Source organism: Nicotiana sylvestris, chromosome 4 (assembly GCF_000393655.2).
Source record: "Nicotiana sylvestris chromosome 4, ASM39365v2, whole genome shotgun sequence".
Lineage (NCBI taxonomy): Eukaryota > Viridiplantae > Streptophyta > Magnoliopsida > Solanales > Solanaceae > Nicotiana > Nicotiana sylvestris.
This window is the reverse complement of record NC_091060.1, coordinates 158,448,409-158,520,497: the sequence shown is the minus strand read 5'-3', so window position 1 is coordinate 158,520,497 and position 72,089 is coordinate 158,448,409. Positions and strand designations below refer to the sequence as shown.

General features: G+C 38.5%; 4 protein-coding genes across 4 annotated transcripts; 2 read left to right on the top strand and 2 right to left on the bottom strand.

The window, feature by feature from the left end:
- Positions 1–14,750: 14,750 nt before the first annotated feature.
- On the bottom strand, positions 14,751–16,398 carry LOC104225117 (uncharacterized acetyltransferase At3g50280). Its single transcript, XM_009776885.2, has one exon. The coding sequence runs from the start codon at positions 16,345–16,347 to the stop codon at positions 14,980–14,982; it is 1,368 nt and encodes a 455-aa protein (XP_009775187.1). The 5' UTR covers positions 16,348–16,398; the 3' UTR covers positions 14,751–14,979.
- A 9,694-nt stretch (positions 16,399–26,092) lies between these two features.
- On the bottom strand, positions 26,093–30,738 carry LOC104225116 (polyadenylate-binding protein 2-like). Its single transcript, XM_009776884.2, has 9 exons — positions 30,221–30,738; positions 29,262–29,380; positions 28,281–28,937; positions 28,107–28,184; positions 27,928–28,017; positions 27,479–27,616; positions 26,886–27,062; positions 26,613–26,816; positions 26,093–26,533 (listed from the first exon to the last, which is right to left on the bottom strand). The coding sequence occupies exons 1-9, from the start codon at positions 30,507–30,509 to the stop codon at positions 26,297–26,299; spliced, it is 1,989 nt and encodes a 662-aa protein (XP_009775186.1). The 5' UTR covers positions 30,510–30,738; the 3' UTR covers positions 26,093–26,296.
- Positions 30,739–54,838: 24,100 nt separating this feature from the next.
- LOC138890412 (uncharacterized) lies at positions 54,839–55,651 on the top strand. Its single transcript, XM_070173795.1, has one exon. The coding sequence runs from the start codon at positions 54,839–54,841 to the stop codon at positions 55,649–55,651; it is 813 nt and encodes a 270-aa protein (XP_070029896.1).
- Positions 55,652–59,660: 4,009 nt separating this feature from the next.
- Positions 59,661–60,083, top strand: LOC138890411 (uncharacterized). The gene has a single exon (XM_070173794.1). The coding sequence runs from the start codon at positions 59,661–59,663 to the stop codon at positions 60,081–60,083; it is 423 nt and encodes a 140-aa protein (XP_070029895.1).
- Positions 60,084–72,089: the final 12,006 nt, after the last annotated feature.

The following is a 72,089-nucleotide window of genomic DNA, read 5'->3' as shown; positions in this document are numbered from 1 at the left end:
GATGATTACGAATTTGGCTCTGATGTCAACCCTGAGGAAGAGAGTATTTTTGATGAAGGGTTTACTCGTGTTGAGGTAAGAACGGGTGGATCATCTCGTTCGATTATCATCCTTTTAGACTGTGACTTGCTGGCTGATACGCTGAGTGTGGTCCCTTCTTTGGCCCCTCTTTGCTCTGCCCCCGAGAACATGACTCTACAAGAGCTTGATGATGCCGACTTGTCACTAGGCATATCTGGAATTTGCACTTTGCTCCCTTCTCATCTTTCTATCTTTACTAACTCTTTTCGGCTCTTCCTTTTTTTTTCTCTCTTCCCTTTTTTAGACTTTCATTTTGGAGATCGAGAGTGCCCTTCGGGAGGAGAAGCGTAAGATTGTTTTCCAGAAAATGGTTTCGAAGTACCTCTAATATCGTGACAAGTACCATGAGATGCATTCACGGTTCAGAACAGGCGGTAACCTCCAATCCCTTAGAGATTGGAGGTTAGGACGAAGAACTCATGAGTTGGACCAGAAGGACGAAGAACTCATGCGGACCATCGGCATATGCAGTGAGCTCGAGGGGGCGCTTAGGGCCAAGGAAGACGAACTCGAGGTGAGCAAGGGGGTTGTGGCCGAGTGTGTCGACCTTCAAGCACAAGTGGAGACATTGTGAGCCGAGCTTGAGCAAAGCTCGATCAAAGTTGTCGGCCTGAATGGTGAGTTGATCGAGAAAGTGATAGAGTTTGAGGGGACCGAGAAGGCCCGGGTAGCGGCTTTGGCAAATGTGGCAGCATTAGAGGACTTCATCCGTGTCCTTAGGTCTGAACGTGCAACTGATGCGAAAACGGCCGTGCTAAGGGAGGCATGGCTTGACCAACGAATTGGTGGGCTCGAAAGAGATATCTCAAGCCTAAGTGATCAAGTTGTCGCTCTTGAGGCCGGGAAGGCACAGTTGTTGGCTCAGCCGTCCTCCTCCTATACATCTGGTTTCCCCTACATTCCTTGGCATTTGTATGAGATGTGGATCCACGCTGAGGTTCAACAGGACATATATAGGAATTTGATGATGGTGGGGAAGGTTCCTGAGGCCGATTTTGAAGATGCTCGTGTTAAGGCACGTGACGCCAGGATTGCCCGTGGTTATGACCCCGCTATTCCGGGGACCGGTGATGGTGAAGAGGACTTGGATGGGTTGCATCTGATGCTTGGTATGACGATAAGTATCCCGATGGCGGGGGCGATGATGGAGATGGCACTGCTGGATCGGGCGGTAAAGGTGGCGATGGCGAAGGCGGAGATGATGTGGTGTGATGCTTTTGTACTTAGTTTTTGTTCTTCTTTTCTTTTTTTGTGGGGGCATCTTTCTGGCCCTTTGTAAGGTATTTTATTTTTGGGATGGATGACTTTTTACTATATGTTCTTGGGCCCTTTTAATTTTATTCGAATGTTTTTTTTGGAAGAGTTGTGTTCGTACCTGTTATTTCGAACATCGTCGAGTATATATTTGGTTGAACTTGGGTGAAGTCCCATGTTGTACTTAATTTGAAAGAAGTTGTAAATCGAACTGAAGTTAGGTTGAGCATGAGTTGAATTCGAGTGTGATCGAATATGAATTCGAACGAGGTCCAATGTTTAATTAATTCGAGCAAGGTCGAAAGTCAGTTAATTTGAATAAGGTCAAATGTTAATTAATTTGAACGAGGTCGAATGTTAGTTAATTCTAATGAGGTCGAATGTTAGTTAATCCGAACGAGATCAAATGTGAGTCAATTCGAGCGAGGTCAAATATTGACTCTTAGTTGATTCGAACGAGGTCGAATGTTAGTTAATCTTTACGAGGTCGAATGTGAGTCTTTTGGGCAGGCTTTGGTCAAAAGTTGACTCTTAGTTGATTCGAACGAGGTCGAAAGTTAGTTAATCCGAACAAGGTCGAATGTGAGTCGATTCGAGCAAGGTCAAATATTGACTCTTAGTTGATTCGAATGAGATCGAATGCAAGTTAATTCAAACGAGATCAAATGTGAGTCGATTCGAGCGAGGTCGAATGCGAGTAAATTCGAACGAGGTCAAATGTGAGTCGATTCGAGCGAGGTCGAATGCAAATTAATTCAAACGAGGTCAAATGTGAGTTGATTCGAGCGAGGTCGAATGTTTACTCTTAGTTGATTCAAACAAGGTCGAATGCGAGTTAATTCGAATGAGGTCGAATGCGGCGCAGAGTAAAATCTTGATTTGAGCATGTGTTTGTATGCTTTGCTTTCATATATATATATATATATATATATATATATATATATATATATATATATATATATATATATATATATCAAAGTTTACATGCTTTTCGGGCTGGTATTCCAGTCCCAGTCTATCTAGTCCCTTTATTGTTCGGCCTGGAGAAGTATTTGAGGGGTCAAAAAATAAACTTGTTAACTTGCAAACTATCCTGCTCGAGCCTTAAACTTCGAGATGTTCCCATTGCCGTCTCGTTAAAAACCTCCTTGAGAAAACCCAGTTGGGACAAAACTCAAGTGAGGGAAAAAGAGTACGGCCCGAAGAACATCTTTTCTTAGAAGTTAAAGTACTTGAGGTGGGCGACGTTCCAATTGTTCGGCAATAATTTCCCCTTCATTGTTTCTAGTTGGAATGACCATTTGCTTGCAGCTGTCGTAATTCTATATGGGCCATCCCAATTAGTCCCTAGTTTTCCTTCTCGTGGATCCTTGCTCACCTGTGTTTTGGCTTTGAGTACATAGTCCCCTACTTTGAGTGGTCTGACCTTGGCTTTTTTGTTGTAATATCGCTGCGCTTGTTATTTTTAAGTGACCATCCTTATGTAAGCCATATCTCTTCGCTCTCTGACTTCATCGAGGTCTTGCCTCCTGCTTTCGTCGTTAATTGGTCCGCTCTCATGTGAATATCTCAGGCTTGGTTCTCCGACCTCGACCGGTATTACTACGTCATTCCCATAGACTAGTGAATATGGTGTTTATCTTGTGCTTGTTTTCGGCGTTGTGCGGTATGTCCATAGCACTTCCAACCACGGTCCCTTGGCATTCTCGAGCTTCTTTTTCATGATGTTCAATATTGATTTGTTGGAAGACTCCGTCTGGCCATTTCCTATAGGGTTATATGGTGTGGAGAGTATTCTTTTGATGTTCCATTTTCCAAAGAACTCGGCGGTCTTTTTCCCAGTGAACTAGGGCCCGTAATCACAACTGATTTCTTTGGGGATGCCAAAACAACATATGATGTTTCTCCATATGAACGTGATCACTTCTTGCTCGCGTATTTGGGCGAATGCACCTGCTTCTACCCACTTGGAAAAATTAGTCAGTTCAAACTAAAAGAAATCGTACATTACCTCGTCTTGCTAGGAGGGGTCCGACGATGTCCATTCCTCATTTGATGAAAGGCCAGGGCGAGGTGACTAAGTGGAGGTTCTTGCCCGCTTGGTGAATCATCGGGGCATATTTTTGGCATTGCTCGCATTTTCTTACGAAATCGGCAGCCTTCTTTTTCATCATGGGCCAATAGTAGCATGCTCGTATGAGGCATCTAACGAGAGCTCGATTGCTGGTATGAGCTCCGTAGTGACCTTCGTGTACTTCTTCGAGGACGCGTCGCATTTGATTTGGTCCTAATCACTTTGCTAAGGGGTCGCCAAACGTTCTTTTGTACAAGTCGTTATTAATGACGTTGTACCTGGACGCCTGCATGCAAAGTTTCTTGGCTTCTTTTTTATCGGGTGGGAGCACCCCATCCTGTAAATATGAGATAATACGATTGCTCCAGTCCCAAGTCAAGTTTATAGTTCATACCTCGATTTGGTCGATCGATGAATGGAGGAGGGTGACCACATTCCCTTCTCCGATTATGCTTTTGGTGGCCGCTACCAGTTTGGTGAGGTCGTCCGCTTCGATGTTCTGCGCTCGGGGTATTTGATCGAGCTGCCATTTGTCGAACTCGGGTAATAGTTTGAAAATTTTGGCTTGGTATTTCTGTAGCCGTTGCTCCTTAATTTGGAAATTCCCTGTAACTTGGTTGACGACGTGTTGCGAGTCGCATCGCAAGACTACTCGCCGTGCTCCATACTTGAGTGCCAATTTTAACCTTGCAATCACGGCCTCATTGTTAGTCATATCAGGGCACCGTATGGACTGGCGAACTATTTCGCCTGTTGGGACCTCGAGCACGAGTCCTAGTCCAGATCCTGACGCGTTAGAAGAGCCATCGGTATACAAAACCCATTGGCCGTGCATTTTGGTAGAAGTACTGGCAGTTTCCCTTTCGACTTCGGGCATTATTTTCGCATTGAAGTCGGCGATGAAGTCAGCAAGTACTTGCGACTTTATCGTCGTTCGCGGCTGATAGGTTGTATTATGCTCGCTCAGCTCTATGGCCCACTTGGCCAATTTGCCCAACAGTTCGGGTTTATACAGGATACTCCTTAGAGGAAAAGTCGTGACCACTGAGATGGAGTGGCACTGAAAATAAGGTCTAAGCTTTCGTGAAGCTACAACTAAGTCCAGAGCTAGCTTCTCGAGGTGGGGGTACCTCGTTTCAGCGTCGTCCAAAGTTTTACTAATGTAGTAGATTGGAGACTGCGTACCTTTATTTTCTCGTACCAGGACTGTACTTATTGCGACATTAGACATGGCCAGGTAGACAAGGAGACGCTCTCCGTGTTTTGCCTTAGCGAGCAACGGGGTGGGGGGGAACACATGTAGGCCTTTAGTTCTTTTAAGGTGTCAACGCACTCAGAATTCCATTGGAGTCCGTTATCCTTTATAAGTACGCCAAAAAAATGTTGGCACCTATCGGAGGACCATGAGATGAATCTCGACAGGGCGGCTATATGGCCAGTCAGTTTTTGTACTTGTTTCTTGTTGGTTAAATTTTCTGGGATTCCTTCTATGGCCCTGATTTGGTCGGGGTTGACCTCGATGCCTCGTTGTGATACCAAGAAGTCGAGGAACTTTCCAGAGGTTACACCGAAAGCATATTTTTCGGGGTTCAATTTCATGTCGTACCTTCTGAGTATGTCGAAGGCTTCCCTCAAGTGGTCGATGTGGTCTTACTTCCTTTTTGACTTGACCAGCATGTCGTCTATATATACTTCCATGGTCTTGCAGAGTTTATCTTTGAACATTTTTGTCACTAGCCTCTGATATGTTGCCCCTATGTTTTTCAACCCGAACGGCATCACCCTATAGCAGTATGTCCCCTGATGGGTGATGAAAGTGGCTTTTTTCTAGTCCTCCTCCTCTATGAGTATTTGGTTGTAGCCTGAGTAGGAGTCCAAGAAGCTTAGTAGTTCGTGCCTGGTTGTAGCGTCGATGAGTTGGTCGATATGGGGCAGCGGGAACGAGTCTTTTGGGCAGGCTTTGTTCAGATCTATGAAGACTACGCATATCTGCCACTTCCATTCTTCTTTTTCACCATGACCACGTTGGCGACCCACTGAGGGTACTTCGATTCTCTAATAGAACCATTTTCTAACATTTTTTTGACCTCTTCGCGAACCGTGTCATTTATTGTAGAGTTTAACTTTCGTGTAATTTGCCTCACTAGGGGTAAAATGGGTCAACGTTCAACTTGTGAGTTGCTATATACTTCGGGATACCTGGCATGTCTGCATAGGAAAAAGCAAATAGGTCTACGTTACTTTTTAAGAATTGGCGAAATTTACTTGGATCTTGGAGCTTATGGCCGATGAAAGCTTTCTTGTTATGGTTGTTATCGTCTAGTTGGACAGGGTCGAGGTCCTCTACGGTTGACCCTGTGGCTTCTATGATTTCGGGGTCTCGCACGACGTCTTTCCCCTCAATGCCATCTGACCCCGACTTCGTTAATTGCTATGCCTCCTTGGCCTTTCCTTTTAGTTGTTGGGTATATGTGCAGTCTTAGGCGATGTAGTAGAATTCTCGGGTCGTGCGTTGCTCTCCTCGAATGCTGAATACTCCCTAGAGGGTGGCAAATTTGATGACTTGGTATAATCTGGAGGGGACAGTTTTCATGGCGTGTATCTAATGTCGACATATGATAGCTTTGTACGTCGTATCCTGGTCCATAATGTGGAACATGGTTTCCAAAGTAACACCACCGGCCAGGACGGGCAACGTGATTTCTCTATATGTCCGCTCAACTGCATTGTTAAAGCCAGTTAGCGTGATGCAACGCGGCACTATCTTTACCTCGAGCTTCATTTGGGTGAGGACTCGAGGGCGGATGATGCACGTGCCGCTCCTGTCATCGATCATAATACGTTTTACATCAGTATCAAAGACACGTAAAGTAATGACAAGAGAGTCATAGTAAGGAAGGACCAAACCGTGAGTATCTGACTTATCGAAGATGATACTTTCTTCGAGTTCATCATGCCATTCGTGGGTGATGGACCGTTTAAGTTTGTGGGTAGTGGTAAACTTCACGTTGTTGATAGATGCGTCGTTTCCTCCTCCAATGATCATTTGAATAGTCCAAGCTGGGGAAGGTGGTTTGGGCGGTCCCTGGTGTTATTCCCGCCTTCGGGCAAATTTGGCCCTCCCGCGATCGCTCATCAGTCTTTTCAAGTGCCCTTGGTGAAGCATGTTCACAACCTCATGTCTTGGGGCGATACAGTCCTCGGTTATATGACCCCGCTCCTGGTGGAATTCGCAGAAAGCATTTGACTTTCTGGTGCTCGGGTCGGATCTCATCTTTAGTGGCCATTTCACTTTTGGGCCGAGCTTCTCCAGTGCGTAGACTATTTCTAAGGGGAAAATACAAAAATTGTGAGCAGATAATAAATGTGGCATACCTCTCTCATGTCGGTGGATTCCCGTTCGCGGCTTGGATGGACATTCATCGTGGCGTGGAGGTGGCATGAGGGTGCCTCTAATGTAAGGCTGATGTCTCTCTCGATTAGGTCCAGATCCTGCTAGATCTCTCTTGCTGTCGTTTCTCCAGTCTTTCCTATACTCCGTTTGGACCGAGGTCAAACATTGGGTAGGTCCATCGAAATCGTCCTCGTCGGCTCTTACCTCGGCATAGTAGGCATTATGTATCTCGTCACAAGTGGTTGGAGGGTATTTCATGAGTCGGCTTAGCAACTTTTTGGTCGCCCTCGACCCACTTGTGCTTAGCCCATTCTGGAAAGTGGCTACCGCCATCCCCTCAGATACATTTGGAAGGGTCACTCTTACACGGTTGAACCGGGCAAGGAAATCTCTGAGTCCTTCGCGAGGCGATTGCTTAATGGCGAATATGTCGTTCACCCTCGCCTATGCTTTCTTGGCCCTGGCATGGGCGGTGATGAACTTTTCTGCCATTTCCTTGAACATTTCTATATAACGCGCAGGTAACTGTGAGTACCAAGTCAGTGCTCCCCCGGTTAGGGTTTCTCCAAACTTTTTCAGTAATATGGATGATACTTGTTCTTTTGCGAGGTCATTGTAGTGACATAGTGGGTCACATGATCCTCCGGGTCCGTCGTGCCGTTGTATATTTTTAAGTACGATGGCATTTTGAAGGTCTTTGGTATGACATGCAGTGCAGCCTCGTCGTTATATGGTTGCTCAACAAACGGACTGGCGTCTCTTTTTGGCAGAAGTTTTAGGGCACCCGGTATTTTGTCTACCCATTCTTGGTGCTCTTTCATTTGGCTACGGAGCATTTTGTTCTCGTTCTCCATCTCCTCCGTTTTCCTCAAAATAGTTGTGAAGGTGTCATTACCTGTATCACTAACATTATGAGTAATACCTATTGCGGGGAGGGGGGTAGAGGGGATGCTACTCGTCAGCTGTTGATGTGACACCATCCCTTGTCTCTTCTCTACTTGTCCTCTGAGCGGGCTTGTCGAGGAAGCTGGTTAGCGTATTTGTCAACCATGCCTCAAGTAGCTTTTTCACTATTGGTGGTGCCTCTTCTGTCGTGGATGTAGAGGCACCCTTACCGTGCGAGGTCGTGACGCTACCGAGAGGTGGAGGCGAGCTGTTTCGCCTGGGAGAGGTGTTTGGTGTCATGTCTTCGCCCTCCGTTTCGTCCACTTCGTTGATGGTGTAGAGGAGGTTGGTGGTGAGGTCGGCTATCATCTTTCTCTTTTCCTTTCCGTTGCATGCCATGTCATATTTGTGCAAACAAGGAAATACGGGATTTTGCAAAGTTTTGTGTGTTTTTCTTTTTAGATCTAGAAGAAACTAAAATTTTAACTAGAAAATCCCCATAGACGGCGCTAAATTGTTTGACCAAAAAAAATTAAGTTTTTTTGTTAAACTAATTAAATACGATGATAATGAGTAAATCCCAGTTAAACATAATAAATCCTAGATCTGAAATCGATTGATATGAACAACGTATAATTATACTTAAACCAATTTAATACAAAGGGTGTTTAATGATATTGTTATGAATGTGTGGAGGAGTAATGACAAGCAATAAATATATTAAATGGCAATAAATATAAATAGAGAGAATGATTCACCCAAATATTCAATGAGGTGGATGATTCTCCCTTTGAAAGTGATGTAAGACAAACAAACGAGAGAATATAGAAAGCTTTCTCGGATCTGATGCGAGAAAGTGTAAGATCAACAGCAAATCGAATCTATTTGTAAAGACAATGTTTGTAATTTTCTTGAGAGTAAACTTTGCATGAGAGAACTTATCATATGGAATATTACATGCCATTTTTTCTCTCTCTATTCCCACTTATATGGGACATATACCTTACCTAACTAAAAGTACAAGTGTAGAGAATATTCTGTGAAATATTCCTCTAAAATATCTTATTACTAAACTACTGTTTGGGCTGATCTGAGTACTCGACCTCGACCATAGCAACTCAGCTCGCCAATAGGTTCCTTCTTAAGCACGACCTCGGCCTCATCGGCTCTTAGTTATCCTCTCTTAGGCAAGATTCGCTTGGTCAGATTTTCACCCATACATATTATATTAATAAACAAAAGGTTACATAGACATAACATAGTCCCTGAGGACATTACTGTTTCCTAGAGTGACTAGACAATTACAAACTGTAGTAGGAAGAAACGTAGCACTATTACATATTCCATGCATGTCATTGGCTGCTTTCCAGACATGCCCCATGACCCCTTGGTCGCGCCCCATGGCGGCCTAGCAAGCCTCACAATGCCTAGTGCCATGGTCGGCCCCGTGGTCTTGGCTGCGCCAAGTGACAAGCGCTCATGCGCCTCTATCGCCCCACCGATGCCTCTCGCCAGCGCCCAGTGGCTGTCCAATGACAACAGCATTGCGCGCCCTGACAATGCCGCACGCGCAGATCCTGATTCCTTGCCAGCGCCCAGCTGCAGGCCCATTCCAGCAGCGCCTCGCGCACAGACCCTGATGCCAAGCACCAACGCCCAGCCTCAGGCCAACACAGCAAGTGTCGCGCGCGCCCACAGCTACGCGCACGCAGACCCTGACCCGCAAGACAAAGTTGCTACCATCGGACTTGGTTCTACATTGTAATAAACTAAGTCCTTTTCATAGTAATTATAGGCTAGTTTACATCATTTTCATTCAGTGTGCTTCTACAACTTTATTAGGACTAGTCATGTAATTTTGGTTTATTTTTTTAAGTATTATTAGGGGGATCAAACAATCAAACATTTTCAAGCAAGCAATTTTCTATACTGGAGTCTCTCCCCCTCGACACCGCATCTTTTGTAATCAGCAATTCATTCAGCAATAAAATCATCATCATCATTCAAAACCCAATTCTCTCTCAGCTTCCGCAATTGCTTGTGACATTGGTTTTCCCGCACGACACTGGCAATCTAGTCTAGCGTGCGGGGGGGACCTCATTGGCGAACAACAACCGCACTGACATCGATTGCTTAGCCTTACGTTGCCCTTCCAAAGAACATCAGGAAGGTGTTGCATAACAGTTGGTATCAGAGCCTAGGCTCGACATCGGACGAGGGAACACATTTGACATCATCGCCATTTCTGACCATGGTGACTCATGGGGAGAGCCCGGCATCCCTAGAATAGACGGTTGACCGATTACGACCCATCGTGGATAAGGTGCCTGATCAAAACAACAACCTAGTGCAAAGGTTGGACGACCTGGACCGCCGAATGCGGCAGGCAGAAAATGACATTGCAAACATCAGTCGTGACTCTGAGGATGACCGACAAACAGCAGCCATTGAAACTGCCAATATTCATGGCAAATTTGAGAACTTCCAACAGGAGCGTGCCGACGATTTAGCCCATCGACAACAAGAGGCAGACAGACTAACTGTCATGCAACAAACTATAGACAACTTGACAGGCAAGCTCAATGTTGTCAATGCTGCCCTATAGAGCCTGCTTCGAGGAGGCAACAACCACATCAGGGGTGCAACAAACCTCACACCCATTCCATAAAAGCTTAAGATACCGGAGCCAAAGCCCTACGACGGATCCCGGGATGCTAAAGAAGTGGAAAATTTCATCTTCGACATCGAGCAATACTTCGATGCCGTGGGCCATTTGGAAGAATCCAAAAAGGTAGCAACTGCTGCCATGTATCTTCAGGGCGATGCCAAATTTTGGTGGCGGGTCAAATACGAAGCCATCAAGGCCGGTGAAGATACTCTCCAGACATGGGATGAATTGAAGGCAGCCCTACGCCTGCAGTTCCTCCCCGAAAATGTGGAATACAACGCAAGGAGAAAGCTACGGGAGCTCCGCCACACCAGATCAGTGCGGGAGTATGTGTGTGAATTCTCCGCACTCATGCTAAACATATGCGACATAGGGGACAAAGACAAACTCTTTGCATTCATAGAAGGTTTGAAACCTCATGCCCGTATGGAACTACAAAGACAACGGGTAGACACCCTGCCCAAGGCCATTCAAGCTGCAGAATGTCTTGGCGATTATCATTTGGGAACTCAGAACGATAGGCCCCAGCCGTCTGTCCGAGGGGGATTCAACGGGAACCATCCCAACAATGGTGGCCCAAGCAAAAGTGGGGGAGATCGGAGTGCATCCAAAACTAAGACTCCTCCCTCCAGCAGCAACAGTGTTGCATCCATCAACAACAATCAGGGGAGAAAGCCTCCCTCAGAATGTCATCATTGCGGCGGGGCACATTGGAACAATGAATGCCCAAACATAAAGGTCAATGCTAATCAAACTATCGAGGATGAGTCAAATGAATCAGACACATCAGAAGAAGACCAGGTAGGCGCCTTCAATGCAATTGTTGGCTCTATCCCGCATGCCTTAGCGGGGACCAGTGCATGTCCTCCTAAGAAAATATCAGTCCCAATCACCAAGAAAGGGAAAGAAAAGATAGATGATAGGCCTCCTAAACAAGTGAGGATCCTAATGTTTGTCGAATTGAAAGTGAACGGCAAGCCCCTTCACGCATTGATAGACACAGGTGCTACCCACAACTACTTGGCTTCAACTCAAGTAGATCACCTGGGTTTTGTTGTGCAAGAGAGCAAAGGCCGCATCAAGGCTATCAACTCACCACCCCAGACATTGGGTGGAACAGCTACAAACGTCCCAGTGAAACTTGGCCCATACAAAGGAAGCATCGACCTGTGCATCACAATCATAGATGACTTCGACATCTAGTGGGTTTGGAGTTCATGAGGCAAACCAACACCATACCGGTACCATATGCCAACATGCTCCTGATGATGGGAGAAAACGGGGTCAAGCCCTGCACCATACCATGCTTTCCCATAAAGATAGCTGCTGAAAACATCTCGGCCATGTAGTTGGAGAAGGTAGTCAACATACATGAACCCCTGGTTCCGGCTACCCTTCGCAACAACAACCAGCCATCATGTCATCGGCCTCAAAATACTGGTGACTCTCCTCAGCGTGTGAAGACTTGTCAGCCATGCCACAAGGACAAGACGGATCACTCATCACAGAAGGGACCCTTGCAGCCATTACATGTCCCTCAGAGACCATGGGAAAGTGTTTCCCTCAGATTCATCACGGGATTACCCCAAGTCGGTAATCTTGCATCCATCATGGTTGTCATAGATCAGTTTTCAAACTATGCAACCTTCATAGCAGCCCCGCAAAACGCATCAGCAGAAGATACAGCTCGACTCTTCTTCTCGCACATTGTCAAACATTGGGGCCTGCCCAAAGACATTGTTAGTAGGCACGACTCACGCTTCACTAGCAACTTTTGGACCCATCTCTTCAGGTGTTTTGGGTCAACATTGAGTCACAACCCAGACATCCATCCACCATCGGATGGCCAGACAGACCAGTTCGATGACATGATGGAGGAATATCTCCGCAACTTTGCAACCAGATCATAGAAGCATTGGGTGAAGCTCTTGGATGCTGCTCAACTGTGTTTCAATTCTCAAAAGAGCCATCATACAAACAAAAGCCCTTTTGAAATTGTTACTGGACAGCAACCGCTTCTCCCGCAAATGGTGAACGCATCAACCATGCCGAAATCTCCTCGAGCTGCCAACTTCTCGAGCGAATGGGAGCGCAACATGGGGATAGTGCAGAGCTATCTCGTCAAAGCCCAAGAGCGGGCAAAAAGATTCACCGAACAAAATCTTTTCTTTGCCCAACATCAAACATGGGACAAAGTAATGTTATGCATCCCAAAACGATACTTGTTTGCAGAGAGGACCCATGACCCTCGCCTGCAACAAAAATACATCGGGCCCCTGCTTATTGAAAAACGCATTGGGAAGTCCACATACCAGGTGAAAACTCCATCCTGGTGGAAGATCCATCTAGTCTTCCATGTCAGCCGCATGAAATCATTACGTCGCTACAACAGCAAACTCAAAGAACAGAGGGGCGCAGACCTCCCATCCAACAACCACCAGAATCATCATCATTATCTCATCATCATCATCATCATAAGGCTCCGAGGACGGCGCCAACTCTGGTGGGGGAGAATGTCGTGGGTTGCTTTCCAGACACGCCCCATGACCCCTTGGCCACGCCCCATGGCGGCCTAGCAAACCTCACAATGCCTAGCGCCATAGTCGGCCCTGTGGTCTTGGCTGCGCCAAGTGACAAGCGCGCATACACCTCTGTCGCCCCACCGATGCCTCTCGCTAGCGCCCAGTGGCTGGCCAATGACAACAGCATTGCGCGCCCTGACAATGCCCCTCGCGCAGATCCTGATGCCTCGCCAGCGCCCAGCTGCAGGCCCATTCCAGCAGCGCCTCGCGCACAAACCCTGATGCCAAGCACCAGCGCCCAGCCTCAGGCCAACACAGCAAGTGTCGCGCACGCCCACATCTACGCGCGCGCAGACCCTGATCCGCAAGACAAAGTTGTTGCCATCAGACTTGGTTCTACATTGTAATAAACTAAGTCCTTTTCATTGTAATATAGGCTAGTTTACATCATTTTCATTCAGTGTGCTTCTACAACTTTATTAGGACTAGTCATGTAATTTTGGTTTATTTTTTTAAGTATTATTAGGGGAGATCAAACAATCAAACATTTTCAAGCAAGCAATTTTCTGTACTGGTGTCTCTCCCCCTCGACACCGCATCTTTTGTAATCAGCATTTCATTCATCAATAAAATCATCATCATCATTCAAAACTCAATTCTCTCTCAGCTTCCGCAATTGCTTGTGACATTGGTTTTCCCGCACGGCACTGACAATTTAGTCTAGCGTGCGGAGGGGACCTCATTGGTGGACAGCAACCGCACTGACATCGGTTGCTTAGCCTTACGTTGCCCTTCCAAAGAACATCAGGAAGGCGTTGCGTAAAATTGTTTTTGTTTATTTCTACCTCAACAAAAAGGGGTGGACGGGCATGATAAAAACACTTAGTAGGAGAGAAGTTTTTAACAGCTTCCTTAGCTAATAGGTGTGCTACGATTCTCACAAAATTATACTACTCTGCTATACTTGGTGATTTGTTATTCAAATTTCTATTAATATTGCTCTCTCTGATAGAGAAAGATTTTTTTCACACTGCTAAATCATTTCTTAGAAGTTAGAACAATACATCGCACGACTCTAGTCCTATTTATATTTGTTCATAAATAAAAGTATGATTTACCATTTTATTTTCTCCTTTCTTTTTCAATATAATATTTACTACTTCAACCACGTGATTGAACTAAAAGGGAAAGGACATGTGACTCATGTCCAGCCCCAGATTGAATTTGGATTGTACTACAGGCTAGAGCTAATTCATCAAATGATTAAGTTTGTATTTTAGTCTTTATCAGCAACTAAAAGTCAACTTCGGAAATCAGCTTGTAATTTGTAAAAGACAGATTCAACTTTTACAAGTAATATGAAGTGCTAGGAAGTTTCGATTGGTCAAAACTCTACCAACCCTGATAACAAGAAAGAGGAGAACAATTATTTATATTCCAACTCTGCTTCACCTTTTTTGGCGAGTGAGGAAAAAAAGAGCAATTTTCTTCTTACTTCTTTTGTTAGTAATATTTGTACAGGAAAATAATTCACATAAATAAATCCAGTGTTTACAATAGGTCAACTAATAACTAACATATGCTTTGACATGCACTTTTATTACTAAATCATTAGTAATTAATACACATTCACAGCTCAGTTTATTTCTTAACCATGAAAATGGCAATTACTATGTTTGGTGTTAAAATATTGATGCAAGTAAGTTTTTACCCGCTATCGTCTAATAAAATCTATGAGTGCAATTTAATATGCTGTGCAATGTTACTTGAGTTACTTTTTGGATTACTAACTTTACCTATTACAGCTGTAAATACTTTTTAAATGATCTGACAGTATAAAAACACTTTTACATTTGGTGTATAAACTTAAACTCACGAAGGAAAGCAAATCTTATTTAATCCCGAAAGTCAAACGGATCAATATTGACCATACACCATTCTTGAAAAGCAAATACAATACATCAACAATAATAATAACATGCCCCGTGTATTTCCATAAATGAATCCGGAAAATGTAACTAGTATGCAGCCTTATTCTTACTTTGTACGGGCGATTCAAAGCAAACTTGCATAAAAAATTCTACAATATCACAGCACCAAATTAACTTGACAAACTGTCCATGAACTCCTCATCAGATTCAAGAGAAGCCATAAACTCAGGTAAAAGGCAAACTTCCAAATCCATACTACCATCACCTTCAATTCCTTGATACAAAGACACTTTCCCATCAAATTTATTTGCATATCCACTTCTCAATGCTACTCCTTTTCCCAATCCAAATTCATTTCCATACATATCAAATCTTGGTGAACTCCCCATCATAATACTACAAGGATCAAAAAATCCCATCTGATAAACCATACCACATTCCAGTTTCTCAACCCATTCACGAATTTCCTTATTGTTATGATTAATCACAGCTTGATGCAATTTCCAAGCTGCCCATCCAAGGTTATGTTCAAGAACTTCACCAGCTGTGGCATTTCCTCGAACAGTTTGAATACAATTACCAAAATATTCCTGTGGCAATGGAGGGTCTAATCTTGCTCTGTTATTTATAGCCATTCTGCAACTTGTCATTTGATCAGATGGAAATTTTCTAACTTTAGTTATGCATCTCCACATATGAGCTGACAAAGCTTGTAAAGTTGAAATCTTGGTTGTATTACACTCTATATTTGCTTTTGCTTTGAGTTTTTTCAAAGACTCAGCTGAGAAATGAAAAAACCTTTCCCTCATATGTGGAGCTTCATGCCTACTAATGAATTGATTATGGTGAGTATAAGGAAGATTAATAATTGGACCATGTCCTTTTGGAAACCAATGGTTATGAATAGGTGATGATTTAGAAATGGAAATTGGAATTTTCTGTTTTTTCTGTTCATTATTGGCTTTGAAAATTTCAGAAAAAGTATTAAAGAAAAGCCAAAAAGAAGAACCATCAGCTAATACATGATTAATTGAGCAACCAATAAAAACCCCATCAATTAATTCTGTAACTTGAATAGTTAACAAAGATAATTCATGTCCGTCGTGATTAATTGCTTTATCATGATCAAAAAATGATTGAACTACTAAAGGAACATCTTTTGGTGAAAGAATATCAGAAATAGTTAAATCAAGATTAGCATGAATAAACCTTGCACCTGGGGTGTTAACACAGTCAATAAAGACAGTGTAAAGAGGAGGATTTTCTTGTTTAAGTGTAGAAAGTCGACCAGCTAAGGGGTAAAATTGGACAAGGGTAAGTGAGAGTGATTCTTTAAGTTTTTCCAAAAAAAGATCAAGTTGAAAATTTGAAGGTTTAGTGAAAAGCAGACCTTTTTGGATGTAATGAACAGAGAGCATAGCTAAATCCCATGATGATAAATACACAGGTTTTTTAGATTCCTCGGATTCGTAAAGTGGTTTAATGAAACATTCTGAGATGTGTTGAACAGTAGGTGAAGAAGAAGAAGAAGAAGACATTTTTCTGTGTGTTCTTCTTATTTTTTCTGTATGGAGATTGGGTTTTTATAGAGTATTTGATGCTTACCCTTACCAACCTTTTACAAGTTTAAAGCTTGGTTTAAAGGGGTTTCTAGGAAAGTTTGGAATTTTTTAGATAAAAATTGTAGTACTAATTAAGTAGATAGTGCTTGGTGACATCTAATATTTGCATAGGCTGTCTTGACGAATCGCTTGATTGTCAAAACCAAGATATGGTCAAGAGCCAATTGCAATAGTCAATAAATAAATGAGTTTGAATACTTAGGCGACATGGGTAGTGTAAAGAAGTTTTACCCGCTCTATTTGGAAAGCCACAAGGTAATTGAAATTTATGTAATTATTAGGATAGTAATTCGCATAGTAATTACATAGCCTAGTAATTACGATGCCCTATTTGTTTATTTTAACATAATTACAATATAATTACAAACGTATTGTTTGGTTGCACAAGTATAATTGCACAGTTAAACTAAATTCTAAATGAAATAATTATCAAAATTTAAAAGTTAATATAATAAATATATGGCCATAAATAATTTTTTATAAGTATAAATGATATTAGATTTGGTATTTAAGATGCATATTTTTTTTAATATACACTAATTAGTAATCATATATTTATAACTAATATTGTAAAAATAATTGACATATATTTTCTAAACTAATAATATTTAGTTTAATTAATTATAATAAACTAAAAATATATATTTTGTAAGAACATCATGGGATGCAAGTTTGATAAAATAAATTAATATTTATAAATATAATGTCATAACATTATGCAACTGCTAGACAAAATTTATTTATCAATTCTAACTAAAAAAATGAACAACATGCAATGTGAAATAACAAGCCAATACTACTAAATCGAGTAATTTGGAACCATAAATATAACAAAATTTCAAAATCCCAAAAAAAAACTTTAAAAAATAAGTTCCACTACAACTAAAAATTAGAAAACATAATAAGTTTATAATTTCATACAACAACGAAATTTCACTTTAATAACATCACTCACCAAGTTTGTTAATGACACATTATTTCTAATATTAGGAGGTGTAGTTTCAAAAATTAGAATAATAACGCAGTTACGCTAAATAAAAAATAAAACAAATAAAAAATAAAATATACGAGCAATTACATGGAATCACAAGAAGTAAAGGTAGAGAAATAAAAGATAAATAATGTACAAAGAAAATGTATTTTAAAATTGAAAAAGAAATTCAAAAAGTAAAAAATAAAAAAATAAAAAAATAAAAGAAATTAGAATAATGAAAATAAAAATTTACAAAGAAAATATTAAAATAAAATAAAGGAAAAGAAATTAAAAGCCTTGTAATTACAAGTGCAATTACCACCAATTCTCACCTCCCCCTTGAGAATTGAAGAATGTAATTATACCTCTCCAATTACACTCAATTCCATGCTGATCAAGTAATTACTTGGCCAGACAAACATGTCAAACTATGTAATTACACCCAAATCCAATTCCTAGATGACTTTCCATATATATATATATATATATATATATATATATATATATATATATATTGTAGGCATGGACTCATCTTATTTTTCACGTTACTATTCTTATTCTTTTAATAAATCAGTTATAGTTGTCACTAAGGCGATTAACCGTCTAAATTAGCTGGCCTTGGTAAATTCGTTGACTAATAGCCTGTTTGGCCAAGCTTTTTCAAGGCCAAAAGTACTTTTTTTTTCAAAGTTAAAGTGTTAGGTCAAGTTTTTAGAAGGTAAAAAACGTTTTTGAGTAAAAACAGAAACAATTTTAAAGTTTCTTTCCAAAAATATTTTTTTGAAAAGCACTTTTGAGAAAAATGAGTTGAAACATTTTTTAAAAGCTTCACATAAGCTATAAATGTCACAAACAACTAAAAATTCAAAAGTTGCACATGCACATACCATACTCGGAAATTGCTTTAGTATTTTTATATTACTATCGTTTACTTCATCATCTTGGCTGTTTTAGTGGGAAAAATGTATATAATAGTAGGTAGCTGACACCACAGTAATGACTAGTACTGCTTGCTGAGCAAGTATTTCTTGCCAATTTATTAACTAGTATGATTTTTGAAGACTCAACTCGCTATTTCTAGTCAAAGTCGGTAACAGGAGTTGGAGTTGGTATAATGAACCATTCACTAGTGTGGTTGTAGAAAGCTGACTTGGGGAGGCTGAACCTATTCTTGTTCTTCCTTTTTAAGTCTTATAGTCAAATTTTAGCGGAGGGTCAATCGGCAAAGGTAAGGTTGCATACTTTTTATTTCCTTAGATCTCACCTGTGAGAATACATTGGATTATTATTATTGCAACAGTCTTTCTGCCAGAATGGGGTAAAGGTAAGGTTGCATACTTTTTATTTCCTTAGATCTCACCTGTGAGAATACATTGGATTATTATTATTGTTGTAGCCAATAAGTCAAATTAATCAATGTTTTGATAGAGTTAGAATTTTAAAGTTCAATTGTTATTCTCTTAAATTAAATTAATGTCAGATCACATAAACGTATTGACGCGACACATTCAAGGGAAGATGTCTTGGTGCATGTTATTTGCAAATGACATAGTTCTGATTGATGAGACACGATGTGGTATTAACGAGATTCTAGAGATCTGGAGACATACCCTTGACCTTGAGTCTAAAGGTTTCAAGTTGAGCAGGACCAAGATAGAATACTTGAGTGTAAGTTCAGCGGTGTTAACCAGGAAGCGAATGTGTCACGACCCGGATTTCCCACTCTCGGGAGTCGTGATGGCGTCTACTAGTGAAAGCTAGGCAAGCCAACCAATTGAACTATCTACTTTATTTCCATTTTTAATCCGATAACGGTTAAGAGCCAACAATTAGATAACAATAGAATTGAATAAGCGGAAGACTACATTGTAGAGATTTAATAATACTGCTAATACCAAACCATAACAAATCTACCCAAGACTGGTGTCATAACTTCATAGAATGTCTAGGAGTACTACAAATAAAGGTCTGAAAGAAATAAATACAATACTGTCTCTGGAAATACATGAAAGAAACAGGAATAATAGATAGAAGGAGACGCGCCAAGACCTGCGGACGCCTGCAGGACTACCTCGGATCGCCTGATGAACAAGAAAACAGCAATCTCACTGCGGTCCGAAGTCTACAACACTGGGATCTGCACAAAAGAGTGCAGAATGTAGTATAGCACAACCGACTCCATGTGCTGGTAATGCCTAGCCTAACCTCGGCGAAGTAGTGACGAGGCTAGGACCAGACTACCAAATAAACCTGTGCAATATAGCGTACAAAAATAATAGGAAGCAGATAACAATGATGGCAACAATGACCAACCAGTGATGTAAATAGCAGGCCACAAGAACACCATAAATGTTTCTCAACAAATAATAGATACAAGTGCAATCAATTCATCAAGTCCTTCAAATATAAATCTTTCGCCTATAAATCCTTCAAGTAATAATCTCCAAGATAATATGCTTTTCAATGAATATATATCGAATATATTTCCTTTAAATAAAATATCTTTCAAATAAGCATCTTTCGAATATAATTCTTTCGAGTAAATGTCACCTTGTGACGCCTCATTCACTTAACATAAAGTAGAGTACAACTTCCAACCCAATTAGGAAATCAACAAGAAAATATGAAGTTATTTTTAGAAATCATTTGATAAAGAAGATACCCTTTTCAATTAAAGTACAATATCGAATGAATCCTTCACCTTTAATACGAGAAATCAATAAATCAAAACATAATAGAAATTCCTTTTTTTTTGTAAAGTACAACCTCAAACGGTTAAGGAAAATTTAGTTGAGAAATCAATTGAGTTAAAAAATGTAACAATTGTTGAAATTTGGAGTATTGAACATATATAAAAAAAAGTAAAAATAGAATATCAAGAGAATTATAAAGGAATCAAAATCCAATCACTAACAAGAATAAGGGAAACAAAAGCATATTTCACTTTCTTTTCACATCTTGTTGCAGGCGTGCAACCCGATCCCATTTCATGTATCTCGTGGCAGGCGTGCTACCCGCTCCCATTTCATGTATCTCGTGGTAGGCGTACCACCCGCTCCCATTTCATTATGTCTTGTGGTAGGCGTACCACCCGCTCCATTTCATTATATCTTGTGGTAGGCGTACCACCCGCTCCCATTTTATTATATCTTGTGGTAGGCGTACCACCCGCTCCCATTTCATTATATCTTGTGGTAGGCGTACCACCCGCTCCCATTTCATTATATATCTTGTGGTAGGCGTACCACCCGCTCCCATTTCATTATATATCTTGTGGTAGGCGTACCACCCGCTCCCAGTTACAAGCCAACAATAATCACGTACCATCCGCTCCCAGTTACAAGCCAACAATAATCACAAGGAATCCCGGCAAGGGAACAAGAGCAATATAACAACTTTCCGGCAAGGGAACAATAATATTTCAACAACATCCCGGCAAGGGAACAATACTATCAAAACAAACATCCTGGCAAGGCAACAATAATATCAAACAAACATCCTGGCAAGGTAACAATAATATCAAACAAACATCCTGGCAAGGGAACAATGATGATAATAACATATGAAGCGCAATAAACCACAACGGAGTCATAACAATTATAATACAAGACTCACGGACATGCTTGACACCAACGTATAGATACTCGTCACCATGCCTATACGTCGTACTCTACAATTAACATGTAGCAATTAAGACACAACTCCTAATCCCTCAAGCTAAGGTTAGACCAAACACTTACCTCGCTTTGCAACCAATTCAAAATTCCAACAAGCCTTTGCCTCGCGAATTCGTGCCCGAAATTCTCAAATCTAGTCATAAACAATTCGATTCAGTCAATAAAAATTATAGGAATTAATTCCATATGAAATTCTACATTTTCCATTAAAAATCCGAAATTGCACTAAAAAAATTCCCGTGGGGTTCCGAGAGAGTTTTCAAACTCTTTCAACTAAATTCATAGATTTAATACCAAAACTAGTAATAGATTCGGGTAATCTAACCAAAATTAAGTTAAGAACACTTACCCCATTGTTTTCTCTGAAAATCTCTCGAAAATTGCTTCTTCCCAAGCTCCAATTTGACAAAAATCCCATTTTCAGAAATAAACATTCTGTCCAGAATTCAGAGGTTACTGTTCACGCATTTATACTGTACACGGTACTGTTCACGGGGTATTGTACACGGTACTGTTCACATGTTGTAAAAGAAAATTCAGCAGCCTTTTTATATCCGTTAACCTTCCGAAATCCACCCGAGGCCCTCGGGACCTCAACAAAATACACCAACAAGTCCTAAAACATAATACATACTTAGTCAAAATCTCAAATCGCATCAAACAATGCTAAAATCGTGAATCACGCCCCCATTCAAGCCTAATGAAACTAAGAACATCCAACTTCTATATTCGATGCAAAAACCTATCAAATCAAGTCCGATTGACTTCAAATTTTGCATACAAGTCATAAATGATATAACAAAGCTAGGAAATTTTTTAGAACTAGATTCTGACCCCGATATCAAAAAGTCAACTCTCCGGTCAAACCTAAGAAGTCTTTAACCTTAGATTTCTAGATTCCGTTAAATGGCGATAATTTAATCGAGGGACCTCCAAATTCGATTTCGGGCATATGACCAAGTTCCAAATCACGATACGGAACTACCGGAATGGTCAAAACTTTTATCCGAGTTCGTTTGCTCAAAATATTGACTGAAGTCAACTTAGTTGAGTTTTAAAGCTCTAGTTCACAATTTAATCCATTTTTTACATAAAAACGTTCCGAAAAATTATACGGAATGCGCACACAAGTCGAGAAATTATTGATACCGCTTTTAAGGTCTTAAAAATACCGAGATGATTTTTTAATTTAAAGATGACATTTTGGGTCATCACAGAATGAGAATGTGAGGCTTGGTATGCAAGTCATTCTCAAGAAAGAGAGTTTCTAGTATCTTGGATCTGTAATTCAGAGTGATGGGGAGATTGATGAAGATGTCTCACATCGTATCGTAGCAAGGTAGATGAAGTAAAGGCTCGCTTCCGATGTCTTGTGCAATAATAATGTGTCGTTGAGGCTTAAAGGTAAATTCTACAAGGTAGTGGTTAGACCGATTATGTTGTATAGGGAAGAGTGTTGGCCAGCCAAGAACTCTCATGTCTAGCAGATGAAAGTAGGGGTGTACATAGGTCGGGTTGGTTCGGATTTTACAATTACCAAACCAAACCAATTGTGTCGGGTTATTAAATCTAAAGACCAAACCAAACCAATAAAACTCGGGTTTTTTACTCTCGGGTTTTCGGATTTTTTCGGGGTTTTTTTTCCGATAAACTCTTCGTAGAACAAAACATATAAATTGTGCTTAAAATATTTCTTTAATCCTAGTAAGATACAATTATATAAAGTATTTTCCTAGAAAATAATATAAAAGATGAGATGTGTCATGGCATTATCCTAAAATATTCAATAATAAAGACAATAAAATTATGTAATATAAATACTGCTAATTAAAAATCCATAATAAAAATAAACATAGTCTAAAAGTACTAAGTCATGATAAAATAAGTGGGCTAATAAGGGAGTATTAATTACATGACTAAACGCTAAAGAAAAATAAAAATAGGTTATGCATTTTTATCTAAATTATTGCAAAACAAAATATAGATATTCAATACATTCTCGTTCATAGTATTGAATTGAATGTCTTTTGTTAGCATTATTTAGTTTACTAATGTTGATGGCTATAAAACTTATTGGAACATTCAAAAGTTCTAAGTCCAACCTTGAAATAATACCTTAAAAGATAAAATTATGAAAAATTTTAAGAAATATTTATAAATTACATCACAATAAGTATATTTATATATTAAATATATCTAAAATTTCTATATATGTAATGTCGGGTTGATTTGGTTTCGGTTTGACTTTCTTTAGTTTAAACCAAACCAAACCAATTATGGTCGGGTTTTTTTTTCAATACCAAACCAAATTAAACCAAACCATAGTCGGATTTTTTTCTCGGTTTAACTCGGATTATCCGATTGGTGCGGTTTGTCGGTTTCCTTTGTACACCCCTAAATGAAAGTAGCGAAAATGAGGATGTTGAGATGAATGTGTGGGCATACTAGGTTAGATAGAATTAGAAATAAAGCTATTCTAGACAAGGTGAGAGTGGCTCCTGTGGAAGAAAAGATGCAAGAGGCAATACTAAGATGGTTCGGGCATGTTAAAGAGAGAAGCACAGATGTCTCAGTCAGGAGATGCGAGAGGTTGGCCTTGGGGGCACGAGGAAGGGTAGAGGAAGGCCAGAGAAATCTAGGGGATAGGTGATCAGACGGGACATGCCGCAGCTTGAGCTAACCGAGGACATGACCCTTGATAGGAGGTGTGGAGGTCGAGAATTAGGGTAGAAAGTTAGTAGGTAGTCGAGCGTTTCCCTTTGTCTTTCTTACACTCTATTTGGATCATTGTTATCCATCGTGTTATAATGTATCGTATTGTACTGTATTGTATCGTTTTAAGGATACAATATTTGAATAGATTGTATCACTTGTTGTTGTTAAATAATATTTTTGTTGTTTGGTATGATTGTATCGTATTGTACTGTAATTAATAAGTTTACTAAAATACCTTGAGTTGTTTTAAATATTAATATTCCCTAGATTAAACAATACTCGCTTAATAGCTGACTGACGAGAAAGATACGCTTCGAGAAAAGTTCTTCCATTTTGTAAATTGTGAACAAAGATGAAGAGCGAAAGGCAGCCTGATACTTCATGTTTAACATCATGTACTTAACACGGGTTACTTACTAGAAGTACTAAAACAATAAATCTACCAATATATGCATAAGATGGAGCCAATATACACACAAGATGGTATCCAACGGACAAGAATATTTTTGTGTCAATTGCAAAGGCTTGCTAAGCCAGTTTGACATATGGCTGCACACAAAAAATTCAATAAATAAAATGTGATCAACATAAATTTTATTATAGCATAAACAGTTCGGGACAGGAACAACAAAAACAAATTTATATAGTACGAAAGTAGAAATGAGTCCTAATAGAAAAAAATAGTTTGAGAAGTACATGGGATAGATACTTTTGCAAATTACTAACAGTATTTTAATTGCTCCCGAGGTTAAGAACGAACCACAACTTGGAGTGAGGACGACGGATATATATTTGGGTGGAGTAAGTATAAAATAAGATAAAGGATAAATTGTAATTATGGAACAATAAGTAAGGACATGATTGGAAAGAAGAATATGAAATAATCCCACCATACGATTTGGTTGTTTAAAAAAATGGGACTTTTCATTGTTATGAAACAATGGATTTAACATAAAATACAATCAATTTTAAATAAACAATCAAAACAAACATTGTTTTGGAATAACAATACAATACGATACAATGTATAACAACCATCCAAACAAGCTGTCAGTTCAATAGTATTAGTGTTAGCATAGTATCCCTTTTATCATTAGTCTCTTTTATCCTTAGTCTGTTATTACCACATATCTTGTACTATTATTTGCCATCAGTACTCCCATAGTTTGCTATCACTACATATCTTGTACTGTTGTTACCTGCTATCCTTACTTCTTTCATCTTCTCTTTTACTATCTTGGATTTTATTTCCTAAATATCTTGTATGGTTATTACAGTGTTAGTGCTTCTTCCATCTTTTTTTTTTTTTTAGCTAAAGATCTATCTCTATCTAAAACCGGGTTCATCTTCTCTTTTACTATCTTGTATTTTGTTTCCTAAATATCTTGTATGGTTATTACAGTGTTAGTGCTTCTTCCATCTTTTTTTTTTTTTAGCTAAAGATCTATCTCTATCTAAAACCGGGTTCATCTTCTCTTTTACTATCTTGTATTTTGTTTCCTAAATATCTTGTATGGTTATTACAGTGTTAGTGCTTCTTCCATCTTTTTTTTTTTTTAGCTAAAGATCTATCTCTATCTAAAACCGGGTTCATCTTCTCTTTTACTATCTTGTATTTTGTTTCCTAAAGATCTTGTATGATTATTACTTACTGCCAGTGCTTCTTCATCTTTTTTTTTTTAGCTAAAGATCTATCTCTATATGAAACAGGGTAAAGTTGCTTACATCCTATTTCTCCCGCAATCCCACTTGTATACACTGGACTGTTGTTATCGTCATCGTCAGATCACAGATGTTTAGTTCTAAAAAATGATAAATTGTGTATATCAAACTCCAATAGAGGTTGTAAGTTCTAACAAATAATTTGAGCAAGCGGAGATCAACTTTAACACACACGTAACGTAATTATGCAGTTGACACTTAAAAGACTAACATTTGGCAATTATCAAGTTCACCGAACCAAACAATAAATTAATTATTGAAGATCTCATACACTGGGAAATAATTCAGATTTCTTGAACTAATTTCCCATTTTCTTAAATACTTATCTCAAAATGAGTTATAACCCATATCACCGGTCTCATAAATCTTTTGTATCCACCCCATGCTATTCAAAAAGGTAGTTAAAACTAACCATACGGTAATCCAGATTCTGCCGAAGATCAAATTTCATAGTGCCGATGCCCGGGATCAAACCTGTGTTGCCTGGACTTACCATTGTAATACAAGATTAAAACCCCAAAAAGACTGAAAGATGGCCCACCCGGATAGTGAAATTCAGAACACGAAAGCATAATAGATTCAAGACTGGATAACATAACATAAAAGGAAGATAACCTCCACAATGTATAAAGCTAACCGGAATCCAAAATAAAACATCCTATAAGGAAACCTAAAAAGTTATCTTGAAAAGCTCATCCTAGCAAAATCTATTTCACTACCAAGGAAATTATCTGATCAAAAAGGAGACTTCCACATTACTTGGACAGCGAATAATCACTCAAGACACAAGGTTGTCATTGAGGGAGAGAGAGGCTAGTTGGTCAGCAGGGCTATTAGCCTGCTGAACATTCTTCAAAACTTCCATAGCCTCATTAACTTTGGCCTTCAACGCCTCTGGTGATTCAAGCAGATGCAAAACCTCAGTTTGATCCATCTCAAGAAGCATGCCCGTCACCTTTGCTGCATGCTCGTGCTCCAGCTGATCAACAAGTGGGTACAGACTTTCACCCAACATCTGCAACATAATGCACAATGTTAAAAGAAATCAAACTAAAGTGGGCAACAAAATAACAATGCAACTAAGTGAACTTTACCGTCCTCTGCTGTTCAGGTGGTGCATTTGCGAGGGCAGAAGCCAATGTTGAAATTGGCATAGGCTGTCCCATAGCAGCTTCTCGAGGCAGCATGCCACCCATGTCATATGGAACAGAAAGCATACCCCCTGCCAGGCCTGGTATTGGCGCCTCCTGCCCATTACGACCAGGTGGATACCGATACATTCTTCCCCTTGGGAGCATCTGAAAAGATGATTTCAGGACTTCTCTTTCATAAAGATAAACTCTACAACAGAGATAAGAGACACTAACCTGCTGCTGCATCATGGGCATGGGCTGCTGAGTTTGTTGCACAGGCCCTGCACCACGTCGACCACCCGGTCGCTGGCCTTGCTGACCCTGCTGGACTAATGGCATAAAGAAGTTGGGCAAAGGAGCTCCTCCAGGCCGCATTCCAGGAACAAGCTGCTGTTGATAGCCAAAACCAGCCTGAAACAACATTCTTTTTACTATACAGAACACAATTCTCATAGAATCCTAATTTTTCTCCCAAAAGAAAGAGAAAAAAAGTTCCCAGACGTTATTACTTTTTATCGACTCAACCATATGAAGTTAGGCAATCCTGAACATTTCTTCTATAATCACAAACCAACCATCCAACCAAAAACATAAAAAACTGTGCAAATGACATCCAGAAGTAACCTAAGAACCTGATGTTGACAAGAGTTTATAGTATTGATACTCAAACTTAGGCAATCCTGAACCGTAGTCTTGTCCTCTAATCAGAAACCACTATTCCAACCAATTACATTAAACTATGAAACGGACGTCCAGAAATAACCCAAGAGACTGAGATCCACAAGCATTGCTAGTATTGATACTACAACCACAAGGAAGATGGTTACCTGGGGTGGTATCATACCAGGAGGAGCCTGCCCATAAAATAGTTGCTGTCCCATACCAGGAGCACCAGGAGGATACATTGGCATACGAGGAGCCATAGATGCAGCCATTGCAACTGGTCGCAGTTGTGAAAATTGTGCCTGTGAATACAAGAGCAGTGCGGCATGCCATACATTACACAATTTTTTATTTGAAGTCCCGCAAGGGACGATATATTACACATTTGACAGATCAAATTATTAGTGCAGATTGAAGTGATCAGCAAAGATCATATCAGCTATTGAGCCACAGTTCAAAAATACCTCTTTTAGATGCCTCACCAGAAATCAGCCAAGAAGATAAAAGTTTGAAAAGATACATTATTATCTGCTAGAAAATATGAGCAATCTATAGAGCAGTATTCGAAAATTTAATCTATATGTCAAAAGAATGGGACCGCTTGGATTCTTACCTGCAACCTAGCTCTTCTCTCCTCTTTGCGCTGAGCAAATGCAACGTAGAGTGGCTTGCTAACTATCATTTTCCCGTTCATCTCAGAAAGCTTGAACCCCCAAAAAATTAAAAAGAATGTTTCATCTTAACCAGCATCTCATCAACCCAAAAGAAAAACTCGCACAAACAATAACTTACAGCTTTGGAAGCTTCTTCTGGAGTTGAGAAAGCAACAAATCCAGATCCTCTGCTGATTCCACTAGGATCTCGCATAACCTGCAGAATACAGTAACACAACAGGCCTAAAGCTTAAGCCAATGCCAAAAAGTTGTATGTCCAAGTGAATTAGGTTCCTGGATATACGCAGTTTACCTTGCAAGAAGTAACTGTGCCAAACTCTGAAAAAAGTTCCTTGAGTTTATCATCGTCAATGGTATCATCCAAATTTTTAATGTACAGGTTAACTCCTTTGTATTTATCTACTACCTCCTTAGCTGTCTGCTCAAACTTGCTTTTCAGTTCTTGTTCCCTTTCAGACTTCTTCTGAGCTTTCCCAACATACCACTCTTTATCATCAAATTTCTTCCCGTTCAAAGCTTCAACAGCCTTAGCAGCATCATCAGCACTTTCAAAATTGACAAACCCAAAGCACTTGGATTTTCCGTCAGCATCCCTCATCACTACTGCACTAGTAATATTACCAAACTCACCAAAAGTATTTTTCAGTTCCTCATCTGTTGTGGACTCTGCCAAATTTTTCACATAGACGTTATTGAATTTAGTCTTGCTAACTGCAGAATCTCTTTCTTGTTTACGAAGAAAATGCCCAACATACACCTGCTTATCATTGATAAGCATGCCATTCAACTTAGCTATTGCACTTGTAGCAGCCCCTTCACTGTCAAATTGTACAAAACCATAGCCTTTAGACTGGCCATTAGAATCAGTAGCTATCTTGCAAGAAAGAATGTTCCCAAAGCTTGAAAAAGTGTCATGCAAAGCTTTGTTGTCAATAGACTTGTCCAAATTCTGTACAAAAAAACAAATGCCCACGTGTAAGAAAACAACAACAAACCAACATCAAGAACAGATGCAGGTAATACAGGGATTAAGATATTCAACGAGATTACAAAAAAGATTATTTTAATCGGCAATAAAAGAAGCATTGCATATGGTCCATGAAAAAAATGTATTCAGCTATCTGTAAGCAACAAATACTTCAGTCCCGGATAAAAAATACATATAACCTATTTCATGCTATACTTAAATGTTCAAGCAAGCTCCAGCCATGTGGAGGAGGCATCAAATGATAAATCAAATATTCTTGAAAATTTCAGGTTCAGCTATAAGTACCTTAATAAAAATATTAGCTGCTCCACTCTTACGGATACTGGGGTCTCTATGAGAATACATTATCCTAATGGACTTCCCATTAATAGGAGTGAAGTTCAACACCTCCATTGCCCTGGCGGCTGTGAATTAAAAAAAGGCAACAAATGTTAGACGTACATTATTGTTTGGAAACGAACAAATACATAAGCATTATATCTTCACCGGAATATTATTACCAGTGAATCTGTGTAATAACCAATAGAAACAACAAAGGGAGAACAGAAAAAACAAAACCATATGAAACAACAGAAAAATGAAGAACCCAAAAGGACCACTCCAATTCAACCTAACTTCTAACCATTTGGCACATTCTATTCCACACAGCATTGAGCAAGTCACATAGAATTAACAACATCACAACCTTAAATGATACATTTCACTGACTGCCCATGAAATTATTACCAACAAATTTTCAAACTAAGCAAGGGAAATTCAGCTCTTTTAGGAAAAAAGACTTCCAAATGATCAATGACGCCCACACCTATGTGGAACAATTTGATAAGCATTTGTGCCCTGTTTATTATTCACAAGCCTAGTATATTAGTGAAAATAGGCAAAGGTGTTGGTCCATTATCTATCAAGTTTCGCTACACTGGAGCTCAGGGATTTCTCGTTTATCAATAAAAAGAAACTCAAGTAACACAAGCAAACTTCTACAACCACAACGCGCAAGAAGCTGCTACCTAAGCGTTATTTCAGCTTAAATGAAACCCCCAAAAAAATTGAAAATTCCGGACAGATTATTTTGTAGTGAAATGATATGGTACAGAACTAATACAGGATCCATATAACCAACCTCAGCTAGTTAGCATTGCAGCTTAGTACTATCAATTGTTCTAGAACACATAATATATATATTAAACTCAATAAGCATATGCTAAAAACAGTGAACATTAGACAGTTTCAAGAACAGTACTAACCATCTGTCGGGTTGCTGTAGTTCACGTAGCCATAACCAAGGGATCGCCTAGTACTCAAGTCCCTACAAACCCTAACTGATACTACCTGACCAACCTGGTTAAACAGATCATATAGCTGCGAATCATTCACGTTAAAATCAAGGTCACCCACGTACAGTGACGTCGACACAACAACCTGGCTGTTTCCTACCACCGGCGGCGGTGAACCCACGGCGCCGCCACCACCAGCCGTAGCCGCCACACCATTTTGACCCGCCACCGGAGTCTGTTGCTGCACTTGTAGCGCCATAATTCTCCAGACAAATTCCTTTCTTCCTTTTATCAATACCCTAGAACAGTAAAATTGGATACAGAGTGAAATTCTAGAAGATTTTTTGGAAGGATAAAATGGGGATAAGTTATCGTCGGAGAACTGAACGGCGCCGGCGGCAGGTGAGTAAACTGAGAGACAAAAATATATATAAAAGAAAAATTAGGATAATTTTTTGCTTTGGGGAGGGCAGAGAAAACTGCACCGCAAACCGGCAAAGAAGAAACTGTGAGGTTTTTATAGTGCCGGAGACAAGAACCCTAATATGATGTGATTAACAAATCTGGACCGTCTATTATATTTTTTGGATGATCGAAGCGTTTTAGCTATTTCAGCAATTGACGAAAAGGACGTGATTCAGTGTTTCGCATTTGTTGACTGTTGCGGTAAGTCTTGCCACGTATGCTGTGAGCACGAGTCTTTTGGGAACGTGGATTTCTGTTTATTTTCTTTCAGGTTTATCCGGGGATATATTACGTGGCAGCAAAATTTACCACGCATTTTTAATTACCCTTAGATTAAAAAGGACTGAGTTTTACCGCTTTTACTGGAGAAGTGTTGAATTAGTAAGGTGATTTGTCGAAAGTACATTTGTTATTTTAGAGGTGAGGTCCGTGAGGATCATGTGTTTCGGGAAAAAAGGAAAAAAGGTTATTATGTGTGTCATAAAATCTAGTGCAAATAAATATTGGACTACTTCTAAAATTTTCATCTCATACTCCATGCGATCTTTTTTAATTGATTTTTGATTATTTTTGCTCATATTAAAAATCTATCTTTTCGTATTAATTAATAATAAAATTGGTCATATTAATTTTAGTTTGTTCACTAAAAATATAATAAATACTCCTAGACTCTTTACTTCAAGAATAATTTTAATTTTTTTTTTAATTATTTCTTGATATTTGAAAAAACTAAATAGAATAGACCATAAGAAAAATGCCAAAAAGTCAGTCAAAGTGAACCGAATGAAGTATTTCAAAAAGTAGTCCTTTATTACAATAATATTTGATTGTAACAAAATGGTGAGACTAATTTTAAAGCTAAGGGAATGATGGTAATAGTCATTATTTTGTCGAAACAAAAATGTGAATTTTGTTGTGTTTTATATGTGACACCTCGACAGAAATGTGTCGGTGATCCCACAAAAAATGTAGATTCTCGGTATTGTAGCAAGCTAACATCGGATTTAAGGCGTTATCGTGTAGTGGATTGCTCGTTTCAGATTCCAAATCACCACATCTTCGCCTATCAAAAAATTTAAAATTGAGATTTTCCGATTTAGTTTTTGTTAAAACTCATGTATAAAAAACACATATTAGTTAATTTTTTTACTGTGTTCTATGTTATTTCGTGATTATTTTACGATTTATTTAATTTGTTATTTTTATCGGGATTATATTATTAGTGTGCTAAAAAAATTAGTAAAATAGAGAATTGTTATTTTATGAATAATTAATGTTATTAGTTGTTTATTAGTTATTTTTTACTGTGGTATATGTATTTTCGTGGTTATTTTGTGATTAAATTAATTTGTTATTTTTTATCCGGATTAGATTATTTATGAGCTAAAAGATTAGTAAAATAGATAAATTGAATTACTGTCTCATTAAGAGTTATAGAGTATTAGTTTTGCTGGCTGTGAGAATTTTGCATCAAGAATACAGAACTATTATTTGTTTCTACTGTTTGTTATTTACTTTTTCAGGTGAATGCTTTAATCATCTCTTTATCTTAAAAAAAATAGATAAATTTTTATTTTATGAATAATTAGTGTTATTTAGATGTTATTGTTTTACATTTATTAATATCTGACTTTAATGTTATTTAGTTCCCTTTAGTATTATGTTGTGCCCGTAATTTTAATGTAGTTCCCGTAATTATAATGTAGTGTCCTTTAGTGTAGTATCTTTGTAGTTATTAAAATTAATCATTTAATTATCTGTTAACCCCAAAATAACTCTCTCGGATTCTAGTCAACAAATGTAAGAAAATAACAATAAAAATAACAATATTTGTCTATTTTTATATGAATATTTAATAATTAAATCATGTATAGTTATGAAAAGTAATTATTTAATTCCATTATCAAAAATAGATGAGTAAGAAACAAACATATAAAATAATAAACTAACATATAAAATAAGAAACTAACGTATAAAATAAGAAACAAACATATAAAATAATAAATGAACATATAAAATAGTAAACTAACTTATAAAATAATACTAACATATAAAATAATAAACTAACATATAAATAATAAATTAACATATAAAATTATAATATAGAAAATGTATCAACTTAAGTAACAATACAGTAAAAATATCGAATAAATTTTAATATTAAAAATATTGTAATATATTTAAAGATGTTAAGCAATTAAAAAGAAAAATACTTTAATTAATATTGTTCAACTTACAGACATCGTCATGAAATTTCCCCCTGTGCATCCTGGACCTGCATCTCTAGAGCTACTGTTGTTACAGGCCGATTATAAGCCTTCATACATATGGGATGAGCGGTGTTTATCCCAGACATTCCGCGCTAGATGTATAGACGATATGTGGGAGTTCATTAGGGACCGCTCACTCCATCCTCGTATAGTTAGACGCCTTTAGGATACGGATTTCTACAGGATCATAAAGATCAATCAGTTGTTGTTCGACTGGGCGTTGATCACGACCATGATAGAGCGGTGGCGATCGGAGACGCACACGTTTTATCTACCCATCAGCGTGGCTACTGTCACACCTCCTTTTTCCGCCCTCGCGAGGGGTGAAGGAGTTTTTCCAATTAAAGGACAATCGAAACGGGATTTGTTTATTTATTTCAGAGTCGCCACTTGGGAGATTTAGGGTATCCCAGGTCACCAATTTAATCCTGAATCGAGGAAAAGAATGACTCTATATTACAGTCCACGAACCAGAAATCCGGATAAGGAATTCTGTTAACCCGGGAGAAGGTGTTAGGCATTCCCGAGTTCCGTGGTTCTAGCACGGTCGCTCAACTGTCATATTCGGCTTGTTTATCTGATTTTATACAATTATGAGCTAATGTGCAAGTTTTAACTTTTAACCGCTTTCGTCATTATTTATATATTTTTTCAAGAATTGCAACATCATGGAAATACATCTCCAACCACGTCACATCAATGCACCCGTGGTTGTTGGCACATTTCAACTCTGTTGAGATTTGGATTTGGGTCACATAAATGTGCACCCGAGTTTTAAGAAAATTAAATTATTAAAAGGCGTGCCTAAAGCGACTAGCGTATCATTTACTTTGGGTAGGGCCGTGAAATTTTGCTAAACGGTCCATCCCGAAGTCTAAGCAATTTTAAAGCAAATATTTACCGAGGGCCCCACAATTTTGTATTTTTATTCGGTGAGGCTCATCTCATTCTTATTTTTTAAAGGAATTTGCAACGTCATGGACATGCATCTCGGACCACGTCACAATCAATGTACCCGTGATTAGAGACACATTTCGACTCCGTTGAGATTTGGATTTGGGTCACATAAATGTGCACCCGAGTTTAAGAATGTAATTTAATTAAATCGCGTCTAAAGAGTCTAACGCGTTATTATCTTTGGGGAAGGCAGTGAAATTCACTAAACAGTCCATCCCGAATTCTAAGTATTTATTATGACCAATTATTGAGGGCCCCGCAATTTGCATTTTTATTTGGCGAGGCTCGTCTCATTATTTTTTTTTTTTTAAAAGATAATCTTAGAATGACTACATTTTTTACTTTTCGGTTTTCTCTAAAATAAATGAAGAAAATGTCCTACTTTATTTACATACTTTCGAGTTATTATAGTTAAGTTTCGAAAGTGAGTCGTTTAAAGAGTTTACATGGGCAGCGCATAGAATGTTCTACATACAGACAGTAAAAGAAAGAAAAGACTACATTAAACTACAACTTCAAATCTTTCTCATTTTTTGCATTCATGTTTCGAGTAGCTTACAAGATGAACTAGTGTATCGTTTGTGTACCTGGTATTGTCAATACAAGAAGAAGAAGGTCAGCAAAGTAGTATGTAACACAGCAACATACAGCAGCAGAAAGCCCAACACAGTAGCTTCAACACCTCAATCCAGAAATCCCAGCAACACGGAGAAAACTAGTAAATATGGAGAAGAAAAATAGTGTGGAAATCTCTCTTTGTTTTTTCTTTCTAGATTTGAACTCTCTATGGTGTTCTTCCGCTCTCAATATTTCAGAAAATTTGGTTCTATTTTTTTTACTCTCTCCAAAATGAATTCTGTCCCTGTATATTCTGTGTATCCAGAGTGTATATCGAGTGTATAATGCTCACTCCGCCCCCTCTTTTTTTCTTCTCTCTATCTAGTTTTTCCTCTTTTTTTCCACCACTTCTTCCTAAATTTTCTCTTCTATTTATAAAAAAAAAATCGAAATTTTCAGATTTATTTTTTTTATTTTTTTAATTAAAAGAAATCCCACTTACAAATTGCTTTTATTTTTTTAGAAAAAGAAATCCCACCTTTATTTACTTTTATTTTTAAAATTCCAACTTTAATTACTTTATCTTATTTAAAATCCCACTTTTTATTTTTTTAAAAGAGAATCTCACTTTATTTAACTTTTCTTTAAAAAAACAAACCACTATCTTTTCTTTTTCTTTCAAAAATGCTACTTTCAATTATTTTAAATTTTTAAAATTTTCAGATACCTTTATATTTATTTTTTAATTCCAACCTTCTTTTACTTTTAAATTTTTTAAAAATTTCCACAAAACTTTTTATTTTTTTAAATTTTCTACATTCTTTTACTTTTTAAAAAAAAAGGAATTCCACCTATTATTTATATATATTTTTTTATTCAATACTTCCCTTTTTCTTATTTTTTAAAATCATTCCCGAAATTATTGTTTTTGTTTTAAAAAAAATATTTTCGGATTTTTTTATATAAAAAAAAACAAAAAATAAAAATATTAATAGTGATAATTCAGCTTTTAATTTTTTTGGTATTTTTATCCTATAATAAAAAGTGTAATAAAGCTAAAATAATAGTAGGTTAAAACCCCCTAAAATATTTACATAAAAGAAATGATAAAAAAAATTAAATGTTGTCAAAAATTAGGTGTTCTTAGCTGCCCCTCTTTGCTCGAAAACACGAAGAGCTTTCGGGCAAAGATAAAGTGAACAATGCGACTAATTTTTTATCATATCGTTATTCAATATAGGAAGAAAATAAAAAAGGAAAGGCGCAACTGAGTCCTGGTTTTGGATAGCCTACATATCCCTGGTTATAAGGGAATCAGGTCGCGTGTAGTTCAGAAAGTTTTGGTAGCTGGGACTACCATGGGATTGCGATGTTACTGTTACTGCTGTTGCGTGCTGTTACCACTACTTTTCGATCTCCTTATTACACCATTGCTAGAAAGAAAACAAGAAGTTATACTAAGCTATGATCTATGAATTACAAAGATTTATTCTCGAGCTTGGTCATGTGATTGTTGTTGCCTTGTTGCTTTGTGTTTCCTCTGGTATTTCTTTACTTCTAGCTCGACTTGTGGTCTTCCTTCTGATTTCTGCTGGGGATTTTTGTTGTAACCCTCTGCTTTACTGACTTCAAATTTCAATGTATTCTCCTGTTCTGCAAGTGGACTCCTGACTCCACCTTGACTTTTGAAAGATGACACAACCTTCATTCTCCAGGTGGGCTCCTGACTTCTTCAACAATCTTGAAATTTAACGTCATTCCTCTCTTCAGGCGGGCTCCTGACTTCAACTTTAAAAATAAAATGCCATTCCTTTCTTTAGGTTGGCGAGATTTCAACAACTTTTAAAAATAAAACGCCTTTCCTCTCTTCAGGCGGTCTCCTGATTTCAACTTTAAAAATAAAATGCCATTCCTTTCTTTAGGTTGGCGAGATTTCAACAACTTTTAAAAATAAAACGTCATTCCTCTCTTCAGGCGGGCTCATGATTTCAACAACAACTTTGAAAATAAACGTCATTCCTCTCTTCAGGCGGGCTCCTGACTTCAAACAAACAACTTTTAAAATAAATGCCATTCCTCTCTTCAGGCGGGCTCCTGACTTCAACAACAACTTTAAAAATAAAATGCCATTCTTTTCTTTAGGTTGGCTCCTGACTTCAACAACAACTTTAAAATAAAAATGCCATTCCTTTCTTTAGGTTGGCGAGATTTCAACAACTTTTAAAAATAAAATGTCATTTCTTTCTTTAGGTTGGCGAGATTTAAACAACTTTAAAAATAAAATGCCTTTCCTCTCTTCAGGCGGGCTCCTGACTTTGACAACAACTTTTAAAAATAATTCAGCCTCCGTTCTCCAGGCGGGCTCCTGACCTCAACAACAACTGAACATTGATAATCTTAAGAAAACTAAAAAAAATGACTCCCTTTTTTCAAATTCAAACTTCTTCTTTTTTTCAAATTATCCTAGGAGAAAATTCATCAGACTAGATTTTGATCCTAGGAGAAGATTCATCCGACTAAGATTTTATTATATTATCTTGGGAGAAAAATTCCATCGGACCAAGATTTTGACTCTAGGAGATAAATCGTCAAACTAGGTCCATTTTGTTGTGATCTTAGGAGAAAGATTCATCGGACTAAGATTTGATATCTTAGGAGAAAATTTCATCGGACTAAAATTTCTATCTTAGGAGAAAAATTCATCGGACTAAGATTTGATATCGTAGGAGAAAAATTCATCAGACTAAAATTTGATATCTTAGGAGAAAGATTCATCGGACTAAGATTTGATGTCTTAGGAGAAAATTTCATCGGACTAAAATTTCTATCTTAGGAGAAACATTCATCGGACTAAGATTTGGTATCTTAGGAGAAAATTTCATCGGACTAAGATTTGATATCTTATCTTGGGAGAAAAAAAATTCCATCGGACCAAGATTGTGACTCTAGGAGATAAATCGTCAAACTAGGTCCATTTTGTTGTGATCTTAGGAGAAAGATTCATCGGACTAAGTTTTCTATCTTAGGAGAAAAATTCATCGGACTAAGATTTGATATCTTAGGAGAAAATTTCATCGGACTAAGATTGTATCGGGAGGGAAATTCATCAGATTAGGACTTTTTATCCTAGGAGGAAAATGTAAAGATCAATGATTTGAGAAACTTACCTTTGTAATTTCTTCTTTTCTTTTCTTTTTCCTTTGCGCTGCTTTGTTCCTGTTTCAACTCTCAAGCAAAGAAAAATTTATCAGTTTTAAAATGGTGGCCGATTTGTGGCTTTGCTGGGGATGGCTTCCTCCTTTAAAAGCTGGTGTTGTCTTCCCACGAGACTGTTGGGGATAATGATGTTGGGGAATTACTTACTTGCTTGCTGGGGATAATACCACTGGGGGAGTCTCCTTTCTTCCCCTCCTTCAATTTTTTTTTTCTCTCAACACTGCTGGGGATAAAAGTATTATCTTCTTGGGATAACGTTGTTGAGGATAACGCTGCTGGGGAATTTTATCCCTTCAAATCGATGCTTCATTCTTCTGAAAGCTGCTGGGGATGATAATGGCTTTTGCTTTTTCTAAACACCAGTTTCATCTCTTTGGTTCTGTCCGCTGGGGATACAACTCCTTTTATTAAAACTCATTATTTTCTTTCTTTCAACACTGATGGGGATAACACCGGTTCAAAACCCACTTACCTTAAGACTGGTGTTATCTTTCTTCCTCCCCATGTGGATACCTGACTTCCAGAAAATTTTCAAAAATAAAAAAAATTCTACCCCAGTTTGATAATCTTCTTTATGACATGCCTTTCAGCCATCAATGCCATTTCCTTTAAGATTCGACTGTGGTGGTTGGTTGTGATACTCCTACTGGGGATGGCTTTTCCCTTTCTCCTTCCCTGCTCTGCGTTCCAAAATCTTGCTGGGGATGATATTATTTGCTGGGGATGATCCCTTTCTGCTGGGGATATTCCTCTTCTTTTGTGGCACAGCTCGGAAACTGGCATTTCTCTGACCTTTTAGTCTCATATGAATTTCCCAAATCATGCCCATTCCTCTCCACATTGTTCTTTCTTGATTTGTCCATGGGCCTTGGCCTTGAGGTTTATAACCTTTGATTTCGGTAAGGATATCCCTCTTGACACTCGTCAATCCTTTTGTCAATTCCCTCTTGCTGGGGATATATTTCTTGACACTGGCCTCGCGCTTGTTCCTTGCTGACTATACCACTTGGATGTACTAGTCAGATCTCATTTTGCATGATTGGAAAGTTGATGGCCTATTTTGAAGTCATTTCTCACTTGTTCTGAACAAACAGACTCTACTGGGAAATTTTCTATGAAAGGAGAAAGATAAAAAGGAACAGAATAAAAGACAAAGGAAAAAGATGACTCTTTAACAAAAGAACTATAAATAAAAACCTATCAAACGCAGATACCGACTTTAATGGTCATGACATGCATATGTGGCCTATCCTCCGTCGTCAATCGTCTTTCAAGACCTTCAATTGGCAATTCCCCATCTGATTCTCAATATTATTCGACATGTAGTGCCCGAAGGGTTTTCACTATCAAGCCTCTCTCATTTTGGTGTTTCTCTCAGCTTTCATCGCCTTACGGTGTCCGTAAAGATTTTCACCGATAAGACTCTCTCATTTGTATCACTTTCCAGCTGGGGATTTGGAGTGTTGCCAGTATGACTCTTTATGCTGTGGAACAGAGTGTTATGTTCACCGGCAAGACTCTCATTTGTCTGACTTGACATCTTTTGAAGATTGATCAGAAGGTCTTTCTTTGGACCGTAATGTGGGTTTTGGATAGGCTAGAAAGAAAGGGTATTAAAGGCTCAAAAATAAATTTGGGGTTCAAAATTACAACCTTCGGAACCATATTTGTTTACAACAAGCGCAACTCTTGCCCCAGTTTTTAGTTTGGGGATTTTTATTTTTGTTATACTATGTTACACTATGCACATTATGCACCCTATGACCGAGCTGTGAGACGCCTACGTATCCTCTTTGAGGAATCAGGTCAAACGTAGTTCCCAATTCCTCTGTTTTCTTCTGACTTTCTTTTGTTTTTGTTTTTTGTTAGCATTTTTCTTTTCTTTTCTCTTTTTTCTCTTTTCTCTTTTTCGTTTTGTTGTTTTCTTTTCTTTCACTTTTTTTTTTCTTTTTATCTTCCATGTTTTGTGTTTCTAACCTGTTGTTACCGATTCCGAATGAGGGGTATGAAAGAAAAATAAATAAAGCTCAAAAGGGGTAACGAAGGATAAAGTGTTTAGGTAGCAGAACAAAATGCCTTCGTCATTTCAGTCTTCAAAACATGCCAAGTGCAAACAACACAATTAAACATCGCAACATTAAATATCCACGAATCACCTTTTTATTTGTCATTTTTAAAACAACGCTGGGCAATACTCTCACTTTCATCACCACGAACGGCCCCCTTGTCAATATGGATAATTTGCTTTTACGGTTTTCTTTATGTTTTACCTCACCCTAGTTTCACACGGTTCGGGCTTCAAATGATCTCAAACTGTTCTTATTTTCAAAGGGGTCCCAATCATCCCCAAATGGCTTTACGATCAACTTTTAAGATTAGGCCTAAACTGTGCGCGCATGTCATGTCACTAGAATCGGCGTTGAACAAAAGCAAAACAAAAGGGTACAGAAAACTAAACAAAGAAGATGACCGGAGATAATAAAAGACCGGAATTTGCATTTAGACAAACGGTAGAACTGTTTAAACAACAAAATAAACAGTTACAACCCTAAAACAAAACCAGATAACACCACATTAGGTACTAGACAAATAAAAGGATAAGGGGGTTTGACCACAAGACAATATCCGGATTACAACCCTGAAATAATCCGGACGACAGAAATGACAACAAAATAAACCACCAAAACTCCTCTCTGGCTGACCAGGAGATGGAGCGCCTTTCCAATTGCCAAACACGGTGTTTTAGCCATTGAGTTCTGCATCATCATTGCCAAGACCATTACCAACTTCAATATCATTATCATCAGTTAGCAGCTTCCCGGGATGACTCTCAAACTCCATGTCACCAGGCATCCTCCCCATAAAGTGTGCATCATGATGTGCAGGTAAAGGATTCTGCACGATATTCTGGGTGTCACTATCTTGGATCACAATCAGATTTTCCTGGATCATCCTTTCTATTTCTCTTTTCAAATCCCGACAACTTTCAACATTGTGTCCCTGGGCATTGGAATGGTATTCACACCTTTTAGAAGGGTCAAAGCTTCTTGCACGTGGGTCCACATGATTTGGAGGAATATATGCAATCATGTCGTGATGCTTTAACCTCTCAAATAAGATTTTATAGGACTCTCCTATTGGTGTAAAATTATCTTTCAACCTTCGTTCCCCTTTATACCTCTGGCTTGGATGTGGGTTATAGGGCACCTGAAAGTTATGTGGAGGTTTCTGGAGATTTTGTGACGCTCGTGCTCGCCTTCTGGGGTGTTTTGGTGGCCGGGCAACATACTGAGGTGGAACAATAGAGTGTTGTGGGTTCTGAGGGGGATAATATTGCTCAGGGGATTCATAGAAAACTTGAGGAGGCTGCTCATACCTTCGAGATGTTCTCCTAGGACCTCTTCTTGACCCTGATGTCATCATGATTTTTTCAATCTTCTCATTTGTGTCGCAAAAATTATCAGACTCAACCCGGACAGCGTGAGTTGCAGCTTTAAAAACTGCTTGACTTATAATTTTTCCTGTCTTAAGACCATTCTCTATCATTTCTCCCATTTTGATTGCTTCCGAGAAGGATTTGCCAACTGTGGACATCATGTTCTGAAAGTAATCTGGCTCTTGCGCTTGAAGGAAGACAGTTATTAGCTCGTGGTCATCCATGGGTGGCTTAACTCGAGCTGCTTGCTCTCTCCATTTAATGGCATATTCCCTGAAACTTTCACTTGGTTTCTTCTTCAGGTTTGAAAGGGAAATGCGGTCTGGGGCAATGTCGATGTTGTATTGGAACTGTTTGACAAAGGCTTGTGCCATGTCGTCCCAGACATACCAGCGAGACGTGTCTTGATCCATAAACCATTCGGAAGCTACTCCCTTAAGGCTTTCCACAAAATAAGCCATCAACAATTCTTCATTTCTTCGCGCACCTTTCAGTTGATTGCAATACCTTTTCAGGTGGGCAATGGGATCTCCATGTCCATCGTACTTTTCAAATTTGGGAGTCTTGAAACCAGGCGGCAAGTGGACATCGGAGAACATACATAGATCTTTGAAGGCAACACTCTTTTGACCAGACAACCCTTGCCTGTTTTTCAACCATTGTTCTAAGCTTTTCACTCTTTGGGTCATTTCTTCTTGTACCATCTTTCGGGCAGGCTCTTCAATCTTTGCAGGAAGATCAAACGAGTACGAGTGGTACTTAGGAGAGTTGTACTGCTCTTGTTGTGTCGCAAATTGTGACTCATGACGAGGCTGTCCTTGCCCACTGGCCCATGCTTAACACACTCCGGTCATTTGCTGTTTCAGTATTCTATTTTTCTCCGGCACAGTAGACTCTTGTTGAATCCTCTGCCTCTAAGTCTCTTGAGCATTTGTAACAATTTTGATGTTAGTTATCATTTTCTTTGGATCTTGTGTTTCCATCTTACCACAAACCGACCAACTCAACTTTCTTCACAATTCAAAACAAAACATGTTAGAATGGACTCAGTCGGTTCTTATTACTAGCAACATCTTTTTCTTTTTTTTCGATTTTTTTTCCCGATTTTTTTCAATTTTTTTGTGTGGTCGAATCTTATGGAGATTGCCTACGTATCATGACCCCGCATGAATCAGACCTTGCGTAGTTCGGACAACATGAAAGGTAACAACAATGAAACATTTTTTTTTTCTTTATCAATTTTCATATTAAAACAAACTGGGTTTCAAAGGTTGAAAGATGACCAACAAACTCAAAAATCAAACAACCTACATATTCTAATCAAAAGATTTACAAACGGTCAGCTTCTTTCCCCGTTTGACAAAGACAACCAAACGGTTATTTTTCAAATGTGGCCCCTTCCCAATTTCATATGAATTATGAGGTCGGGGAGGATTATTTTATGACACTTTACAAACTTGTCCGTTCTTTTACGAAAATAGCCTTTCGACAACTGAAAGATACTCTAAGTCTATTTCGGCAAGAACGGTTTAAGACGCAGCCGAAGCTGGCTCGGCTTATTTTGACCAAAATCCCAACGGTATTCACCTAACCGCTGATTTTTTTTTTTTTTCAAATTACAATAAAAACCTGGTGTTACAAACACGGCCCTTTAGCGCCTCGAGGGCGAAGATTTTTAAGGTTGTGTGAGTCAACTGGACCAAATCTAAGACAATGACCCAAAAGGTGGCTGTTAATGCAAAGTCAGCCTTCTGGCGTCCCTTTCGGGAACATTCGGCTATTTATGACAAAACAGCATCACCTGACTTATTTATGACTCTTTTTATCGTTTTTCAAATTAGAAAACTCAATATTGCAAACACGGCCTTTCAACGTCTTGGGGACGAAGATTTTTAAGGCTGTGTGGGTCAACTGGACCAATCTTAAAAAATGACCCAAAAAGTGGCTATTTATGCAAAGTTAGCCCTCCGGCGTCCCTTTCGGGAACATTCGGCTATTTTTGACAAAACAGCATCACCCGACTTATTTATGACAAAATTAAAATTTTGACATGTTTTTTTTATCATTATTATTTATTTGTTTGTTTTGGCTAATTTAGCAAAAGGTGGGGTTGAACCCGATGAGGGTTGCCTAAGTATCTCACATCCGGTGAGAATCAAACCCGCGTAGTTCGGGCAAATTAACCGAACTATTTTAAAACATGATTTTTTTTTCCTTTTCAGCAGCAAATAACAAAACTACTTTCAAAGCACGACTCTTTCATTTTCATTTTGGCATTTTCAGAAACAAATAAAAAAACTATTTTAAAAGTAAGACTCTTTTTTCATTGTCATTTTTCAGGGGAAGGCAAACTATTTTCCCTTTTTGTTTTCTTTGCTTCTAATAAAACAAACTAATAAGACAATTTTTTTTCATTTTCTCAAAATTTCGGCAGAGTTTTGACGGTATTCAGGCGTTGGGGTTTTTTTTCAAAAATAAACAATCAATTCCCTAACCGCTATTTTTTTTTCAATTTCAAAATATTATTCCTGATATTCAAAAGTCAGTCAACACACAAGTCCGAATCAAATAAATGCGCAAGTAGCAGCAAGTAAGATGCATCAGGATGGTCATTTTCATTTTTGGTACACCTGTCCTAGACAGACCCAACCCCTGTGTTGAGCCTCCAAAGTCAAATGCACGTGATGCAAACAAACGTTCCTACTAGGGATCCGGCATGAAGCTGAGTTATTCTAAGTGAAAAACCTGAGGCATATTGTTCTAGCCCTGGCTTACCCAAACGGACAGCTTGAGCCGAAGTGGGGGCAACGTACCGGGAGCACGAAAGTCTACCCGGCCAAGTTACTTGTCCCAACTTCGTCTTATATGGTATGAATTCTAACAAAAAGGTGGGCCACGCGCACGTGTGCACCATAAATTCAGAAGACTCAGAAAGAAGAAGGGTTTCGTAGCAGTTTTATATACACAATTCAGATAATATTAAAGCGGTAAAAAGCAACATTTAGTACATTAAGCATAAATATGTGAAAAAATCAGATAACAAGCAAAGCCAACTATAACAGTTATTTTAAGCTCGAATTCTTGAACCCTAAACCAGTGGTTCTGAAAGGACTCTAATTCCCCAGCAGAGTCGCCAGAGTTGTCACACCTCCTTTTTCCGCCCCCGCGAGGGTGAAGGAGTTTTTCCAATTAAAGGACAATCGAAACGGGATTTGTTTATTTATTTCAGAGTCGCCACTTGGGAGATTTAGGGTGTCCCAAGTCACCAATTTAATCCCGACGAGGAAAAGAATGACTCTGTATTACAGTCCGCGAACCAGAAATCCGGATAAGGAATTCTGTTAACCCGGGAGAAGGTGTTAGGCATTTCCGAGTTCCGTGGTTCTAGCACGGTCGCTCAATTGTCATATTCGTTTGTTTATCTGATTTTATACAATTATGAGCTCATGTGCAAGTTTTAACTTTTAACCGCTTTCGTCATTATTATTATATATTTTTTTCAAGAATTGCAACATCATGGAAATACATCTCCAACCACGTCACATCAATGCACCCGTGGTTGTTGGCACATTTCAACTCTGTTGAGATTTGGATTTGGGTCACATAAATGTGCACCCGAGTTTTAAGAAAATTAAATTATTAAAAGGCGTGCCTAAAGCGACTAGCGTATCATTTACTTTGGGTAGGGCCGTGAAATTTTGCTAAACGGTCCATCCCGAAGTCTAAGCAATTTTAAAGCAAATATTTACCGAGGGCCCCACAATTTTGTATTTTTATTCGGTGAGGCTCATCTCATTCTTATTTTTTAAAGGAATTTGCAACGTCATGGACATGCATCTCGGACCACGTCACAATCAATGTACCCGTGATTAGAGACACATTTCGACTCCGTTGAGATTTGGATTTGGGTCACATAAATGTGCACCCGAGTTTAAGAATGTAATTTAATTAAATCGCGTCTAAAGAGTCTAACGCGTTATTATCTTTGGGGAAGACAGTGAAATTCACTAAACAGTCCATCCCGAATTCTAAGTATTTATTATGACCAATTATTGAGGGCCCCGCAATTTGCATTTTTATTTGGCGAGGCTCGTCTCATTATTTTTTTTTAAAAAGATAATCTTAGAATGACTACATTTTTTATTTTTCGTTTTTCTCTAAAATAAATGAAGAAAATGTCCTACTTTATTTACATACTTTCGAGTTATTATAGTTAAGTTTCGAAAGTGAGTCGTTTAAAGAGTTTACATGGGCAGCGCATAGAATGTTCTACATACAGACAGTAAAAGAAAGAAAAGACTACATTAAACTACAACTTCAAATCTTTCTCATTTTTTGCATTCATGTTTCGAGTAGCTTACAAGATGAACCAGTGTATCGTTTGTGTACCTGGTATTGTCAATACAAGAAGAAGAAGGTCAGCAAAGTAGTATGTAACACAGCAACATACAGCAGCAGAAAGCCCAACACAGTAGCTTCAACACCTCAATCCAGAAATCCCAGCAACACGGAGAAAACTAGTAAAAATGGAGAAGAAAAATAGTGCGGAAATATCTCTTTGTTTTTTCTTTCTAGATTTGAACTCTCTATGGTGTTCTTCCGCTCTCAATATTTCAGAAAATTTGGTTCTATCTTTTTTACTCTCTCCAAAATGAATTGTCCCTGTATATTCAGTGTATCCAGAATGTATATCGGGTGTATACTTCTCACTCCGCCCCCTCTTTTTTTCTTCTCTCTATCTAGTTTTTCCTCTCTTTTTTTCCACCCTTCTTCCTAAATTTTCTCTTCTATTTATAGCAAAATTTTCGAAATTTTCAGATTTGTTTTTTATTATTTTATTATTTTTTTAATTAAAAGAAATCCCACTTACAAATTGCTTTTATTTTTTTAGAAAAAGAAATCCCACCTTTATTTACTTTTATTTTTAAAATTCCAACTTTAATTACTTTATCTTATTTAAAATCCCACTTTTTATTTTTTTAAAAGAGAATCTCACTTTATTTAACTTTTCTTTAAAAAAACAAACCACTATCTTTTCTTTTTCTTTCAAAAATGCTACTTTCAATTACTTTAAATTTTTAAAATTTTCAGATACCTTTATATTTATTTTTTAATTCCAACCTTCTTTTACTTTTTAATTTTTTAAAAATTTCCACAAAACTTTTTATTTTTTTAAATTTTCTACATTCTTTTACTTTAGAAAAAGAAGAAGAGAATTCCACCTATTTTTTATATATATATTTTTTATTCAATACTTACCTTTTTCTTATTTTTTTAAATCATTCCCGAAATTATTATTTTTGTTTTAAAAAAAATATTTTCGAATTTTTTTATATAAAAAAAAACAAAAAATAAAAATATTAATAGTGATAATTCAGCTTTTAATTTTTTTTGGTATTTTTATCCTATAATAAAAAGTGTAATAAAGCTAAAATAATAGTAGGTTAAAACCCCCTAAAATATTTACATAAAAGAAGTGATAAAAAAAATTAAATGTTGTCAAAAATTAGGTGTTCACAACTACCATCACGCCTGAGGACGTGGAGGTTCTCTTCGGTCTGTAGGTTGATGGATTACCTATAGCTTACTCGCATGCTCTTAGAGACTATACGGGATTGCATTACCTGCAGATGTTGCAGCGGCTCACCGGTTTTCAGCCAGCGGAGAAGACTGCATTGGGTGGGGCCAGTCGTTTGCAGTTGACGCTTGTCCGGCAGAATCTGGAGGCGATAGATGCGGAGATTACAGATGATTCACCGCCGGAGTCAACCGGTGTTGATATCCAATTTTGCCCTCATATGTTCTCAAATAATATATATACTTTCAAAATATCATTTTTGAATCATTATTTAGTTTACAAATCTATACAAGCATTTTATATAAATTTTAGAGCTTTAAAATTAAGTTTCCTGTATTTAAATCACTGAATAATTATTAATTACTCCTTTAAATTATCTTGTGATGACTTAATATAATACATGTTTCATATATTTTTATTTTATTTTTATATAATTACATTAGTGTTTTTAGACTATTTGCACAATCTTGCAATAATAGACTATATATTTTACAATTGTATTGCATTTGTCGTTTTATTCAAGGTCAAATAATATCTTACATTTTTATAATCTTCTACCATTGTTTTAAAGTATTAATTTCATAAATATCATTTTTATATCTTATTTAACTATTTTTATTTAAATTATTTTCCTTAATTTCCCATTTTAAAATTTGGGAATTGGGATTAATTTCGGACCATTAAGGTCCAAATAGATCCCTAGCCCAATAACCTCATTAGCCCAAACGACCTAATTCCCCAACCCAGTCCAAAAAACCCACCCAGCCTGTTTAAATCTCATCTGTTGATCAATTGATCAACGGCTCACAACACTTCCATTCACTCTCCTTATATCCCCTTACTCAAATCTTAATCCCCATTTTCTCTTCAACAGTCGCCCTCAAACATTCCCCCTCCCTCAAGAAAACCCTAGCCGCCCTCTCAATTTTCTCCGAATCCGTCTCAATCATGGATTCTTTCCATGATTTTCTTGCATTTTATGTGTTACCTCGTTATTATCTACATGATTATGATGTTATACGGTACTTGCCCCAATTTTAGCAAGTACCAGTACCCAAATGAGATTCCACCTCCTTCAATCCTTGAAATTTAGACGATATTTCATCTATATGCACTCTATATGGTCCGATTCAGTGAGATCTTCGACTATTCACGCTTCCTTTTCGAACTAGAGTTTGAAATTTCCCCTTATTTCTTACCGATTCTTGATTAATACTTTTCCTTTTCCGTGTTTGAATATTCTTTTTCTTATATTTGTTTTATCTGCCTTGTTTCCCTATTTTCTACTTTATTTTGCCCTAAAGTCTGATTTTAAATAATTTTTGGCATGATATTTTCCGATTCTCTGTTTAATCTTCTGTATTTCTTTATTTTTAGTATTATTTGCGTGATAATTGTTATTCCCTATTGATTTACTGAACCTCTTTATTTTATGCCCTAAAAAACCGATTAATTGATTTTAGTGTATCTTTCCTTATTTGTGATTGAATAGTTTGTTTTCCATGTTTACCTGTTCGATTTCTATACTATATAAATCCCTCCCCATTTCCTTTTGGGATAGACTTTAATCATTAAGTTTCACTAAAAAATTAAAGGTTTCACTCTGTTATTCTCTTGTTCTACACTTTAGCTCTTAGCCGGCTGAAAGCCAAGGATACCGGAATTCTATTTTCGACCTTCTTTGGTGCGAGCATTGCCCTGGGTTCCTCTGAAGCCTTTGGAAACTTTGACGTATTAAGGTCCTGGGTTATACTGCTCTTCGTTGACATCCAGAGTGTTGTGGATTCTGTTCTTTCTTGTTTATCTATTTGTCAATCAGTAACTGGTGAGTTCTTTATCCTTTGCAATATTCATTCTCCTGTGTTCATGATTTGCATACTCACACCTCTAAGATTTGATAACCTAATATGTATCTAGACTATCTCTATATGCAACCTTGTTGATACCAAATGTGTTTTGTGATCAAAACCTCTTTAGCACTTGCTTATGGCTAAACGGCCAGTTCCGAGTTGTGTTTATGCTTAGTTCGAACAATTTAGATTGTTTGAAGTTTGTTTAGCCTAATATGATTGATACTTTGAATGTTCACATGGTTCATATGGCATCAGTTGTTTCCTGCTTTGTCCTAGGTTTCTATAGTGATTGACTTGTATCTATAATGTGTCCTAATCTATGTTAAGACCTTCCCCCTATATATGATTTGCTCCTATGATTATTTTTATCATGAGTATGTCTTTAGCTTGCCCAACTTTGTACTTCCTAGCAGTTAGTTTGGACCTTTTAGAATAGCTTCTTAATTTGTATTTCCCTATAATGTGTGACACTGTCTTGCCTTATTGGTGTGAGTTATTCTGTTTAACTTCTGGTGTTCAGCATAATTTGATCCTTAGGCTTTGAACCTGTTAAGTTAGTACTCTTTTGGCATAGTGCACTTTTGTATATTAGTTTTGTAATCCCAGAAGTCATAATCTCCCTGCTTCCTACAAACGTCCTCTACCCCAATATGCTAAGTGTGAATTTGTGATATCCACCTCTCTTTTGAGTTTTGTTTTGCCGGTATGTTCATTGTATAATCACCTCTGCCATATTTGTTTCTGAAATGAAAATATACCTCTTCAAACCCTACTATTTGACTAATATTCTCTCACTCTCATTGATTACCTATACCACCCTGAACCTATAACTCTTGGCCGACTGAAAGCCAAGGCCACTAAGACTCTCTATCTATTGACCTCCCTGGTGTGAGCACTACTCGAGGTCCATCTGAGACCCTTGTTAACTCTGACACACTAGGGCTTGAGGTTATTTAGCCATTTTCTTTACTACTAAGATCTGAGTTATCTCTAACACTCAGTTATGTCCTTCTTTCTGTCTACTGAATGTGCAAATTGACTTGTTTTCAATATTTGGATCATATGATCAAATCCATGGCTATTTGGTTTCGTTTGAGTTCTTCTATGGTTTCTGGGCTATATGGATGGATATAGTCCCTGTTGAGATCCAGTCGTGCTAATTGGTGGAGAAAAGAGTTTAGTTGAAGGCGTGGCAGTGCTAGGTATCTCTTTGGGCCTGTCTTGGGCCTACTGTTATTGCTTGTACCTCTTTTGTAATTACATTCATTATTGGACCTGTAATAATTCTGTAATAAACAATTAGGGGTGTTAGTGAATTAGAAAATGGGTATATCATAATACTTGCATGAAAAGGGGTAGAAAGAATATCTATAGGATTTATTTGATCTATTTGCTATCCGACCTGCTATGTGTATCATTTAAGGCTCTTTGTGAACTATTAGAGATCATGTCATTAGGGGAATCTCACACTTACGTAACTAGCATCCTATCAAAGCATCAGTGCTTTATCTATTCTTGTGTCTACTGCTATGTGTCGCTAGATAGCATGCTTATAGGGAATAAATGCTAATAACAACCCTTCAATCTGCACCATGCTCAATAGATGTCATGCCTATAAGATTTTAACTACTTAATTCATTATTGCATCATACTGTCCATCTAGAAAGCCGGCATATAGGAGATAAATATATATATATGAAATCAGTTCAAATCACCAATCTTTAGAAATCATGCATATAGGACATCACTACTCGCAATAAGGCACAATACTGGACTCTTTAAACATTGTTTCATTATTTATCCACGCGATTATTAGGAAGTATAAATCATTTTGAGCGTTTCCAATAAGTTTTATTGTCCCTTACTGTGTAACCACTTAGAGATCATGCCTATAGATTTATTAACTTAAAATCTGTAATAAGCAGTATCAGGTAATCACAAACTGGTAACTTAGAAATCATAGGTCTAAAAATGGCCTGCACATCTGAATCAGATCATATAGAAGCCACGCCCATGGGCTTAATTACTTCAATTTCCCTCAATTCTGAAACTGCCTAATACCTAACGTAGGAATCTGTTTGCGTGCATTTGTTGTCTAATTGTGGAGGCTATTTTTTAAAATTGACCCTTTAACTGCCTATATGTGAAGTCCAACATATTTTGTATGTCGCCTAGTTTGACATTTTCTGAGCAGCCCAAGTCAAGTCTAGAACCACCAAAAGTAAAGGTCCAATGCCTCCTGGACCATAGGAATGTGACGGGTAGCACACGCCTAAGGCACGATTTAGAATCAGCTAGTGCGATTTAGGTAATAACTTAAAGATAGTAATTGGGTAGCAGAAGATGATAGTTTGTGCCCGCTGAATAATACGAGTAACACCCCATCTTGAGGGAGTTACGAAGTATTATTTATGTTGCACGGGGTGATCCTTTAGGCTAAAAAACTTAGGACCACCATCCCCCATCTTATTCCTATTTATCTATGAGTCAAGTGTTTTGATATAAATTCTTCCCAAACTTCTTGCTTTTTCTTCTTTATTTATCTGATTAATTCATGTAATTCAAGTTTGGTCGGGACCCACAGTTGTGGACCTCGAAGAGACCTAATACCTTCTCTTCGAGGTAATTTCGAGCTCTTACCCGATCTTTGGTGATGCAAACTAGTCAAACCTGAGTCACTTGCAAATAGGTGCCCTAACGCACCTTAAAAATCGTTAAGTGGCGACTCTTCTCTTTTAACACACTACCCTTCCTTTAAAAGAGTTGTCAATGTCGAAACCCGATTTCGCGAGAAAAAGGGGCGCAAGAACATGGCGACTCTGCTGGGGATATATTTAGGCTCTTACCTAGCAAATTTGGCTTATATGAATTATTCTTCTCTGATAAACGTGTTTCTTTTATTTGCTGCTACATGCACATCCCGCTCCTATTTTTCCTCTTATTTATCTAATTCATTGCTGTATGCACATCCCTCCCCTATTCTCCCTTCATTTGAATTCATGGTAATATGCAAATACCTTCCCTTCTCCACCCTTCCTTGCTTAAATTGATTTTAACATGCATATCCCTCTCTTATTTACCCTTATTTGCTATAACTGCTCTTCATTCGTTTAAATATTGCTACATCATGCCTCTTTTGTCCCTACTCCCTTGCTTGGTATAATACCTTCTCATATATCCCGCAAACTAACTTCTTTCCTTTGTCTTTCTTTTTATATTCTTCATGTTTTACCTTAATATCGTCTTTATCGCTTTCTATTTATTATGAAAATACTTGACAATGTGTTATTTATTTTCGCATAAAGCATGCTCCACATCATATTTCACTCGTGCCCAATTAATACCATAGTGGCACTTGATGAGTGTCCGCACTTTTCCGAAATGTCGATCAACGGTACAGTCGATGTTTCGGTGCCTTTCCCTCTCAAGTTATCCGCTTGAGGGTACCAGTCTAGACTCTTCTAGAAACCCCACTTGAATATCAATTGTGCATGCATCATGTCAAACCTAGTACAGGTTATAACGTTTTTCACGTGATATCCCGTTAAGATAAGCCTTGTCCAAAGTCTGACGGGATTTCCACAATCCCAATGGACATTATCATGTTATGTGCATTACTTGGAGAAAATATGCCAATATGTTGATCATTAGCATGTAAATAGTCGAATCTGGAGGGTGAAAGACTAACTTTATTTGTTTGCAGAAAATGAAGCACGAAATCCCCAAGTTCGACATGGTCCAAAACATCCCACCTTTGGTGCTGGATTGGTGGAAAAATCTCGCACCTTGTGACAAGAATCACGTAAGAAGGGTCCTGGGTAATTTGCCATCTTTGTTAGACATCCGACCAAACAAAGCATTGATTGGGGCCACTACTATGTTTTGGGATGAGAAAAGGGTTGTCTTCCGCTTCGGTGGCATAGAGATGACTCCTCTCTTGGAGAAAATAGGAGGTTTCACTAATCTGCCATGGGATAGTCCGGATTACTGGTACCAGAGAATCGCACCCCTCACGGTTTTCTGAAAATTTTAGGTTTCAAGAAAAATGATAAACTGCTTTGTTTGAAGAATTTGTACATTCCATTTGAATTTCTTTATGAATGATATGGGCACAGCAAGTCATACTGCCTTTATTATGATGAACTCGCCATTACTTCCTTGGGTTGGACGCACCGTCGAGTCTACGTGTTCATTGTATGCTTCTTGGGGTTGTTGATATTTCCAATGAAAGGGGGAAGGGTCCATACTCATCTAGCCATGGTCGCTAGGACCTTAATGGAAGGCATTGAGGGACAAACATGCACTATCGTCCCCATGATCTTGGCTGAAATGTATCGCGCTCTAGATCGGTACAAGCAGGGGTTTGGGCACTTCGAAGGGTTGTAATCTGCTATTGCAAGTTTGGTTACTAGAACATTTTCAAAGGGGAGAGTATCGCCAGGAGATCTTGCGTCGACCATTAAATTATCACATAGCTTACCATCACCCAAAGAGAATGACGTTTATCCAAGGCAGGTTTGTACAACCTGGAAATGATGTGAGTTGGATGCGCTTCTTCAGCAATCGGACGGATGAGTAGGTACATTGGATGTTCGAATGGTTTCCTAGTAGTGAGTTCATCATTTGGTCAAAAGAGACTACTCAAATAGTACTGATCGCGTTGAGGGGAATTTATACTTATGCTCCCATAAGGGTAACGAGACAAACGGGAAAAAACAGGTTATACCTCGAGTTTCTAACATGGTCCAGTACAAAGTATACTTCAAAGGGGACGTTATACCATTCAAGTTTGAGGCACAACATATGTGGAATCAGAAAGTCATCGTGGGAAAGGATACTATTGAGTCAGACATATACCATGTCGGTCGTGTGTACTTCTACCAGTCATGGCTAGTGGATAATATAGTAGGAGACGTCAAGCTGGGAATTAATCTAAAAAGCAGAATCATAGATGATGCTACTGAAGCACAAGTCAAGTAAAGGAAGTTACGCAAGAGGGTTTTGAATCTGAAGCTATGCATCTAGAGCAACACAAATTGAATATGGAAGAAATCAATGAATGGAGGGAAGTTGCCACCAAGTGAACAAAAAGATTGGAATATCTGGAGCAAGGGTTGATGGAACTTGAAGGGAAAATGAGAAAGAGGATTGCAGGATGTCAAAACATGGATGACAATAAGGGAGGTCTCCTAGCAAAGGCTTATCTATTGCTGGATATGCGCGACTTGGGGAATCTAATCGATGGAGTCAAAAGAGCCAAACACGGGTAAGGTCCTTATGAGACAGAATAGATTAGGAGAGTGTTGTTTTACTACTTCCTAGTTTAGTTTAGATTTCGATTGTAATAAGGCACATGCCATTAGTAACTCTCTTATTATTATTGTTTTAACAAAGATTTGATTTATTTTCACATTAATGAAATGACACAATTATTGGCATCAATTTTCTCCAAGTCTATGTGTCGCTAGGCCTACCTCAGGCACAATGAGGTTCCCAAATTAGGACGTGAATTTATAATTCCGCAATACATGTTTAAATACTGCAAACACCCTCTTAATACTCCTTACTAACTTGGTTGCCTTTTGTTTTTTTTCTTTTGATTATTCCCATTCCCCAATGTTGGTTCATGTGTACTGGCATCATCAGCATATCATACCAGATCCAGAGGTCCTCCACTTCCTCCTCCTCCAAGTGATCCCAAAAACAAAGGAAAAACCAAAATGGATGATATGAGCGGTATCGGGAAAGACAACGCTACTCATGCAGAGAATGTTGAAACTTCGGATGGTCGGAGTATTCCACACAGAACAATTTGGGCTTACAGTTGGAACATAAAATACCGGAGTTACAAGGGGAGCTTGGGCAGGTTCGGAACTTGGCAAACCTTTCCCTTACCCTGAACATGCCCGACATCAACCAACAAAATGCCTAAAACCCAGCACCTTCCCAGAACACACAAAACCAACACCCAAAAAATCCTCTCAATGCCACATCTCCTCAAAATCCTAATCCTCCACCGGCAACGACCCCTCTACAACATCATCACCATCCAACCCAGCATCCACAAACCACCACCTACCATACTCCTCAAAACGCACCACAACCTACTCCTGATCCCCAAATCTCAATCAATGACCACCACTATGCCCAGATTCCTAGAGTCCATCAAAGCAATCCCATATATGTGGAAACCTTACTCCACAACAAACCTTATACATACCTGAATCCGTCGAGAAGGACCTGCTCATCAAGAACATGGTGGAAGAACTCAAGAAGCTTAATAGCAAAGTTCAAAGCGTCGAAGGTGGCAAAGGCATTGAGGGTCTGAATTATGATGATTTGTGTATTCAGCCAGATGTAGAATTGTTGGAAGGCTACAAACCTCCTAAGTTTGAGATATTTGATGGAACAGGTGATCCAAAAATGCATTTGAGAACGTATTGTGACAAGCTTGTAGGGGTTGGAAAGGATGAAAGAATTCGTATGAAGTTGTTCATGAGGAGTCTCACTGGAGACGCCCTATCTTGGTACATCAGTCAGAACCCAAAGAAATGGGTTAGTTGGGTGAGCATGACGTCAGATTTTACGGACCGGTTCAGGTTTAACACGAAAAATGCACCAGATGTTTTCTACATTCAAAATCATAAGAATAAGCCAATTGAAACTTTCTGCGCGTATGCTACTCGGTGGAGGTTTGAAGCCGCAAAGGTAAGGCTAGCACTAGAAGAAGAATGGATGAATAAGTTCTTCGTCAAAGATCAGGATCTGCAATACTATGAAAGGTTGATGGTTATTGAAAACCATAAGTTCTCTGATATCATCAAATTGGGAGAAAGAATAGAAGAAGGGATTAAGAGCGGGATGGTGACAAATTTTGAAGCACTCCAGGCTACAAACAAAGCCTTGCAGTCAGGTGGTATTTCCAAAAAGAAGGAAGTAAGGGCGGTGATGGTGACCCAAGGTCCAAAGTCTTCTCTCACATACCAAACACCCCTACCTACATATCGGCCTTCACACCCAGATACCAACAAGCTGCCGCCACTTATCACATATATAACACCCAGCTAGCATACTACCACTCACCACCAGCCCGCCAAAACTACAAAAAACCTAGACCAAATTTCGACCGCAGACTGCCCAAACAATACACCCCAATTGCTGAACCCATAGATCAACTGTACAAGAGACTGAAGGCAGTCGGTTATGTCACTCCCATTATCGCTATTGCTATGGAAAATTCCTCCCAGTGGATTAATCCAAACAAGACATGTGCCTACCACTCGGGCATGAAAGGTCATACTATTGATGAATGTCGCACTTTGAAAGATAAGATCCAGATGTTGATTGACACCAAAATTATACAGGCAAAAGAGGCTTCACCTAATGTCTTTAACAATACTCTCCCAAATCACAGAGGTAAGGGAGTGAATGTGATAGAGACTGACGAAGAATGGGATTCGAAAGGGTCAATTGGACTCATTCGGGAGGGGGGGTTATCCTAAAACATCTCCAGTCACCCTCACACCCATTATAGTGCAGATTCAAACAACGATTGAAGTCGAGATAGACATACTTACTCTATTTGAGGTCGAAGTAACAACACCCTCAGCTGCGCTAACTCCGTTTGAGGTGGAAGTGAGCACACCCTTCACAGTGACGGTAGTACCTACACCGTCCTTTAAGTCCAATTTTATACCCTGGGACTATGCTGCAGAAGCAAGAAGTAAAGTAAAAAATATGGAGGAAGCAGGTGCAGCGCAGGGTATGACCAGAATCGGTAGGGTTTATACACCCAAAAATTTGGGAGAAACAAGCAAATAAGCTACCTCTAAGCTGCCTGTCATTGAGAGACTGGCCTAGATGACCTTTGGAGAAAGGTGCAAACAAGAGAATATCCTATGGTTGATCATATGAACAAAACCCTTGCTCAATATCCATTTTATAACTACTACAAAACTCCGAGGCACACAGGAATGCCTTGATGAAGGTGTTGAATGAAGCCTATATACCCAATAACATTACTAGTAAGGAAATAGCCAACATGGTAGGGCAAGTGTTGTAAAGCCACAAAATCACTTTTCATGAAGATGATCTGCCACCGGAAGGACTAAACCAAAATAGGGCATTGAATATCATGGTGCAATTTGAGGACATATTCATCGCCAGGGTCCTGATAGGTGGGGGTTCAAGTCTCAACATATGTCTGCTAATCACTCTGAAGAGGTTGGGTAAAGGTCTGTATGAGATACAAGCAGGAATTTTGAATGTGAAAGCATTTGATGGGTCTCAAAGGGCCACAATTGGAGAGATCAACCTCAGTCTACAAATGGGCCCGACCTGGTTTGATGTCGAGTTTCAAGTGCTGGATATAACTGCAACATACAACCTGCTGTTGGGACGACCTTGGATACATGCCGCTGGGGTTGTAGCTTCCACTCTGCACCAGGCTGTGAAGTTTAAATGGAATCATCAGGAAGTGATCATCCATGGAGATGGGAGTAATCCCATTTATACCAATCAGACTATTCTGGTCATCGAGAATAGAAGGAAGTTGGGTGGAGAAACATATCATCGCATTGAGCGTGTAAATGCAATTGAGAAAGATAAATGGTGGAGCCGCAAGATAGAAAGCATATTGGAATGGACAGGATATGAACCTGACAAGGGTCTCGGTAAGAATCTCCAGGGTATCACTAAACCAATACAGCTAAAGCGTCACGACACAACCTTTGGGCTGGGATATAAGTAAACCTGGTAGGAGTATAATGATTGGTTGCTGCCATAGCGTGGTCGTTATTTCCCTCTTGAGCAGCCAATACTGCATTTGCACCAGACATTTCAACAAACTAACGTGATATGGGGATCTGAAGAAGAAGAAGAAGCTTTAGCTGGCCTAAAGAATCTATTTCTGGATGATGAAGACATGGACTGCAGTATGATAGTTGAGGAGGAGGAGGAGGAGGGAGACCTTACCATTCAGACCATGGAGAAAGGAACTATTCTCAGGAATTGGACTGCTGCACTGTCACGGGCCTATCGAGTTCCTGGGTAGCCTGGCAATTAGCACAATTTATTTTTAAAAAGCAATTTTGAGCATTTAAGACATTTTCAGTATTTTGTTTTAAACGTATTTTGTTATGAAATAACCGCTCGGGCCATCGAGTCGTACTTCTTTTGATGTTCTCAAGATTTGTCTAATGAATTTATATTTTTAGTATTTGTTATTATCTTTTACATTTTTATATGCAGCGTTATTATTACTTATCCCGATTAACCTGCGATCGTGACATGTAATGAGGCAACGCAACATAAGGACAATGATTTAGAGGATATGGAAGACGATGTAATACCTGAGGAAATTGTCAGAGAGATAAATTTTTTGAAAACAAGCCTAAGTCCAAATTGGACAAAACCGAGACAATTAACTTAGGAGATTCCAAAACAGTCAAGGAAACACATATAAGTATTCACCTGTCACCATCCGAGAAAGAAGAGTACATTCAATTCCTAAAAGATATGAAGATATCTTTGCATAGTCTTATGATGATACGACTAATCTGAGCACACCCATAGTGGCTCACAAGTTACCCACCGATACCATGTGCCCGCCAGTGAAATAGAAGCTCAGAAAATTCAAGCCAGATATGAGTTTGAAGATAAAAGAGGAAGTTACTAAGAAAATCAAAGCCAAGGTTCTCAGTGTGGTTGAATATCTAACCTGGTTAGCCAACATTATACCGGTTCTGAAGAAGGACGGGAAGGTTAAAGTATGTGTCGATTATCAGGATTTAAATAGAGCAAGTCTCAAAAACGATTTCCTGTTGCCCAATATACACATACCGATTGACAACTGTGCCAAGCATGAGCTCTAGTCTTTTATGGATTGCTTCGCAGGATATTATCAAATCTGGATGGATGAAGAGGATATGGAAAAGACAGCTTTTATCACTCCGTAGGGGGATGTATTGCTATAAAATGATGCTGTTTGTCCTGAAGAATGCTGAAGCTACTTACATGAGAGCCATGACGATCATTTTCCATGACATTATTCATAAAGAAATAGAGGTGTACGTGGATGACGTTATCGTCAAATCCAGAAGAAGCACATGTCATATAGCATACTTGAGGAAATTCTTTAATTGGCTTCGAAGGTACAATTTGAAACTGAATCCTGCAAAGTGTGCCTTCGGAGTCCCTGCCAGAAAATTGCTAGGCTTCATCGTCAGTCGCCAAGGGATTGAACAAGACCCGTCAAAGCTATCCAAGACTTGACACCTCCAAAGAGCAAGAAAGATGTGATGAATTTTTTAGGGCATCTCAACTATATCAACTGTTTCATAGCACAATCAACTATCATCTGTGAACCGATTTTCAAAATGTTAAAGAAAGATGCTGCAACAAGCTGGACTGAAGAATGCCAGAAAGCCTTTGACAAAATCAAAGAATATTTGTCCAAACCACCAGTCCTGGTCTTACCAGAACCTGGGAGACCTTTTTTACTCTACCTATCTGTACTAGATGTGGCTTTCGACTGTGTCTTAGGATAACACAACGATACCAGAAGAAAGGAGCAGACCATATATTATCTGAGTAAGAGTTCACGCCATATGAAGCACGATATTCTTTGCTGGAACGTACATGCTGCACTTTAACATGGATAGCTCAAAAGTTGAGGCATTATTTCTTTGCCTACACCACGTATCTCATATCAAGAATGGATCCTTTAAAATACATTTTTCAGAAACCCATGCCTACAGGGAAGTTAGCAAAATGGCAAATACTACTAAGTAAGTTCGACATCATCTACATAACTCAGAAGACAGTCAAAGGGCAAACATTGGCGGATCATCTTGCAGAAAATCCCGTAGGTGGAGAATATGAGCCTCTGAAAATGTATTTCCCCGATGAAGAGGTATCGTTCATAGGAGAAGATATCACCAAAACATATAATGGTTGGAGAATGTTTTCCGATGGAGCTGCGAAATTCAAAGGAGTGGGTATTGGAGTTGTCTTAGTATCATAAATAGGTCAACACTATCCAGTATCCGCAAAGATCAGATTCTCGTGTACCAATAATATGGCAGAATACGAGGCCTGCATCTTAGGACTCAGGTTAGCCATTGACATGAACGTTCAGGAACTACTGGTAATTGGTGATTCAGGCTTTTTGGTACATCAGGTTCTAGGAGAATGGGCTACAAAGAATACCAAGATATTGCCATATTTGCACTATGTACAAGAATTTATGAAGAGATTCATAAAGATAGAATTCAAACATGTTCCAAGGATTCAGAATGAGTTCACCGATGCATTGGCTACTTTATCTTCCATGATACAACACCCATACAAGAATTTCATCGACCCTATCCCAGTAGGAATCCAAAGTCAGCTGGCTTATTTTGCTCATGTCGAAGAAGAAACCGATGAAAATCCATGGTTCCACGACATCAAAGAATATCTAACAAAAGGAGAATACCCGGAGCACACAAATCATACTTAGAAATGCACACTTCGAAGGTTATCCAACCACTACTTCCAAAGTGGAGGAATTATGTACAGGAGGACCCCAGATCTGGGGTTGTTACGATGTGTCGTCGCCAAGGAAACATCCAAATTGCTCGAAGAGATACATGCCGGAACCTGCAGACCACACATGAATGGCTTCGTCTTAGCTAAGAAGATATTAAGAGCAGGATATTTTTGGATGACTATGGAAACATACTACATCAGGTATGTCCAAAAGTGTCACCAATGCCAAGTACATGCTGATATGATACGAGTGCCACCAAGTGAACACAATGCAATAAACGCACCCTGGCCTTTCTCCGCTTGGGGCATGGATGTTATTGGTCCAATCGAACCTGCTACTTCAAATGGACATAGATATATTCTGGTGGCCATAGACTATTTCACAAAATGGTTTAAAGTCGCATCTTACAAAGTTGTAACTAAGAAAGTCATCGCAGATTTTGTTAGAGGTCGTGTTGTTTGCCTATTCGTGGTGACAAAATCCATCATCACCGACAACACTGCCAACCTCAATAATGACTTAATGAAATCTATGTGTGACACCTTCAAGATCAAGCACAAGAATTCCACAGCATACAGGCCTCAAATGAATGGAGTAGTGGAGGCCGCCAACAAGAGCATCAAGAAAATACCGAGAAAGATGGTAGACAATCACAAGCAATGGCACGAGAAATTACCATTTGCCTTATTGGGATATCCTACCACAGTTTGCAGATCAACCGGGGCAACCCCATGCTTGCTGGTCTACGGTACTGAAACTGTCATTCCCGCCGAAGTCGAAATTCCTTCTTTAAGAATTATACAAGAAGCTGAACTCAGTGATGCAGAATAAATACGGAGTCGCTATGAACAACTGGCTCTCATTAACGGGAAAAGAATGAATGTGGTATGCCATGGTCTACTTTATCAGAACAGAATGTCCAAAGCTTTCAACAAAAGGGTCAGACCTAGATAGTTCACACTGAGGAAGTTGGTGCTGAAGTGAATCTTCCCACATCAGGATGAAGCCAAAGGGAAGTTTTCACCCAACTGGCACGGTCCTTACATGGTTCATCGAGTACTAATAGGAGCAACACTCATACTTGCAGAAATGGACGAGAAATTTGGCTAAAACCTATCAACTCAGACGCAGTCAAGAGATACTATGTTTAGATTGTTTACATTTCTTCACTTGATGTAACTGAACTATGCTTGACCTGATTCCCGTTTAAGAGTTGATACGTAGGCAGCCCTGTGGGTTCGGTCACATCTTAATAAAATCTTCATTTTGCCATGGTCAGAAACTAGGGCAAAATTTTGAGGAGGACTCTCAAAATTTTGAAGCAAGTCCAGTCGATTTCGTCATACGAAGAACAGTCAAAGAATCGCTTTCAAACTGGGGCAGAATTTTGAGTAGGACCGTCAAAATTCTAAAACAAGGAGGTCATGATGTCTCTAAAATATGTCACAGTCATTGGTTCATCTAATTTACTAGATATCGCATACTAATATATTTTTTAAACAACTATATTTATCAAATGCATGCATATTTTTCGAAAACTTTATTTCTATGGCAGCCAGATGTTACCCAGGGTAACTCTAATAGGATTTCAAGATAGGAGCACAGGCAAAGCAGAAAACGAAAGCGCGAACCAACCTTCCCCTACAGAACTTACAATTTTTCTTTGAATGCAGGCACAATTAGACAACGATACTCGCAGATACATCAAGACACTACCTTCAAGACAACAAATTATCTAGCACAAACATCCTCAGCTAAGAAATACCTTACTCTCCCATTGACTGCCTTTTTTTTGCATTGAGACTAAGCATTGTCTCTTCCTTGCATGAGGCTAAGCATTGCCTCCCTAATTGCATAAGGCTAAGCACTGCCTTTCTCTACATCGAGACTAAGCCTTGTCTCCTCTTTGCATGAGGCTAAGCATCGCCTCTCTAATTGCATAAGGCTAAGCACTGCCTTTCCCTGCATGAGACTAAGCACTGTCTCCTATTCCTGCATGAGACTAAGCATTGCCTCCTCTTTGCATGAGGCTAAGCATTGCCTCCCTAATTACATAAGGCTAAGCAGTGGTCTTTCACTGCATGAGACTAAGCCTTGTCTCTTATTTCTACATGAGACTAAACATTGTCTCCCTCTTTGCATGAGGCCAAGCATTGCCTTCCTAATTGTATAAGGCTAAGCACTGCCTTTCCCTACATGAGATTAAGCATTGTCTCCCTCTCTGCATGAGGCTAAGCATTGCCTCCCTAATTACATAAGGCTAAGCACTACCTTTCCCTGCATGAGACTAAGCATTGTCTTCTATTCCTGCATGAGACTAAGCATTGTCGCCCTTCCTGCATGAGGCTAAGCATTGCCCCTCTTCTACATATGGCTAAGCACTGCCTATCTTCTTCATCAAACAATCAAGTATTGCCGCATCCTTGCATTTTATGGGCTGAAATATCGCCATCTTGTCCAAAGGCGTCATAGTCCGAAGGCATCATCCTCATAGCTAGAAGACACCATTCCATGGCCTGAGGATCTCTAAAAAGGGCACATCATTATTCAAAGGCGTCATAGTCCAGAGGCACCATCCTCATGGCCTGAGGACATCATTGCATGGCCTGCGAATCCCTTGTCATATGCTCCATGTCCCAGGACGTCATGGTCTGAGGACATCATCCTCACCGTCCAAAGACAACCTTCATGGTCCAAAGGGAATTTGCATAATGTTTACATTCTCGCAATAACCCATATATATTCACATGTACCGTGTTTTAAGTTTTGTAGGTAATCCAGGAAGTAAGCGTTCTTCAAACGGGAGCAATCTTCGCTCCGGTTTCCTTTCATAAAATTCACATCCAGCAATTGTTTCAAACATAACCGACCACCACCCTGTTTTACTCTATGACCATTCAGATATTTACTCGATAACACATCCGTAACGTTTCATATTCACATTGATGACTCCATATAAATTCATCTGATACTGTCCTACCCAAAAGAACCCTTTCCAAAATATACGGCCATTCTTACAACAACTCCGTCGGTTTCTTTCACCGTTGGATCCAGAACTACACACGACCTAATTCCCATAACACCAGGGATATATAGGAAACTTAGGAACTAGGGTTCGACCTATATTTTTTAAATTACATCATTCCTAACTCAATTTGGCCAAAATTGGTCATCATTTTCTTTACCCGATAAATCTTTCATCATTCTCGGGTAAAGAGAGGCAGCTGTTGATACCCAATTTTGTCCTTATATTTTCTCAAATAATATATATATATATATATATATATATATATACACTTTCAAAACATCATTTTGCATCATTATTTAGTTTAAAAATTTATACAGGCATTTTTTATAATTTTTAGAGCTTTAAAATTGATTTTCATGTATTTAAATAACTGAATAATTATTAATTACTCCTTTAAATAATCTTGTGATGACTTAATTACCTAAATTATCATTTGCATCCATAATACAGGTTTCATATATTTTTACTTAATTTTTATATAATTACATTATTATTTTTAGGCTATTTGCACAATCTTGCAATAATAGCCTATATATTTTACAACTGTATTGCATTTGTCATTTTTTTCAAGGTCAAATAATATCTTACATTTTTATAATCTTCTACTAGTGTTTTAAAGTATTAATTTGCATAAATAACATTTTTATATCTTATTTAACTATTTTTATTTAAATTGTTTTCCCTTAATTTTCCATTTTAAAATTTGGGAATTGGGATTAATTTCGGACCATTAAGGTCCAAATAGATCCCTATCCCAATAACCTCATTAGCCCAAATGACCTAATACCCCAACTCAGTCCAAAAAACTGACCTAGCCTGTTTAAATCTCAGCCATTGATCAAAATTGATCAACGGCTCACAACACTTCCCCTCACTCTCCTTATATCCCCTCACCCAAACTCTAATCTCCATTTCTCTTCAGCAGTCGCCCTCAAACATTCCCCCCTCCCCACCCTCAAGAAAACCCTAGTCGCCCTCTCAATCTTCTCCAAATCCGTCTCGATCATGGATTCCTTCCATGATTTTCTTGCCTTTTATGTGTTACCTCGTTATTATCTACAAGATTATGATGTTATACGGTACCTGCCCCAATTTTGTCAAGTACCAGTACATAAATGGGCTTCCACCACCTTCAATCCTTGAAAATTAGATGATATTTTGTCTATATGCACTCTATATGGTCCGATTCAGTGAGATCTTCGATTATTCATGCTTCCTTTTCGAACTAGAGTTTGAAATTTCCCTTTATTTCTTATTGATTCTTGATTGATACTTTTCCTTTTCCGTGTTTGAATATTCTTTTCCTTATTTCTGTTTTATCTGCCTTGTTTCCCTATTTTCTACTTTATTTTGCCCTAAAATCTGACTCTAAATGATTATTGGTATGATATTTTCCGATTCTCTGTTTAATCTTATGTATTTCTTTATTTTTAGTATTATTTGTGTGATAATTTTTATTCCCTGTTGATTTACTGAACCTCTTTGTTTTATGCCTAAAAATCAATTCTAATTGATTTTAGTATATCTTTTCTTATTTGTGTTTGAATAGTTTGTTTTCCATGTTTACATGTTCGATTTCTATACTATATAAATCCCTCCCCATTTCCTTTTGGGATAGACTTTAATCATTAAGTTTCACTAAAAAACTAAAGGTTTTCACTCTGTTATTCTCTTATTCTCTTCTTCTACACTTTGGCTCTTGGCCGACTGAAAGTTAAGGCCACCAGAATTTTATTTTTGACCTTCATTGGTGCGAGCACTGCCCTAGGTTCCTCTGAAGCCTTTGGGAACTTTGATGCATTAAGGTCCTGAGTTATACTGCTCTTCGTTGACATCCAGAGTGTTGTGGATTCTGTTCTTTCTTGTTTATCTATTTGTCAATCAGTAATTGGTGAGTTCTATAACCTTTGCAATATTCATTCTCCTGTGTTCATGATTTGCATACTCACACCTCTAAGATTTCATAACCTAATGTGTATCTAGACTATCTCTATGTGCAACCTTGTTGATATCAAATGTGTTTTGTGATCTAAACCTCTTTAGCACTTGCTTATGGCTAAATGGCCAGTTCTGAAATGTGCTTATGCTTAATTCGAACAGTTTAGATTGTTTGAAATTCGTTTAGCCTAATATGATTGATACTTTGAATGTTTACATTGGTCATATGACATCAGTTTGTTTCCTGCCTTGACCTAGGTCTCTATAGTGATTGAGTTGTATCTATAATGTGTCCTAATCTATGTTAAGACCTTCCCCCTATATATGATTTGCTCCTATGATTATTTTCATCACTTAGTATGTCTTTAGCTTGCCCAACTCTGTACTTCCTAGAAGTTAGTTGGGACTTTTTAGAATAGCTTCTTAATTTGTGTTTCCCTATAATGTGTGACATTATCTTGCCTTATTGGTGTGAGTTGTTCTGTTTAACTTTTGGTGCTCAGCGTAATTTGACCCTTAGCCTTTGAACCTGTTAAGTTAGTACTCTTTTGGCATAGTGCACTTTTGTATATTAGTCTTGTAATCCTAGAAGTCATAATCTCCCTGCTTCCCCCAAACGTCCTCTTCCCCAATATGCTAAGTGTGAATTTGTGATATCCACATGTCTTTTGAGTTTTTTTTGCTGGTATGTTCATTGTGTAATCACCTCTGCAATATTTGATTCTGAAATGCAAATATACCTCTTCAAACCCTACTATTTGACCACTATTCTCTTACTCTCATTGATTACCTATGCTACTCTGAACCTATAACTCTTGGCCGGCTGAAAGCCAAGGCTACTAAGTCTATCTCTATTGACCCCCTAGTGTGAGCACTGCTTGGGGTCCATTTGAGACCCTTGTGAACTCTGACACTCTAGGTCTTGAGGTTATTTGGCCATTTTCCTTACTATTGAGATCTGAGTTATCTCTAACACTAAATTTTGTTCTTCTTTCTGTCTACTGAATGTCCAAATTGACTTGTTTTCAATATTTGGATCCTATGATCAATCCATGTCTGTTTGGTTTGAGTTCTTCTATGTTTTCTGGGCTATATGGATGGATATAGTCCCTGTTGAGATCCGGACGTGCTAATTGGTGGATAAAAGAGTTTAGTTGAAGGCCTGGCAGTGCTGGGTATCTCTTTGGGCCTGTCTTGGGCCTACTATTATTGCTTGTACCACTTTTATAATTACATTTATTATTAGGCCTGTAATAATTCTGTAATAAACAATTGGGGGTGTTAGTGAAATTGAAAAATGGGTATATCTTAATACTTGCATGAAAAGGGATAGAAAGCATGACTATAGGATTTATGTGATCTATTTGCTGTCCAACCTGCTATGTGTATTATTTAAGGCTCTTTGTGCACTATTAGAGATCATGTCATTAGGGGAATCATACACTCACGTAACTAGAATCCTATCGAAGCATCAGTGCTTTATCTATTCTTGTGTCTACTGTTATGTGTAGCTAGATAACATGCCTATAGAGAATAAATGCTAATAACATCCCTTCAATCTGCACCATGCTCAATAGATATCATGCCTATAGGATTTTAACTACTTAATTCACTATTGCATCATACTGTCCATCTAGAAAGCCGTCCTATAGGAGCTAAATATATATGAAATCAGTTCAAATTACCAATCTTTAGAAATCATGCCTATAGGACATCACTACTCGCTATAAGGCACTAATACTGGACTCTTTAAACGCTGTTTCATTGTTTATCCACGCGATTATTAGGAAGTATAAGTAATTTTGAGCGTTTCCAATAAGTTTTAATATCCCTTACTGTGTAACCACTTAGAGATCATGCCTATAGATTTATTAATATAAAATCTTTAATATGCAATATCAGGTAATCACAAACTGGTAACTTAGAAATCATAGGTCTAAAAATGGCCTGCATATCTGAATTAGATCACGTAAAAGCCACGTCCATGGGCTTAACGACTTCAATTTCCCTCAGTTCCGATACTGCCTAATGCTTAACGTAGGAATCTGTTTGCGTGCATTTGTTGTCTAATTGTGGAGGCTAACTTGAGCCTTTAGCTGCCTATATGTGAAGTCCAACATGTTTTGTATGTCGCCTAGTTTTGACATTTTCTGAGCAGCCAAAGTCAAGTCTAGAACCACCAAAAGTAAAGGTCCAATGCGTCATGGACCATAGGAATGGGACGGGTAGTGCACACCTGAGGCACGATTTAGAATCAGCTAGTGCGCTTTAGGTAATAACTTAAAGATAGTAAATGGGTAGCAAAAGATGATAGTCTGTGCCTGGTGAATAGTATGAGTAATACCTCTTGAGGGATTTACGAAGTATTATTTATGTTGCACGGGGTGATCCTTTAGTCTAAAAAACTTAGGACCCCCATCTTATTCCTATTTATCTATGAGTCAAGTGTTTTGATAATAAAACTTCCCAAACTTCTTGCTTTTTCTATCTTTGTTTATCTGACTAATTCATGTAATTCAAATTTGGCCGGGGACCCACAATTGTGGACCTCGAAGAGTGCCTAATACCTTCTCTTTGAGGTAATTTTAATCCCTTACCCAATCTTTGGTGATGCAAACTAGTCAAACCCGAGTCACTTGAAAATAGGTGCCCTAACGCACCTTAAGAATCATTAGGTGGCGACTCTTCTCTTTTAACACTCTACCTTCCTTTAAAAGAGTTTTCCATGTCGAAACCCAATTTCGCGAGAAAAAGGGGCGCGACAACCGGCACACGAGATTGTTGTTGCTGCTGATGTTTGGTGGTGTATTGTTCCCAAACACTTAGGGAAACCTAGTTAGCTTGATATTTCTACATCGTCTTGAGCGGCTAGATGATTTATCTAGTTACAGCTGAGGTGTAGCTGTTCTAGGCTACCTGTATAGGCAGATGTCCCGAGTGTGCATGGGCACCCAGAGAGACATTGCCAGATTTTTACCGTTGTTGCAGGTTAAAACATATTCAATTCTTTTCATGATTACAAAATACATAGAAAAAAATACCTTAAATTTTATGTCCACGATCTATATTAGGTTTGGGCCTAGGAGCGGTTCTTGCAGTTCCAGCCACCTCTACCACCCATCGCTTCGGATGCACCACCTCCGCCGTTTCTCCTTTTAGCTAGGAGGTGGGTTGATAGGCGAGGCTACGGATGCGAGGTCGAGGCTCGACATTATCTACCCTATTACAGGGATTTGTTGGATTTGCGCGCAAGTACATGTATACTTAAGTTTACTTGGCCTGGCTTTATATGTGTTGCGTTTACTCACGGTTCTTGTGTTTAATTAATAGTTCTTATGGAGGCCATACAGCGACACGCTTATAGCTGGTTTGCCCGATTATTCTCCCCCAGCCAAGCTATGTGGAGCTCTTTCATCCCAATAATATGTCGTGATATTGTCGAGCATCATGCCACCGAGCGAGTGCTTTGCTAGTTTGGTTGACCATAGCTATTACCTACTCCGATCGCTTGGCTTAGGACACATTACCAGCGGGATGATTGTTCCAGTGTTGATTAGACATACGTGACCTAGCTAGAGGCACAAATTGAGATTTAGGACCATAAGTATGACCTGATTCCGCCACCCCCTCCACCTTAGCGTACAAATGGTGAGCATGAGTATATGGGCTTGTATCATAGCATTACCTGACTTCTCGTTGGGAATCTCGTTCATCGCGCTGATGGTTGGTACATTCCATACGCCGAGAGGCATAAAGCACTGGTATGTTATTTGTTATACTTACTTATAACGTTAGCCTATCCTTCCGTAATTAATATTTTACATGCTATGCAGGATATTGGCTTCCATTTGCTCTACCAGTTGGGACTGCAAATGCTACAACATACTAGCGAGTAAGCGGCAGCTTTGCACAAATATGGCCAGCAGGTTATAGATTTGGCTGCCCGAACATTGAGGCATGCTCGAGATGATGAGCGCTTAGGATACAAGGCTGCTTATGTGCCACCATAAGAGTACTATCATGGGCCACCAGTGGAGCCTGAACGCAGTAGACGTGGCAGGCGTGGCTAGAGAGGAAGGGGTGTCCCATGATGTCATGGTGGTAGGTGAGGACGGGGTCCCCAGCAAGGGGGCGTTAAGGCACCTGTTGAGAATATTAAAGATGATAAACCGGGTGACCACCCTGAGCCACACGATGCTCATTATGATATGCCGTCATTCAACTTTCAGGGACTTTGTAGGTGACCCTTTCAGCTCCATTGTTGATCACAGGCACGACCATTATGCGATAGGAGTAGGATCAACATTTTCCTTATTCCCTAGGGCCATCGACGGTTGCTGATGATCGTCTGACAATGAGATGTACATAATGGGCGCCGACTAAGTTATGACTTATCATCGAGCGATACTGAGGATCTTTCACAGGCGCAGGTTTGTTTGTATTACTATTATTTTGGTTTGTTTTATCTCATTTATTAGTCATCAGTATCTAAGTGTTTTTATTTTTTTTAAAGACATCATCATCGCCCATCACGGAGGCCACTTTGTGCGATACTAACATGCCAGAGATGGATGATTTTATTCAGGAGCCTGCCGAGACCATGGTATTACCATTAAATATTTTTAGCAAACATGTACACTAGTAATTTATATTTCATGTACTGAAATATCTTATTGTTCTATAGGTTACTTCTGGCCCAACGGCTGCTTCTACCGAGTTTGTCAGCCTTACCAAAGATCATGCTGCAACGCATCCTCCGATAAAGAGGTGACGTGATGAGGATGATCCTAATAGCGTAGCCGGACGGGATGGGATGCGCCTCTGGCCAGCCAATGCTTTAAAGCATACAGGTTGTGGGACACATTGACATCTATTTTTATTTGTATATATGACATTAAATACATAATAGCAACATTATTTATATTTTACATAATTTGCACATGTGTTTTTATTTCTCGGGTTATTTATTAGTTTAATATTAGAACACAAAAAAAGACAACTTAACATAATTTAAATTCGGTACAATTAAAGATAAGACATGACACGTACAACATAAAGATAAAATACTATACTCAATACATCCATGTGTTTGTACAGTCACTATCCCCATTATTCTGTGCTTCAATCACTTAAATTTCTCTTCCAACCTATTTTTCTTCTTCTGCCTCTTTTAGTTTCTCCTTCACTATCGCAAGTTGTTCTTGTAGTTTAAAGATTTGGAGTTCGTATTCACCGGCCATATTCCAAATATTTAGCAAACATGATTTGTAGTATTCCTAGTTAATGGGTTCATCATACCATTCTTCAAATCCATATTGATTTTCGTCCCAGATTGAAATTTGACTGACATGGCTTCAAAATCGCACGTTTACCATAATAACACCTTGATACGTTATTACGTCTAGAAATTTCGTAATCCAAGACAAATGAAAAATTAATAGAAAGTTTTTCTATTTTTTTCGTTAAGCGCAAATAATAACTAAAATGCATGAGGCTTTTATAGAAAGCTAATACACATAATGGATATTGGTGGCGCACTATGTTTCGTGTGATAATGATTCTTTAGGGTACAAGACAACTTTTCTAGAACGACATCTTTTTCAGGTTGATAAGAAAATACACATAATGCATATTGGTGGCGCGCTATGTTTCGCGTGATAATGATTCTTTAGGTACAATATAGCTTTTTCAGAACGACATCCTTTTCAGGTCGACAAGACACTACACATAACGCATATTGGTGGCACGCTATATTTCTCATGATAATGATTCTTTAGGGTACAAGACAACTTTTCTAGAGCGACAGCCTTTTTAGGTTGACAAGATACTATACATAACGTATATTGGTGGCGCGCTATGTTTCGCGTGATAATGATTATTTAAGGTACAAGATAGCTTTCCCAGAACGGCAGCTTTTTCAGGTTGACAAGACAATATACATAACACATATTGGTGGCACGCTATGTTTTCACATGATAATGATTCTTTAGGATATAAGACAACTTCCTAAACTGAACCAAGAGATCTGTATTCAAAGTCCATTTGAAGAAACATTACAACATCCATTTCAAAAATGCCACTAATATTTAATAAGTAGTTCAAGAAGAGGCAAAAGGGTGAAGGTAGTTCAACAGATCCCCATGGGACACCTCTTAACACTATCGATCCCTACCTTGAAAAAAATATGCTAGGTTGCTATACTGATTTGGTTGATGACAAGTGGTATGGTGTTCTGCATCCCTTGGAAAATAAGCCTATCAATATACACACTAATCTCAAAGTTGCATGGCACATTATTGAGGGCAAATCCCATTCTACAAAGCCTGAAGGTATGCGAATTTGGGGCAAAAAACTACAATGGGTTCCCCTTTACTCAAAACGTTGTGATTATGAAGTACTATGTCGCTGGCATGGGCTTATTGTGCCACAAGCACTGTCTACAACCTTCCAAACAAACACACAAAAATATGAACCAAAAGTGATTTGGCATTTGATGAAGGAGATTCTAGAGATGGAAAAGGCACTAGCTGTTCATCATACAAGGGATGATCTTAACTACCTAGAAGGAATATAGGACCAATATTGGGATTAATTAGAAAATAAAAAATTGCATAGAGACAATGATTATCATATTTTCTCAACAGTTGTCGAGTGGGAGATACTACCTTAGTTTTTACCACAAACGTTGGACGTAGGAGTTTCGTATTATAGTAGAAATTAAGCAAGTGGACTTATTGATAATAACGATGAAATACGAGAAATGTGTGTCAACTGGGGCCTAGATTACGATGCCCTCGGTCTCGAAGGGTGCGTACGCGATGTTGACGAAGAAGATGAAGATAGTGACAATGAAATAGTGCCAGACAACGACAATAATAGCGAATGACAATTTTTTTCTTGGGGTGTATGTTAAATTGTTGTATTGAAGTATTAATGCTAAATATCAATTATATTTAACCCCATTGTAAACATAATTTTATTTTATACATTTTGCAAGCTGAACATTTACA

Coding starts and splice junctions, on each gene's coding strand:
- LOC138890412 (XM_070173795.1), top strand. CDS start 54,839: ATGGTGGAAGAACTCAAGAAGCTTAATAGCAAAGTTCAAAGCGTCGAA.
- LOC104225116 (XM_009776884.2), bottom strand. CDS start 30,509: ATGGCGCTACAAGTGCAGCAACAGACTCCGGTGGCGGGTCAAAATGGT. Junction 27,617..27,927: donor AGAGAAGAGCTAGGTTGCAG/GTAAGAATCCAA, acceptor TTGTATTCACAG/GCACAATTTTCACAACTGCG. Junction 26,817..26,885: donor TGCCCATGATGCAGCAGCAG/GTTAGTGTCTCT, acceptor TCATCTTTTCAG/ATGCTCCCAAGGGGAAGAAT.
- LOC104225117 (XM_009776885.2), bottom strand. CDS start 16,347: ATGTCTTCTTCTTCTTCTTCTTCACCTACTGTTCAACACATCTCAGAA.
- LOC138890411 (XM_070173794.1), top strand. CDS start 59,661: ATGGCAGAATACGAGGCCTGCATCTTAGGACTCAGGTTAGCCATTGAC.